Genomic DNA, 72,089 nt, shown 5'->3' with positions numbered 1-72,089 from the left:
AGAGTAATACTATTAAAACCATTCATTTCAAAATAACCCAATATCCTCATAAAATACCAACTGTCTATCAAAATCAGTCAGACTCTAAACCAAGCACTCAGTGTGCCTTTCAAACAAAGGAAAAGAAGAACCTAAGTGAATTTATCTTTCATTGATGAAAACCCTAATTTCAGTCAATTGCTAATTGCATCTCGATCAAGACCAGATCTCAATAAACCTGCGTCAGCGACTCGGGCCATGAACATCAACAATATCTTTTCAAAACCGATTCAAATAAAACCCTTACAAACACTTCAATTTCACTTAGATCTCAAATATGAGGCAATTAGGCAAACCCATCTTCAATGCTTCTTATTTTCTGTAATTATATTCTTATTCTTCCGTATCATCAATCTCTACTGCTAACAGAACGAAGCTCTTGTAGTTTCGAACCATAATTATTCTCCTCAACGTTCCAGAGCTTAAATCTCATCACAAATTCATAGCATCGATTAACAACAGCTTCAGTTTCGACACTGATTTCTTGTTCGCAACAAAACCCTAACCAATTTCATCATCAGAACCTCATCGAATCAATTTCATCATCAAACCCTTCTGCATTTTCGTCGCTCATCATCTCAGCACCAGGATATGAAGATGGTTCATGGGGTTATGCAGTTGTGATTTTTGTGGAGGCGTAAGAAGATGAAGTAGAAAATAGATTAGGTTTTTAGAGACTGCTCGGTAAAGTGAAAGTGTATAACAGTATCTTAGGCTAATAATTAAATTTTATTAAGATTTTTAATAATTATTAAACGGAAGTCAATATTAAAATCAGTCAACGCAAGTCAACGTCTTTTCCAGGTACCAAACACCAAGTTGGAAAAATGTTAGACCAAACTCAAAACTTGGACAAAACCTGAGTACCAAAAACAAAATAACCAGCTCAATAATTTCTGTTTTGATTAACAAAACTAGTCATAAAAACCCAAGACGACCAAACTTGTGGTACAAAAACCCCACTCAAATGTTGGGATCCATTAAAACTCCATCATAAACAAAATTGATAGAAAACCCCAAATTTTTAAAAATTGATACAAAAACCCCAAATTTAAATGTTGGTTTCATCAAATTTTATGTTGGTTTCATCACAAAATTTGATGAAACCAAAATAAAATTTGATGAAACCAACATTTAAATTTGGGGTTTTTGTGTTAATTTTGTTTTGATGGGGTTTTTGTGTTATTTTTGTTTTGATGGTTTTTTTGTGGAAGGATGGTGACACCTGTGGGGTTATGACTCGCGAACCGTTTGATTAACAAAACATTAATGGGTTTTCAAGTGTTTTCCAAAGCGCTAAAGAAGAAAGTGAAGCAAGTCATCCAAAGAAAGTGATTGCTGCTCTAATTATCAAATATGTCATTTGAAATTTTCATCATCCGGCATGTCAAACCAATCATCAAATATGTCACATTTGAAATTTTCATCGTCCCCCATGTCATACCTGACACCAGGATCTTCCATGTTAAGCTCCTCTAGTCTCATATCATTGTCAGCGTTTTCCTCAAATGAGCAATCCAGACCTAGCTGCTCTAAAGTTATCATACCAGTACATCGCGGATCTGTTATCATGTAAATACATCGCGGAACAAACACTACTACTACAATGCTAGTCAGTTCTGTCATTGTCTTGTGCATGGCTAAGAAGTCGAGCATGCAATTAGTTTAACAATCGACGGATGAAGCTGATTCAAGTCTGTCGAGTCTTTGAGCTGAGAAGTACTATCTAATAATTTGACACCGAGTTTGATTGTTTCTTCAAGGCTTTCACGTATAAGATCAACTTGAAGATTCACCAAGGATGATTCGAATAAAACTCTCCATAAAGCGATATTTCCCTGAGGCGAGTGTTGAGAAAGAATGGAATTCGAATGAAACTAGCTTTTGAACTGCTTCATCAATCTGCTTCGACGTTTTTCTGACAGACTCCGCAAATGCAGTTTCAGATATGTCCTTAACAACAGGACTGCCAGGTTTTTGCTTCCTATGCTCATGAGCATCAAGACATTGCTTCTCGATCAATTTTCTCTTACCGAGTACATCGCGAAAACAACCAATAAGTATTTATGCAATAGAACTTTTACCAACAATTTGACCCTGGAGAACACAGTGCAACTGGTCTAATATTTTAAAGACTGAGTTACAAAGTGTCTGGCGCATTAATTTTGAGGGAAGAAAAGTCCCGAAACATCTACCCGGTGTAAATTCTCCATCACAGTCACTCTTGCGACCACAAGCCCTATGTAACCATACCCTTGCATTCTTAAATTCTTTGTCCTTGATGATTCCGGAGTTCATCGTTAACAGTTGAGCAACTATCTGAATTCTCCTCAACTTCCTTCAGCAATACAGATGATTCCCGTGACATGACGAACAGACTATCAAGCACGTGCTTTAGTGACCACATAGTAGTGGGATTCTTGCTCCTGTCATCACAAGCAACATTGGATTTGTTTGTGCATAAATCATTTAAGCGACCAATAGAATTTTTCAGTTGCAGCAGATGCTCAATAAAACTATATGCAACAAACCGCTGCTCCTCTAATATCATGATGAGGTAATCAAGAAAATGAGGTAACTGTCCAACCTGCACTCCATTGAAATCCCACCTAAGACAACAACAAATTTGATTCATCCTCCAGTGCTCTTTATTTTCCTTTTCCCAGAGCGACGACTCCGAATTTAATTCTGGAAGCAGGGACGAAGGATCATGTGGCATCAGACGGATCCGCCTTGTTAATTGGTGACCGTTAACTTCCTCACCCTTCTGAAACAAAATGCAGTTGTGCCAGAACAGGCCATGGCTTTCTAACAGCTTCTGAAAGTCAGAAATTGGCACCACCATCTTTCCAAAATTCGTGGTGATTTTATTGTTCCAGAGGGTTGAACATTCTGCTGCAGCTGCGCTAATCTTCTTGAGTGATCGGCGTAGATCTGTGGACACCCCCAAGTTTTTAAAGCATGGGATATCCAGACTTAGAGGCTTACTGATGAAACTTGCGCAGATAAATCCTGTACATTCTGCTGCAGCTTTGCTAGTGCTAGTATTATTCTCAATTGGTTGACGTAAATCCTTACCTTGTGCCTCCAAGATATGACGGATGAAATTCGCATGCCCTGGACATTCTGCTAATTTGCTAGTTTTCTCCATTGCTTGACGTAATTCTTCCCGTATATCCAATTTTTTAAAGCTTATAAGCTTGCTGATGGAATTCGAACAACAATCAGGGGTTTCTTCTCTATTTCCTTTGCTGCCCACAGATCTTTCTGAATCCATATGCCCTTGAAACCAAATTGCATATACTGAAGAAAATATTAAACTATGCTTGGCACCAGTAAAACCTAGCGTGAAATTGTTAAGAATACCAAAGATATCGGTCCCAAAGACTCTCAACAGAGTCAGTCGTCTGACGTAGTTATTAGCCAAAGTCTCTAGCCTATGTTTACGGCATGATAAGTCTTCTAAGTTTGTTAAACTCTGAAACAAATCTGTAACAATCTTTGAATATCTTTGAACATAAATAAATCATCAATCTCCACTGCTTAAGTGTGGAAGTTATTCTACCAAATATCATGTTCTAAGTGAAATCTCATACGAGATAGAAACTGAATCGAGATTTAAACCAAAATCAGAACAAACAGAACAGAAGATGATACATCACATATAATCTCGATATCATACCATGGATCTGGATGAACCCTACAAATAAGTATGCGGAATTTTCGACGCCAACGCTTTCTACTCTGTCTTCGGAGAGGAGAAACCGCGCAAAGCAAAAAAGAAAAAGAACACCTAGGCGAATTGCCCGCTATGGGATGGACAAATTGGCCCCACTATAACGTGATTGCTATACCACTACCGCTAGGGCCGATACTGATCCACAGATCCGACGGCTGCAATTACTTTGTTTATATAGATTGGCCCGCCCAGCTAAACCAGGTACCAGCCTTTTAGTAATGGCTGTGATTTCTCACCTATAATCGATGAAATATGAGTGCTCTTTGTAAGATTAATTTAATCTTTGTCCATACGCTGGGATTCAATGTGTTCTTACCTTCGCATGGAGATTGGTTCGCTTTAACCCGACCCAACTCGGCCCCGATCCAGCGACCTAACTCAGCCCCGATCCAGCGAACCAACTCGGATCCAGTTCCAGGCTGGTTTTGGGGCGTGCGCAAGTAAGTCTGTACCAGTTCTGTCATATACGATGGGAACCAGAAATGTGAGGTATGTAACTAAAACTAATGTGGGTTTTTACATTGAATACCTGATGGGCTCATTTTATTTTTTTTAGAACATGCCTAGTTCTGTTTTTTTTCTTAAGATAAGTCCATACTATATAAACGGTCAATTTAAATTATTTTTGTTGATCTCAATCATTAAGAATTTTGATCTTAATGCTATTTTGTTCTCTTGAATATGAAATTGGCTATAGTTGAATGTGGTTTATTGTTTAATTGGTTGTACCAACTCTATTTCAAATATATTTATTTGGGGTTTAAAAGTACTTGAGCACCATTATTGTGTATTTGATATTTTCTGCCCAAATTTGAATATTCTGTGGGATGTAATCCGCTTGCTCGACTATTAAAGAGTCGGTAGTTTCAAAACATACGTTCAAATAAAATCACATGTATTCCAATTTTTGTGGAAGAACTCACAAAAGCTGATATGAGTCATAAAATTTTCATTTCTCTACTGCATCCATAATACTAACGAACCGGTATATGTTGAAGTATGAAAACAAAAGTACTACCTTTAGTAATATATTCAACCTAAAGTAATTGGTTGACATGTGTAGTGAGATTCTCTTGGAATATTGAGATCAAGAAATTTCTCAAATTAAGCTAAATGTAGCAAAATTGAAAATGAAAAAAAAAAACAAAAAAACCCCAAACTAATGAGGGTTAGACGTACCGACTCATATAAAGCATGTGAAAAGGGACATATATTTTTTTCCGCGGCAGTAATGACACCAAAGTATAAGTATCAATTGAACATGGGATCAGCTAAAATGTAATTCTAGCTCCCATCATAAATAAAAGAGTTGGAAACGCATCTGGTCTTAGGTGTTGGTATATACAATGTAATGTGTATGTATATCATAGTAACAATCAATTTTCACATCAACTTTAATGGCAACAAGAACTTTTCCTAGCCAATCGAGCGCAACACTGCTCATTTTGTTTTTCAAGATAGAACAAAGACGTCGAAAAATCTCTAGATGTACCAAGAGATAATCACACCTTGTTAAATTCCCCAAGTAACCCATGCAAATGGATATCATGTGGAGCATCAAAATGATGAGAATGTAATTGATTGCATCTTTTGTAATCTCTAATATATTTAGAAGGAAATATATTTTAGAGAAACTAATGAGTCAATCTAGTGCAATGTAATTCACTATAATATTTGGATTATTGAATCCATATTGACTCCGACGATGAAATGTTGGAAACTGACTGATACAGACGTTGGCTATAACCATAAGGAAACTTTGGTTGTGACATGATGATTGTTTTGAAAGAACTCATACAAATATCACTTTATTTGAGTGAACGAAAATGGGAAAAAGATTGACAGAATGCAAAGTGACGGCATATCTCTCAATAAGTGTTTTCTAAATTACTAGATGCACAACCCCCCTTCCCATTATGCTTTTAGGTAAGAAAGCATATCACTCATTTTTACAATGTCTTCAGTAAAACAGGATCGAGACCATCCTAAGATGCAAATGGTAAAAATTCCATATTACATAGAAAACAAGCTGAAATTTAGAAAAATATTCATCCAAAAAGAGGACCGTTAAAGTGACTGATGGATCTGGTGAATGTTTTGACATTTTGGACTAGTTATAGTTCCCAAGAAATTTTCGCTTGAAAACTCCTAGCACATATTACACAACTAAAAGTGCAAAGGCTAACCACCCTTGTTAATGCTAGAGAATTTACATCAAAAGGACCTGATGAATATTGCATGTTTAATAGGATCAATATAGAGCATCTTATACCCAATGGTCTCGCAGAGGCTACCATCAAAGGTTACAGATGGTGTCTAAGGAATAGGTTATGCGTACCAACCTACCTTTTGTTGCTTTGGGGATATGCAATATTACGCACATATTTACTTAATTCGTTTTAGAACCCAATATTAGTCAACCTTTTCTGCGTACCAGTTGGTAACTGAATTTAAGCCTGACATTTGTGTTCTTACGCATTTTTGGTTGCACTATATATGTGCCATTACGAGTCAACATCGTACTATGATGGGTCACGAAATGATTAAGTAATTTCTTTGGATATTTACTCTCAACAATTATCCGCATTTTAAAAACTTTGGCAGGAGATCTCTTATTGCTAGATTTGCAGGTTATCACTTTAATGGGACAGTCTTCCCGTCGTTAGGGGGAGATAAGAAAGAAAAAGTATTTTCTAAGGGAACGACATGAACTGTCGTGCTGTGTTCCCACTATGTCTGATATTGATTATTGTACTCCACAAATGTAAATGTGAAGTGACAAAGAATAATAAATTTTCAGAATGGAAACTGATGTCGTTAAAGTGACAAGATCACACATACCAGCTGCAAATATTCCTGCAAGGTTAGAAATCCTCAGTATGGGGTACACCATAGACTAAGGAGTTGCAACTACACTTGGTGGAAGTGTAGTTGAGGTTGTGGCTCCATAAAGGAAGATAGATAGACCACTAGATTCGATCAATGCTCACCTAGAAAGGAAGTAGATGAGTAAGGCACAACCTAATTTGTATCATTAATGAAATCATCTCATTTGATTGTATCTGACTATGTCCATGAATCAATACTGGAGGACGCTCCGAAATTTTAAATGATTCCAGAGAACAATGAAATCCTGACGGATTATGAGAATACACATGAGTCAATGGAAGGATCATGTGTGCACAGTGATGATATAATCCATAAATAGTTGCTCCAGAAATAGAGCACAATGAGATCGAACCATGCTTTATTTTGATTGATTTCAAATAAATAGAATATTTGGCCTACACAATCCAGGTAGAACTTAGTTCTTTGGCAAATATACGGGTATTCGGTGTGGTAGTGCTAACCAACCAAGTGTAAAGCCTATTGGACATACATAATTAATTTGTCATAAAGTATAATGAGAAGAAAGTAGTCTTAAAGTAAAAAGACTCTCCTTGTGGCGCGAGGTTTCTCACAAATCCCTGGAATTGTTCACTTGTAATGAACATTATAGAGTTACGCTAATTAGTTAGCTTGGTAATTTCAATGGAACTTGAAATGCAGCATATGTATGTGGTTGTTACGTATCTCTGAAAGAATCAAGAGATAAAAGATATTTACAAAAGTACTTGATAGACTTTTGTTTCCCAAATCAAATGACTCTAAACCACGGATTACTTTATAGTTAGATAGAACGCTCACTTATAGATTCAAGCAATCAGGTGGATGTGGTATGCCCGTCTAAGTGACTATTTGATTTGGAGGAGATAGACAAGTAAGTTATTTTTACTTGCGTATTCATAAGAAAGTTCCTAATTTGGAATTATAGCTATTCATGTTGATGGTACAGACATGATGTGTACTCTTGATGTAAAAAGAGACCTTAAAAGCTATTTGAAATCCGAATTTAAGGTGAAAAATCTGGGAAAAACTCGACCGAATACTGAGCTTGTGGTATATTATTCCACCAGTTTGCATATGTCTAAATTTTCTCAGGCAATTTAACAAAGACATGCATCCGGATAGCACTCCCACGCTTAGTCGAGGTTCAAATGTAAGTAAGTGACCATTTCGTCTAAAGGAAGATGACGAAGATGTATTGGGAGATGAAATTCCCATATCTAAGTACAATATACGCATTTTTGTACTTAGTATAATTAATAATATACTCAATTTAATTTTACACCCTCATGGAACTTGTTAGCTAGATATAGCTCGCGCCAACGCAAAGTCATTGGAATGGTACAGTAAATGTAATCATGTACTTAAAAGTAACCATTGACATGAGTTTTTTTTTATCCCTACAAAGACATAAAAAGGAATGCTAATGAAAGTGCAATCCAAAATTTGTTGATTATGAAGTAAAAATAATCTCTTCTCCAATGAAAATAATTATGGGGGAGATACGGTAGACTATTTTCTAGGTCATTACCGATATTCAGTTTCGAAAAGTACATGACTGAAAGAACTGTCTGGTACAACTCTGAAAGTAATCAGGGGGAGATGCCGACATCAGGGAGCGGATCCAAGGATATGATGTCGACATATTTTACTTCGAAATTGAAGCTGTGTTGTACGCTTTTTCCCTTCGATCGAGAATAGTTTTTCCCAAAGGGTTTTGTTTCTCGACAAGATTTTTAGCGAGGCAACACTATAAACATCAAGTATGTTGAATGTTGAAGACATAAACATCACCGTTGATATTACTAAAAATATTTGAATCAAAGAAATGAAACGCAATAGTCTGTTAACAACGTAACTTCCAGAATCAACATCATGGTCTTATAAACATTCAAGTCACAAAATGTAAGTGTGATAAACTCCTTTTGACTGCATTAGACTAATGAAAATTGTCTGACATCAGGGGGAGAATATAAAGGTGTGTTGAACTCTTTTCCTTCACCAAGGTTACTTTTTCACACAGGTTTTTGTTGCTCAGCAAGGTTTTTAATGAGACAACAACAAACACCGGGAATGTAATTTCCTAAATAAGGCTATTGTCTTTCCCACGAGGATTTTCTGCCTTAGGAGTTGTGAAGCAACTTGTCAACTTCAACAGAGCAAAGTGATCATCTATAATGGATCAACTTTATTTGCATTTGTCACGTTGTACTCTTTTCCCTTTATCAAGATTTTAATGAGGCAACATATTCGAGTCCATCTATGTTCAAAGTTTACTTAATATTGTACTCTTTTTCTTTAGTTCAGTTTTTGTCCCTTTGGGTTTCCCTAACGAAGTTTTAACGAGGCAATTAACTTAGACTCATCGATCTTTGAAGATCGTATTACATGTGATGAACTACATGTAAAATACGAGACAACATGTGAAGTACTACATGTGAGAGTTGTACCAAGGTTTTGTCCCACTGGGTTTTTTCCTTGTTAAAGTTTTAATGGAGCAATTGTCTTAGATACAATAGTCATCAAGAAGAGAACTACATTTGAAGACCTACATCTGAAGCACTGCGTACGAAGTTCTATTGAACCGCACAAGGGGGAGTGTTAAAGGGCCCATGCCCATGGGTGTGCGGTCCAAAAACATAAGTATTTTGGTTTTCCCTTTCCCATGTATATAGATGATATTGTATTCATGTAACTAGATAACTCATCTCAATAGAATCCTTCTCCTTCTCTATTTCTTTGTCTTCTTCCTTATAATTTACTGCAAAACTACTAATAAATTTTTACCGTCGAGTAGTTCAATTCGTATTCCCGTAAACAATGATATCTCCTTTATAAATATGGGCAATGGTTCTATCATGGGATACTATTTACGTGGTGTTATAAACTTGAGGACGAGTGGCTAAGTATTTTTGGATCTATCATGGTAACGTTTCATCCTAGTCATCTCTCTTACAACAAACTTAATATATTGTAGCACCCAATGATTATGGCATAAATCCCTACTAGTGTCGCAATTAGGCCTGTCAATGGATATCCGTTATCCGTTAGCCGAATCTGATTACCCGGTTTCCGTTAGGTTTAGTTCCGTTATATCCGTTATCCGTTAGCCATAACCGATAATGTAGTGATTAATTTTATCCTACTGTAACGGTACTGGTTGGACTATATCCGTTAGCCTTATTTCCGTTATCCGCTAACGTGTGACTAGCACGTGTAAATTCCTATACCCCGAGAGAAAACTTACCTATCCATTCTCTTCCCCGTTCATATCTTTACTCCCGAGAGAAAACTTATCTATCCATCATCTCTTCTTCATCTGAATCTTCCTCTTATTCATCTATTTCGTCTTATAATCCCAGTACCACCATCATCTCCTAATATATCTTGTCTAGTTATTTTTCTTTCTGAAATTCAATTTTGTATTAATTAAGATTTTGAAGCTTAATTTAGGGTTTTGTAATTGATTTGTGAAACTAGGATTTGGTGGAGAGTTTGGTTTGATTTAGTGGAGAGTTGGGTTTGATTGTAGATTCGAGAACGCATATTTTGAATTGATGATGTTGATTTCGAATTAGGAAGGAAGAAGAAGAAGAAGTTGCTGCTGTAGATGTTGATATGGGTTACAAAAATTGATGAATATATGAGGTTTCAGAAGAAATCAGAGATGGGTTTGTTTCCAATTCGATTTTACAACAAAAAATTGAGAAAACAAGAAAGAAATTGCTTGTGTCGGAATCAAATCTAGATCGATTTACATGGAAGATGGCTTTGTTATGCATGATTAATGGCAAAGATGATTCAAATGGGTCTGTTGTGGTCTAATGATGTTAGTTGAATGGTTACAGGGATATGGTGGTGCTAATTGCAGCTGCAGTTCCATGAAATTGTGGTGTTGATGAAATGAAATGGTAGTGAAGAATCTTCACTGAAGATGGTGGTGCAATCGTAGAGTTTGACAACATAAATTATCGGAAAAATATATGTTATCTGGTAAGTCCAACGTAACGGTAATGGAATTGAATTTCAGATTTCCGTCGGAACTTAACGGATATCGGTTAACCGATAGTTTTAATGGCAACGGCAGTGGCCGAGCCAATATCCGTTACATTTAGTGTCGTTGATAGCCCTAGCCGCGATAACCTATGTAACAAGAAGTTTATTGTTGCACCCAATCTTTATTGCTGGAGTTTGTTTTTTTTTGCCACACTCTTTTCATATTGTTGCTACAATTGTGTGACAAAAGTTTCATTTTGCAGCAGTAAATTATAAATTTTACCTGCAGCTGAAAAGTACTGTGACTAGAAATTTGCTTTTGCAACACCTATATTGAAGGTGTGACAACATATGGTGTAGCAATAGCTATATTTTCTTGTAGTGTCTACTAAAACTTTTCAATACTATACGGATATTCCTTGAATAATGGGTATGTTTGATAACTGTTGGGCTAACATCATAGAAATCCCGATTTTTCTACTTGGCGTGGCAGACATACAAGGTTTGGATTTTGCTAAGTAGACGGACAAATCGTTTTGCATATTCTTATTTTATATGTTTCATAGTTTTCTTCCTAAGTTTACCTCTTTACCATAGTTAGTCCAAAAATACGGGTTTGGAAAATGGGTCTGTCCTAAATAACAAATGGAAAATGGATCGTATATAGAAAATTTTGGTTTTTCTGTTAACTTAGTGATGAGTGCCAAATATTGTATATATTTATCCCTTTTTGTTGGCATTTAACTCATCTTTTGTGCATTAATTCTACATTTTATCCCATATTCTGTATTTTCATTGTTTTCAAGAATAAATATTTTTATTAATTAATTTTGCATTTTTAGGTAATAAATAAAGTTCGGATGAGTCGCGGAGCGAAATAGAGCAGAAAAGTAGTGAAAAACCGGGAGAAATTACGCAAGGAAGCCGCGAAGAATGGTGCGCACAACCTCATTTTCTACACACAAAAGCGCCTCCTTTCTCAGCCATCAGATCAGTTCTCAGAAGCATCCGATGGTCGCTCCTTCATAGAGTATCAAAATCTGAAGTCTCTGCCAAGCACCACAGCGCTGAAATTCCAAGCCTTCAGATTAGATGGTAGTTGAATCCAACGGTCGCTCCTTTGCTGTTCATCAACGTTTGATATCTCCGCCTTACACTACAACACCTAACCCCATCTAGAGCCGTTAACTTCGTTGTATCAAAAAAATCTGACGGTCGCTCCTCGCTTGCCTCCGCATCACCGTCCGATCCACCTACCAGCTTCGCATCCAGTGACTCAGCGTCGCAGAACATCAAACTCGATACGCCCGCCTAACACCCAAATACCTAATACCCTCCTTCCCAAAACAGTCAACCTCTCCTCCCTCACTTCTCCACAGCAGAGAACCACCATCACCTTCCCCTTCCACCGTACACCACCACCTTCTCCACCTCAATCACCACAACGAACACCATCATCACCCTACCACCCTAAACATCACCTCCACACTTCCCCCTTTCCTTTCACTCTCTCTAGCCCTCTATTTTAATGATTTCACACCATAACCCTAGGTGATAAATCATTAAAACAGATGAGTCTAGAGAACAAAATAGAGCATGGGAATGGAGTAGGAGCAATTACAAAGCATGGGTCGAGTTTAATTTGATGTTGCTACATCAAATTAGGTAAGAATTTACCAAACCCTAACTGTACTGTCATTGGAGAAATTTGGGGATTTTTATTGTAGAACCCTAATTGTGTTGTGGGTATAAATATGGGTGTGGGATTGGTGTAGAAACTATGTTTGGATTAGCCTGCATCCAGAACTTTCAAGTTCTGTTAAATGTTAATTTACAAGCTCAGTTCAGTTTCATGTTCATGTTAGACTTTCATATCCTGTTAAATGTATCCTGTTAATGTGTGTTATTACTGTTAGATGTTAGTTCAATGTTAATGTATCTGTTAGTTGTTGCTCACTGTGAAATAATGGAATGTTAGATTAAAACTTTGATGCATTGTGTTGAATGAGTAGTGTGGAGAAACTAGTGCTCACTAGTGACAATGAGCAATCTAGTTCTCTTCCCACTCTAGAAGAGTGCCTTAGTCTGCTTCATTTCAGTTTCACTATCATCCTTGCCCTTGGCCTTAGGCCTTGGTTCATCTTGTTTTGTTCTTTGCTTTTGTCATGTGTTGCCCTGTTTGTGTTTCCTTTTGTTTATTTTGTTAGCCATCTTCTTTATTGCATTATCTTTGCTTCACTGCCATCTTTGCTTCCACTGCCCTGCAACTCTTTTGCTTCTCTTATTCCACTGCCCTGTTGTTTCTTCCCTGTTGCTTTTGCCCTGTTGATTGCATCTTTTGGCTTGCTGCAACTCTGCTGCTTTCTCTTCTTTGCCTTGTGTTGCTGCCTCTCTCTGCAGCTGCTGTTGCTTTTGCTCTGCAGCTGCTGTTGCTGCTCACTTGTGCTGCTGCCACTTCTTCTCCTGCTGCCACTCCATTTCTCCTGCCAAGCCAAGTCCAGTTCCTGCAGCCAAGCTCAGATCCCATCCAACTGAGCCCAAGTTCAAATCAGTGAAGCCCAAAGGCCCAGATCCTTGACTGAAACCAAAGCCCAAGGCCCAGTGCAATTCCAAAGATACAAAAGCCCAAGGTTTAGTTCACTGAGGCCCATTTCATTAAGGCTCAAAGCCCAGTTTAGGTTAAGGTTAAAAGCCCAATTCAGTCAACTGTGGGCTTAATCAAAAGCTTAAGTTTGAGGCCAAAGCCCATTTACACTTCAAAGACCAACTGAGCCCAAGCTCGGTTCCTTTTATTATTATCAAACCCATTAGTACTCAAAGCCCAATTTAAGCCAAAAGGCTTCATAGCCCAATAGCAATTTAGGAACCCAATTAGCTAGAAAACTCCAAACACACCCGATCTCTGTGGATCGACCCGTACTTGCACGAGCTACAACCGACGACCGTGCACTTGCGGTATTACTGTAGGCCCCCGTTTTCATTGCGCTTCATTTTATACACCCTTTAAAGGCCTGCCAAGTTTTCGGCGCCGTTGCCGGGGATAAATTTCTATACCCTTTTCCAGGCCAATACCAAGTTTTTGGCGCCGTTGCCGGGGATTGGTGCTGTGTTTTATCTGTGTTTTTCTTTAGCTATTTTGTATTTCACTACATAGCATTTGCATCTGCATCTGCTTCACTTCATTTGTTGTTGGACTTGCTGTTCTGAACCTGTTTTTCCTCTGTTGGGACGCCACCAAGGAAAAGAACCAAAACCCAACTGGGTTTTTGCAACAATATCAGAGCAGCTGGGCTGTGCTAAAAAGGTAAGCCTAAACCCATTCCATTGAGAGAACCCAACCTGTGGGCTTCCAAATTTCTTTAATTGTGGGCTTGTATTCCTTGTAATAATTAACCCAATTTTTTGGGCTTTTTATTTTCCTATTGTGGGTTTGTAATAATTTATTTTTGGGCTTGTTGTTTAATTTGTGGGCTTGTATTTATTTTGTGTGGGCTTGTTTAAATTCTTCCATTGGACTTGAATTTTGTACTCTGGGTTTAAACCCAGCTGAGCTTATAACTGATTGTGGACTTGCTTCCACTCAAGAGTGGACCTCGAAACCAAAGTTTTAAAACAAACGTCGGGCCTTAACCAACTGGGCCAAATCAAACTTTCAAAATTAAAACTTGGATTTTCGTAGGCCGCAGCCTTCATTCCATTAGAGGACCAACAGTGGGCTTGCTCCCATTTCAAAAACCAAATTTTTATTTTCTTCTTTTTATTATTTAAAAAAAAAAAATAAAAAAAAAATAATTTTGCTCCCAATTTTAAAAACCAAATTTCTACTTTGCTCCCATTTTTAAACCAAATTTTCTTTTTCTTTTATATCCCATCAAAACCAAAATTTTCCCATTTAAAACCAAATAGTGGGCTTTGTGTCATTTCAAAATGGACCAACCTCGTGCTCTCCATGAATACATGTATCCGTCAATAAAAATTCCATTATCATGTATTGTATTACCTCAAACCAATAACCCTTTTAAAATAAATGCAAACATGATACAAATACTTCCTATATTTCGAGGGTTCGATTCTGAGAACCCCTATACTCATGTAAGAGAGTTTGAACAAATTTGTCGGACTATGCAACCTGATCATTTGACCGAAGACTCTCTGAAATTGCGTTTGTTTACATTTTCTTTAAAGGAAAGGGCTAAAACATGGTTTTACGGTTTGAGACCACAATCAATCACCACTTGGGAACAACTCACTAATCAATTTTTCCAAAAAAAATTTCCACACCATAGGACCATCGCTATTCGTCAAAATATCAATTTTTTTGTCCAATTGGATGAGGAAACTGTTTTTCTTTCGTACGTTTTAATGATTTGTTGAGTGAATGTCCGCACCATGGAATTGAGAAGTGGAGACTTGTCGTCATCCTCTATGAGGGACTAGACTTTAAATCTCGAACCATGGTTGAGTCTATGTGTAATGGTGAGTTTATTGATAAATCTGTGGATGATGCATGGAATTTTTTAGCCGAGATTGCAGAAAAAACCCATCAATGGGAATCCGTGAGGGAAACAGGAACAACACCACATGATATGAGTCATCCTCATGAATTAGAGTTTTATTCTTGTAATAGCTCCGATCTTAGGATTGAAAATTATCCTAGATTGCAAAATTCCTATCATGATGATGATGATGATTATGATGTTATGTTAGAAGAACGTGTCTATACTGAAAATGTTATGGAACCTTTGGGTTCAAATACATTAGGCTTCTCTGCCCCGACCTTAATGCATGATATTTCTTCTAGTATTCCATGTGATGTTTCCCCTGATGTGCCGATATACGAGAATAAATCTGTTGATGATGTTGATAATTCTGATTGTAATCTTGCCAATGTGATTGATGATAATGAGCATGATGTGACATGTGTAGATGAGTTAGAAGATTTTGATTTGATTGATAATGATATGCCTATCCTTCTACCTAAGTCACAATCTGATGGCCTTCCACCCAACCTAGATTTGGTTTGTACCAATATTGTAAAACCAATTTTTCTGAAAATTCCTAATCTAGGATTGGAACTGTGTGCTTCCCAAGTCCTCTTGGACTATTTTGCTTCAAAATATAACACTTTTAAAGAGCCACAGTTGGAAATTGCATGTTTGCCCATCCCGAAAACAGTCCATTATGAGTTAGACCTTTTGAATCCTGAACCCCTAAAATTGTTAGATTTTGTGCTTAAAAGTAAACCTGTTGAACAATTTAGGTTTAGGGGAGATTCATTCGGTTTTTCACTCTCATTCCCATTTAAGTCCAATTTTAGTGTTTTGAAACTTTCTTTGTCTCTACACTTTTTCTTTTGGGTTGATCCTCAACTCTTTAGATTGTTAGTGTATGGTGAATTTTTTGTATATAATCCAGTAGATAAAATTTCTTAAAAACCCTTTTGTTCCTTTTGTATATATTTTTCTAATCCAATATGATCTCGGCTGAAATATGTTGGATTGTTTGCCTTGAATAACGGAGTTTTAATTCTGCTTTCGCCGAAATCGGGTATTCTCTCTCCTTTTACTCTACTCAGCATGTCCCTTTCCATATGTTGCATTTTAATTCTTTCCATATTTTGAAACATTGAGGACAATGTTTAGTTTAGGTTTGGGGGTATAGAGTAGATGCCACGATAATATGCTATAATTAAAAACAAACTCCTTCTTCTTTTTGAAAAAATTGAAAAATTCCAAAAAAATTAAAAAATTGAGAAATTCAAAAAAATTAAAAAATTAAAAAAAAATCATAAAAATGGAGCTCATTTACCTTGAAATGTTGACTCTTGTGCAAATATGTATTTTTATTAGGAGTCTTAGTCTAGATATTTAGGCACCCTGATTCTAGCACAATTCACATTGTGATAAGAAATTTGCACGCGCACGATCTACCAATACATGTATGGCCTCGATCTTCAAGGTGTTTGATAGGAAGTTACGATTGCCAATCACTTTAGAATACTGAACGAAACTTGACTAGCTTGTTCTTTGGTTGGTTGGGATAGAAGGTGGAGGTTACATTAAGAAAGACAACCATCGAATTTAATTGGGTGCATCAAAAAGGGCTACCTATTGCAAAGTGTCATGTAATTTTTTGTTTCCTTTTGTAATTGTATCAAAAGTGTTTCCTTATTCAAAAAAAAAAAAAAAAAAAAAAAAAAAAAAAAAAAAAAAAAAGAGAAAAAAATCAGAAAAATACAAAAAAACAAGTATTTGTTCAATTCCATCTCTTGTTCCAAAAATAAAAGAGAGTAGTCAATGTAAATAAGAGTCATGTAAATAGTCATCTTTGTTGTTTTTAATAAGCAAGGAGGGTGTATGCCATTGATGTACAACGCGAGAATTGTGAAATACCTCCAACTCATTCACAATTCTCGTAAAGTCCGGACAGCTAGCTAGATTTCGACCTCAGTTCTTAGCCTGAGAAACTATCTCTTGGTGATTAGTAGTCATGACTTCAGATCTTTCTTTACACATGTGTAGATACACTTTACACTCTTATCACATGTCCTTATTTGTTATCAGTGCTATGATTGTGCCTTCGATAGCTAGATTGACATCTCCATTTTGCTGTGAGCTTAACTGTTTTGCACATGTCACATTTGATGGAATCTGAGCTCATATTTTGTCCTTAGGTTTTGTAGGCACACCTCTGGTAAACCTTCACGAGACTTCAACTCGTCCACTAGGGACACTTAGTGGTTTAAAAGGCTTAGTGCATACGCTAAATGCATTCGAGAGACCAGCGACAGTGGTATAGTTAGGATTTCCTTAGTTTTGTTTTACTTGAGGACAAGTAAAATTCAGGTTTGGGGGTATTTGATGAGTGCCAAATATTGTATATATTTATCCCTTTTTGTTGGCATTTAACTCATCTTTTGTGCATTAATTCTACATTTTATCCCATATTCTGTATTTTCATTGTTTTCAAGAATAAATATTTTTATTAATTAATTTTGCATTTTTAGGTAATAAATAAAGTTCGGATGAGTCGCGGAGCGAAATAGAGCAGAAAAGTAGTGAAAAGCCGGGAGAAATTACGCAAGGAATCCGCGAAGAATGGTGCGCACAACCTCATTTTCTACACACAAAAGCGCCTCCTTTCTCAGCCATCAGATCAGTTCTCAGAAGCATCCGATGGTCGCTCCTTCATAGAGCATCAAAATCTGAAGTCTCTGCCAAGCACCACAGCGCTGAAATTCCAAGCCTTCAGATTAGATGGTAGTTGAATCCAACGGTCGCTCCTTTGCTGTTCATCAACGTTTGATATCTCCGCCTTACACTACAACACCTAACCCCATCTAGAGCCGTTAACTTCGTTGTATCAAAAAAATCTGACGGTCGCTCCTCGCTTGCCTCCGCATCACCGTCCGATCCACCTACCAGCTTCGCATCCAGTGACTCAGCGTCGCAGAACATCAAACTCGATACGCCCGCCTAACACCCAAATACCTAATACCCTCCTTCCCAAAACAGTCGACCTCTCCTCCCTCACTTCTCCACAGCAGAGAACCACCATCACCTTCCCCTTCCACCGTACACCACCACCTTCTCCACCTCAATCACCACAACGAACACCATCATCACCCTACCACCCTAAACATCACCTCCACACTTCCCCCTTTCCTTTCACTCTCTCTAGCCCTCTATTTTAATGATTTCACACCATAACCCTAGGTGATAAATCATTAAAACAGATGAGTCTAGAGAACAAAATAGAGCATGGGAATGGAGTAGGAGCAATTACAAAGCATGGGTCGAGTTTAATTTGATGTTGCTACATCAAATTAGGTAAGAATTTACCAAACCCTAACTGTACTTTCATTGGAGAAATTTGGGGATTTTTATTGTAGAACCCTAATTGTGTTGTGGGTATAAATATGGGTGTGGGATTGGTGTAGAAACTATGTTTGGATTAGCCTGCATCCAGAACTTTCAAGTTCTGTTAAATGTTAATTTACAAGCTCAGTTCAGTTTCATGTTCATGTTAGACTTTCATATCCTGTTAAATGTATCCTGTTAATGTGTGTTATTACTGTTAGATGTTAGTTCAATGTTAATGTATCTGTTAGTTGTTGCTCACTGTGAAATAATGGAATGTTAGATTAAAACTTTGATGCATTGTGTTGAATGAGTAGTGGGGAGAAACTAGTGCTCACTAGTGACAATGAGCAAGCTAGTTCTCTTCCCACTCTAGAAGAGTGCCTTAGTCTGCTTCATTTCAGTTTCACTATCATCCTTGCCCTTGGCCTTAGGCCTTGGTTCATCTTGTTTTGTTCTTTGCTTTTGTCATGTGTTGCCCTGTTTGTGTTTCCTTTTGTTTATTTTGTTAGCCATCTTCTTTATTGCATTATCTTTGCTTCACTGCCATCTTTGCTTCCACTGCCCTGCAACTCTTTTGCTTCTCTTATTCCACTGCCCTGTTGTTTCTTCCCTGTTGCTTTTGCCCTGTTGATTGCATCTTTTGGCTTGCTGCAACTCTGCTGCTTTCTCTTCTTTGCCTTGTGTTGCTGCCTCTCTCTGCAGCTGCTGTTGCTTTTGCTCTGCAGCTGCTGTTGCTGCTCACTTGTGCTGCTGCCACTTCTTCTCCTGCTGCCACTCCATTTCTCCTGCCAAGCCAAGTCCAGTTCCTGCAGCCAAGCTCAGATCCCATCCAACTGAGCCCAAGTTCAAATCAGTGAAGCCCAAAGGCCCAGATCCTTGACTGAAACCAAAGCCCAAGGCCCAGTGCAATTCCAAAGATACAAAAGCCCAAGGTTTAGTTCACTGAGGCCCATTTCATTAAGGCTCAAAGCCCAGTTTAGGTTAAGGTTAAAAGCCCAATTCAGTCAACTGTGGGCTTAATCAAAAGCTTAAGTTTGAGGCCAAAGCCCATTTACACTTCAAAGACCAACTGAGCCCAAGCTCAGTTCCTTTTATTATTATCAAACCCATTAGTACTCAAAGCCCAATTTAAGCCAAAAGGCTTCATAGCCCAATAGCAATTTAGGAACCCAATTAGCTAGAAAACTCCAAACACACCCGATCTCTGTGGATCGACCCGTACTTGCACGAGCTACAACCGACGACCGTGCACTTGCGGTATTACTGTAGGCCCCCGTTTTCATTGCGCTTCATTTTATACACCCTTTAAAGGCCTGCCACTTAGCCTTGTTTACCTCGTCTAGCACGAGCAATCAGATCTAATGGATCTCTTTTGGTGGTTATGGAATGAAGATGGATAGGGTAGTCGAGTTGCTGGTACTGGAGGTGTGTTTTCGACATTTGGTCCTTCTGGAATGGGTGTGAACTTTGATCAGGCATTAAATCCAAGCTATGGAGGAAATGTAAACCTTAACTCTAAGTTCGGATATGGACAGGGTTTGAACCCTAACTTCAATGAGAACTCAAGTAGATGGAGTAACTCTATTGGTTATGCTGGGAGCAATGGAGGGATTGGTTTTATTTTGAACTCGACGGCTAAGATTGTGTGTGGCAAGGGGAGGCATGGAATATTCTAAAAACTTAACTAATAGAGGTGATGGTAACACTGTTGTTGGAAATTGGGGTCCCTCTCATATAAAATTAATTGGATACCCCATAAAAACAGTCGTGTAAAATAAATTTTAGGATGTTGTTCTATGATCGTATAAATTGAAATGGGTACCTGTTTCAGACGGTTGTATAAATTAATAGGGTAGTCGAGACACATGTAATTTGGTGAGACAATATTAATCTACATGTTTAAATTCTAGTAAAACTATTTTAATCCAACCCAGAAAAACATTAATGCCCAGTCGGGCCAGTACTATCTTTGTAACAATCTTTATGTGTAACAACAAATGATTAATCCTCTACAGACACTAGCCTACTCCAAGTTAACTTCAGACTGAAATGTTGTTGAGTCCTAACCAATCTCACAATGATTAAGGTACAGTTTCGCTCCTTATGTCTCTGAATCCCAGCAGGACTCTACGCACTTGATTTCCTTAGCTGATTTCAACCACAACTAAGAGATGCTACGACCCAAAGTCGAAGACTTGATAAACCAATCTGTCTCACACTGAAAAGTCTGTTGAATAGATAAATTTGTCTCCCACACATAAACCTATGAGGTTTTTTATGTGTTTTGATAAATCAAGGTGAACAAGAACCAATTGATATAGCGAACTTATATTCCCGAAGAACAGCCTAGAAATATCAATCACCTCACAATAATATTAATCGTATGGTAGCGGAACAAGATATTTTGGAATCACAAACGATGAGACGAACATGTTTGTGACTACTTTTTATCTTGCCTATCGGAGATTAACTATCGAGAAAATCTTAGAGAAGATAGTACTCAATCATGATAGAAAACAGCAAGAATAGAACATGCAACTACAGAGAAAATAGTTGGGTGTGGCTTCACAATCCCAATGAAGTCTTCAAGTATTTAACCTATAGGTTTTTGGAAAAACCTAAGGTTAAAGGAGAATCAACTCTAGTCGCAACTAGTATCACATAGGAGGTGTGGGGATTAGGTTTCCCAGTTGCTAGAGTTATCCTTTATATAGTCTTCAAATCAGGGTTTGCAATCAATGTTACCTTGGTAACAAAGCATTCAATATTCACTGTTAGATGAAAACCTGATTAGACTCAAGCTAATATCTTTCAACCGTTATATCGAACTTAGCTTGCTACACACAAATTAAAAGTGACTTCATTTAGATATGAGTAACCGTACCTAAAGGTGTACACTTCTGTTGGATGAACAATAGTTAACGGCAGTTAGTCATATGAACACTTTCATATCAACCTCATTCATCTTAACCATAACTAGTTCAAATGACTCAAACGAAACTAGTTCTAGAGTTGTTCAATTGTTTATACTCTCATAGAAGTATACAAGACACAATTGAAACAAAATCAATTTTGATTCACTCGAATCAAGTCATGAAAATTATAGCCGCGGTTTGCAAAAGATTGCATTCCTTATTATATAAATGTATTAGTTCATGAACAAACCGATTTACATAATCCACTCAAGTATGCAAACGGGTACGCATACGGCATATCTTAGTGGTCGGACTAAGTTTGGGTTCGTTAGTATGCGAACAGGTACGCATACCACCAAACTCAGTAAAGTACCGGAACTTGAACCTCACGCTAGTACGCGTACCGGTGTGCATACTTAGTTCCCGGACCTCTACTAAACCAATCAGTACGCGTACGGGTATGCATACCATGGTTCCCGGACTTGGATCACACATATGCAAGTACGCATACTGTGCTTATATCCAACTGTTATAAAATCTCATTTCAACCATTCAAACATTCTCGGAAGACGACAATAGCTGTCTCACACAAACTATTAGCTTCAAAGCAATTTTCAAGTGATCGAATGATCAATATGAAACATTCCGAGTCTACATCAAATGACTGTCTCGCACAAATCATTTAAGATGTTACCTGGCGATTTTCACATGATCATCTTTTGAATTTCTTCAAGAATGTAATATGAACTTGGTTAAAGCGAAAGCTTACCAACACATATTTCGAGAAATATGTAAGCGAGTTAAACTCAGCTCGAAATATCGAATGTGCATAATTGGCGTCTATGTAGCTATACTACTTTTGTCTCAAATAGGAGATACAATAGATAGGCTTTTGAGTGATAGATGATTTCAAGTCTCCACATACCTTTTGTTGATGAAGTTGCACAATCTCCCCTTACTAGTTCTTCGTCTTCAATCGATGAACGCCGTGAAGTCTAATGCTCAACTATACTTTCTATCCTAATCCGAGACTTAACTATAAGTAGACTAGAAATCAAGACTATAGTTTTGGAAATTAAAATTGACAAACAATCTTGAGATAGCAACGTTTGCGAGTTTGACCGAGCAGTGCTCTAACAATCTCCCCCTTTGTAAATTTTAGTGACAAAACTATCAATACATGTGGATTACAAAATAAATAAACTTTGTAGCTTCTCATCCAAATGCTTGATTTCCTTGGTTCTTGATCATTACTCGAAATCTTCGTCACTTCCAAGTAATCCAGTGATTCTGAACTTGTTCAACTCAGCATCATAGTTGTTGAAGATCCGTAGCTCTAACAATGAGAAAACAGTAGCTGTCAATCATTGTTATAAAGAGTCATAGTATTATTACACACCATCAGAGTCCAATTGTATCACAACTTTGACAACAATACTATGATGATATGTATCACTCTGATGCAGTTTTTACAAGTGGTAAGAAAGATTCTTTGCTCGGACTATTTTTAAAGGTTTGATTCAAGATTAATTAAGAAAAATACTAAGTATTGGCCAAAGAGAGGGAGAACTAGGTCTTCGGATTCCAATACTTATGATTCTAGTAAAATTAACAATTTATTATCTCATACAATTACTCATAAAATACTCAAAACCTTATTGAACTCAATCTCATGTTTTGGAAGATAAAAGGTTTAAAATTTAAATATGCGACTTTCGTCGTTACACAATAAAATTTAAATATACTTATGTTTATAAACGATCGGTAGAAACTACTTAAAACAATTAAGATGAAGCATTTATAGAAGAGAAATTATTAGTCATGAATAGCACAAATAAAAGAGTAATTATTGTCTGAGAATAAAATTATTAATAGTACATATCAAAAATAGTTTCCTCCAAAACCCTAGAGAATGAATTAGTTGCTCATATGAAGAGATACGGAAGAAAATCGATTAATCATTGTATTAAAAATAATTAAATTGGTTTACAAAGATTTTTAGTCGCTAAGGTTATCCATCGACCAAAGCAGCTCAGCTAGCTCAGTTACAATAAGTCTACTGCAAACTGTTCTTATTTTGTCATTGATTAAACAACTGTCTCCGCGAATGACCTTGGTAGGATTTTGTTCTTAGTTCTTCCCCTTCAATGGCAGAAGCAGCAGCAGAGAGGTTTGGTAAACCTCGATTCTCTGCTCCCTAGCCACCCCAAACTCTATGTCCCCTCTATTCACCTCTTGCAGCCTTTATATAGCTAACATGACCATCGAATCTATGTAATAACTTCAGAAAATCCATAATATTTTCTTCCCAGTTTTCGGGAATAATTTCTTTATTAATCTTCTCCACGCGTTTAACTGAAGCTCTACACAATCCCACACATTGGAAACTCTTCTCAGATGAAGTCCAACCCATTGCAGCACGCGGAAACTTTCCTAACTAACAAGAAAATCTCGAGAATATTTGCATCATATATATCCTTCCCTGTTTTAGTTTTGATCCTCGTGAACTCCTTATTCTTCGATTCTGACTCACCTATGACTCCAGTTTTGATGAAACCTGATAATGTTAATCCTTTCCCGTGAAAAACTCCGACCAGAACTCGATAGAAATATATCACAAAGACATGGATACGAGACTTACCCTGTTTTCTTCAATTCGACAATCCATCCCAATTTAATCGAATCAAAACATATTATCACCCTTGTTTAACCTTAACAGGCCCTAATATTTCCAAATCCGTGATTGAGTCTCTTCCAATCCTTCCCAAAATTCGAACTCAACTCTTCCACTTGATTGTAATAAAATTTCCGCCAAAACCAATAACAATGTTTTCTTGAAATCCCGATGTCTAACCAATTTTGGTCGAAACGAAGACCATTACCAGCTCTTTTTAGCTCAATAGAACATACCCAATGATTTTTAGCGATATACTCTCACTAGAAAGCCACCAAATCTTGAGCCCTAATCTGCTCCCATTTTCCCGCAAAAATTTCCAAATTCAAATTGTTGAAGATGACTGCCCCTAATCCAAAACCGGATTCTCTTTACCAATTTAACAATTTCTAGGGTATAAAGAGTGTTTTGGGGCTGTAAATAGTGAAAAACTCCTGAGTGCCTTTATGAACTATTCTGGGACATTCTGGGGGTGCCTTTAGTACTTTTATGAGGTCCAAAAACCACTTTTTCCTGCCGATTTCTCCATAAGAACTTATTTCCTTGAAAAGACTTAAAACAAGTTTATTTGCAATAATATGAGTCCTGGCTAATGTAATTATGGGAGAAAAAGCGTCACAATTACGTGCTTATCACACTCCCCCTTAGTCAATACTTCATCTTCCATGAAAACCACTCCCTCTTACATAATGATCTGTAAAACATATGTATTTGTAGTGTGAACTACACATTAGTTCTCCCCCTTTTGTCAATATAAATTTGCAAAGGTACGAAAACTAGTGGGATCTTAATGAAATTCCATAAAGATACTTCATGACCAAAAGAGAACATAACAACTTTGTTTCGATGATTTCACATAGCCGAAACTAGTGTATTCATCAAGGAGTTGATAAAGATACAAGAAAACTCCTATAATAATCCACAACCGCACTCCCCATAAAGAATTAAGCACAAGTTCAATTAAGAACTCTCCCCCATAAAATGTCATTCCAGAAAGAACGAAAAGAGCGACCTTACTTTCACAAGACAAGAAAGATTTCAAAGAAAACTTTGATACCTAATAAAATTGTTATCTACGTAGAAACAAATGCGAAATTGAAACAACACTACACTGACGTTTTAAGCCTTGATTGCCCAAGAGATACGAATGAGTCCATTGGAAAAAGGCTAGAAAACTAATGAACCAAAAACAAGACCAATAGACTGACGTAAGTGTTCAAACACAACAGTATCTAAAGGTTTGGTGAGAATATCAGCCAATTGTTGCTCGGAAGGCACAAATTCCATATTGATGATACCATTTTCATAGAGATTTCTAATAAAATGATACCTTATGTCAATTTGCTTAGTTCTTGAGTGCTCAACATGATTCTCAGTGATGTGAATCTCACTTGAGTTATCACAAAAGATCTTCATTACACCAATGTCAATTCCATAATCAGCAAGCATTTGTTTCATTCATAGAAGTTGAGTACAATATGAACCTGCAGAAATGTATTCTGCTTCGCTTGTAGACAGGGATGTTATGCTATGCCACAAGATTCAACCGAGCATAGTAAAATCCCTCTGAAGTACTCTTTCTGTCTTTTACACATCCTGCCAAATCTGCATCTGAATAGGCAGTAAGATCAATGTTGGTATCAAAATTATGGGATAAACCATACCCGCTAGTATGTTGGATATATCGCATAATCCTCTTAGCATTTGCAAGATGATTCCTTTGGATTAGCATGAAATCTAGCACAACAACAACCACTAAAAGCAATATCAGGTCTAGTAAGTGTAAGATATAAGAGGCTTCCTGTGATAGATCGATAAAGCTTTTGATCCACATTTATTCCTTTCTCATCTCGATGCACTTTACCAGTAGTAGGCATATGTGTCAGTTTTGGAGTTGACTTATCAAGACCGAACCTTGTCACAAGATCCTTGGCATATTTTTCTTGAGATAAGTAGATTTCATCCTTATGTTGTTGAATCCGTAATCCTAAAAAGAATTTTAATTCACCAACATTGTTCATTTGAAACTCCTTTCCAAGAGATACTTGAAAATATTTTGCAAGTTTTTCAGAAGTTGATCCATAGACGATATCATCTACATAAACTTGAGCAATGACAACATCTTTCCCACTCCACTTGGTAAACAAGGTTTTATCAGCTCCACCTCTCGAAAAACCTTTCCTGAGAAGAGAAGTAGTTAGTTTTTCGAACCAGGCACGAGGTGCTTGTTTCAACCCATATAATTCCTTTTTGAGTTTAAGGACATAATCTGGGAAGTCATGATTTTCAAATCCCTTTGGTTGAGAAACATAGACCTCTTCCTTTAAATTCCCGTTTGGGAACGCGGATTTTATATTCATTTAAAATAGCTTAACCTTAAGAAAACAAGCATGAGATAATAGTAACCGTATGGAATCAAGGCGTGCCACAGGAGCAAAGGTTTCATCAAAGTCGATACCTTCAATTTGTACCCTTGAGCGACAATCTGGATTTGTTTTCTGATAATGGTGCCAAATTCATCAGACTTATTCTTGAATATCCATTTGGTACCAACAATATTGATATTGGAGGGACAAGGTACGAGCTCCCATACTTTAAAATTGATTTAACTCTTCATGCATAGGATTCACCCAGAAGGGATCGCTAAGAGCTTTATCAATATTTCTAGGTTCTACATGTGAAAGATAACAACCAAAATTGCAAATATTTTGAAGTTTCCCTCTTGTATTAGTCGTAGAATCTTTTACTCCAATAATATTGTTACTATCATGATTCATTTGAATCCATAGGTGTCTTGGAGGAACACGTTCTTGTTCAACAGAAATAGCCTGATTACTGCTCTTCTCCTCGTCATTGGAAACATCAGGATCAACGACTGTTGGAACAACTTCAACTGATTTTGGGATTTCCTTGACATTCTCAATTGGCTCAGTTTGAGGTAATTCAGCAAGAGGACTATCATGATGAAAATTGCCCAGATCATCTAACGATGACATTTGCAAATTTTGTCATAATTTGGGTTCTTAGATTAAATACTCGAAAACCGTGACTATCAAAAACAAAGCTAAGAAAGATTTCTTCATCGCTTTTGGAATCAAATTTCCCTTTTTGTTCTCGATCTTTCGGAACGTAGAACTTACTTCCAAACACTCTGAGGTAATGTAAGTTGGGCTTCCTAATGTACCACAAATCATAAGGAGTGTTTAGGGTTTTAGACCATAGGTAAACACTGTTGATTAAATAACATGTTGTGAACCCTGCTTCTCAACAAAGCCTTAAATGTAGGTTTTTGTTGTGGAGCATTACCCTGGCCATTTCCTGAATATTCCTATTCTTCCTTTCTGCAACTCCATCAGCTTGAGGAGTAATGGGTGGTGAGTATTGTTGAATAATCCCCAGTTTGTCACAAAATTCAAACACCTTAGTGTCCTTGAATTCAGTTCCACGGTCGCTTCTAATTTTCTTTAGCTTGCGACCTTGTTCATTCTGGATTCTATTAACAATAATCTTGAATTCACCAAGGGTTTGATTCTTCTTCCCAGCAACCGTAGGTTTTTGAATATGACCGAAGAGATCCATATGAATTAAATAAAGTGGGGCTTTAGTGAGAATGTCTCGAGATGATTTATGTGGAACTTTCGTTTGTTTACCCTTTTGACAGACACCATCAATATTTGTATTGATTTTGGGAACGCCTCTAACAAGTTCTTTGTTAATGATCTTAGTTAGAAGGCGATAATTGATGTAACAAAAACGTTCATGCCAAAGATGTGTAGTTTCCACCTTAGTCAAATTGCAAAAACTAATAAACTGAGTATCAAGAAGATAACAGTTATTTTTACCACGAGTTCCCTGAAAAATTACTTTTCTAGATTTGTCTACAATGTCACATCCATTCGCATTGAAGACAACTTTATGGCTTTTGTCAAAATTTTGACTAACAGAAAGAAGATTTGCAGTCATACCTTTAACGTATACTACATCATGGATTTCAGGAACGACGGGAAGTTTGATCGTCCCCTTCTTGCTTATGTAGCAACAACTCCCATCTCTGAATGTTACAGGACCTCCTTCAAAATCGCTTGAATTCACAAACCACAAAAAGTCTTCGGTCATATGTCGGCTACATCCACTGTCAAGAAACCATTGAAATGGTGATGTTTATTTTAGATCAGCTCCCATACTAACACTACTATCATGTTTGGGATTTCTTGTTAGATTTGTACATCTTTTTAGAGAAGTAAACAGTTGTTCAGCATTCTTATGAAGATTACTATCAACCTTTAAACTTTTCCTGAAGGATGTACATGTATTTTGAAAATGATTGTGAGAATCACAGAACTTACATGGACCAACATCTTTAATCTCATCTGAGTGGTTCTGAGTCCTATCAGGTTTTACAAAGCCTAAACCTCGCTTATTTCATGACTTGCAACAATCCTTCAAAGAAGAATTAGAGGAGTTATTCAAAATCATTGAAGGAACTTTGACATACCTCAAATCCTTATATCTTGCAATTTCTGCAATAAGATCAGAATTGATCCATATTTATTCATCCAACTTCTTCTAGAGAATAACCCGATCTTCAGAACTTTCTTTAAGATCAGAGTTAAATTCTGGTGAAGCTTTTATTGAGACTTTACTATCCATAGAGTTAGATCTATACAAACACATACTTATAAGGTCTTAAAACGTGTTTGCCTGCTCTGCTACCAATTGAAAAAGCGGGGGTCTAACAATCACACCCAATATTTCGCTTAGTAATCTGTATGGACTAACTCCAATATACTTTCAAGAGAATCAACTAGACAGTCACACTCAATCTTATTAAAAGTATATCAAATAGTTATATCTCACTTTCTCGATTCAATACTTACTCAAGCAAATAGAAATATGCGACTCTAATTGAATACAATAGAAATCACTTGAACGGTACCAAAGACCAATGTTCAAGGATCAATCAATTTCAATCAACAACCAAAGGTTGGATTTCCCAATTGATCGAACCAACGCACAACTTGTGATATTTCAATTATATAAAAAAATATAATGCGGAAAAGAAATAACACACACACACCAGAAGTTTTTTTAACGAGGAAACCGCATATGCATAAAAAACCCGGGACCTAGTCCAGATTGAACACACACTGTATTAAGCCGCTACAGACACTAGCGTACTACAAACTAACTTCGTTTGGAAATATGAGAGGACTTACTCCAATATGTTTTCAAGAGAATCAACTATACAGTAAGACTCAATCTTAAGAAAAGTATATCAAAGAGTTATATCTCAATCTCTCAATTCAATCTTCAATCAAGCAAATAGGAATTTGCGAGCCCGGTTGAATATAAGAAATAACTTGGACGGTATCAAAAACCAATATCCTAGTGTCAATCAATTTAATCAAAAACCAAAGGTTGGATTCACAATTGATTGAACTTACACACAACCTGTGATATTTCAATTATATAATCAAATATAATGTGGAAAAGAAATAATACAGGCACCAAAAGTTTTTTTAACGAGGAAACCGCAAATGCAGAAAAACTCTGGGACCTAGTCCAGATTTGAACACCATAGTGTATTAAGCCGCTACAGACACTAGCATACTCCAAGTTAACTTCGAACTGAAATGTAGTTGACCCCTAACCAATATCACACTGATTAACGTACAGTTGCGCTCCTTACGTCTCTGAATCCCAATAGGAATCTACGCACTTGATTCCCTTAGCTGATCTCACCCACAACTAAGAGCTGCTACGACCCAAAGTCGAAGACTTGATAAACCAATCTGTCTCACACAGAAAAGTCTATTGAATAGATAAATTTGTCTCTCATAGATAAACCTATGAGTTCTTTTTTTCCGTCTTTTGATAAATCAAGGTAAACATGAACCAATTGATATACGAGACTTATATTCCCGAAGAACATCCTAGAAATATCAATCACCTCACAATAATCTTAATCTTATGGTAGAGAAACAAGATATTGTGAAATCACAAACGATGAGACGAGGATGTTTGTGACTACTTTTTATCTTGCATGTCGGAGATTAAATCTCGAGAAAATCTTAGAGAAGATAGTACTCAATCATGATAGAAAACAGAAAGATCAGAACACACAACTACAGAGAAAATAACTGGGTCTGGCTTCAGAATCCCAATGAAGTCTTCAAGTCGTTAACCTACAGGTTTTTAAAAAAACCTAAGGTTAAAGGAGAATCGACTCTAGTCGCAACTAGAATCACACAGGAGGTGCGGGGATTAGGTTTCCCAGTTGCTAGAGTTATCCTTTATATAGTCTTCAAATCAGGGTTTGCAATCAAAGTTACCTTGGTAACAAAGCATTCAATATTCACCGTTAGATGAAAACCTGATTAGACTCAAGCTAATATCTTTCAACTGTTAGATCGAACTTAGCTTGCTACACACAAATGAAAAACGACTTCATTTAGATATGAATAATCGTACCTAAACGTGTATACCTTTGTTGGCTCAACAATAGTTAACCGAAGTTAGCCATATGAACACTTTCATATCAACCTCATTCATTTTAACCATAACTAGTTCAAATGACTCAAATGAAACTAGTTCTAGAGTTGTTCAATTGTTTATATTATCATAGAAGTATACAAGACACAATTGAAGCAAAATCGATTTTGATTCACTCGAATCAAGTCATGAACATTATAACCATGGTTTCAAAAGATTGCATTCCTTATTATATAAATGTATTAGTTCATGAAGAAACCGATTTTAGAATATAATCCACTCAAGTATGCAAACGGGTACGCATACCTTAGTTGCCGGACTAAGTTTGGGTTCGCCAGTATGCAAACGTGTACGCATACCACCAAACTCGGTAAATTCCCGGAACCTGAACCTCACGCCAGTACACATACTGGTATGCGTACTTAATTCCCAGACCTCTACTAAACCAATCAGTATGCATATGGGTATGCATACCATGGTTCCCGGACTTGGATCACACATATGCAAGTACGCATACTGTGCTTATATCCAACTTTTTTAAACTCTCATTTCATCCATTCAAACATTCTGGGAAGACGACAATAGTTGTCCCACACAAACTATTAGCTTCAAAACAATTTTCAAGTGATTGAATGATCAATACGAAACATTCCGAGTCTACATCAAATGACTGTCTCACGCAAATCATGTAAGATGTTACCTGGCGATTTTCACATGATCATCTTTTGACTTTCTTCAAGAATATAAGATGAACTTGGTTAAGCGAAAGCTTACCAACACATATTTCGAGAAATATGTAAGTGAGTTAAACTCAGCTCGAAATATCAGATGTGCATAATTGAAGTCTATATAGCTATACTACTTTTATCTCAAATGGGAGATAGAGTAGATAGACTTTTGAGTGATAGATGAGTTCAAGTCTCCACATAACTTTTGTTGATGAAGTTCCCACAAGCTCCACTTAGTAGTTCTTCGTCTTCAATCGATGAACGCTGTAAAGGAGTGAAGTCTAATGCTCAACTACATTTTCTATCCTAATCTGGGACTTATCTATAAGTAGATTAGAAATCAATCTCTTTGTGTTTTTTTCTTTGATTTCCGTTTTTTCCTTTAAGTTTTGGGTCATCTTTTATGGAACATGACTCGTCTTCGACAAGAACGTTTCACATAGATGTGCTACGATTTAATATTCATAGTTCTTTTATGGAACATGACTCGTCTCGACAAGAACTCGAAAGGGTGATCTAGGAGTTGGTCACGAAGGCCGAAGAAAGAATGATCAGGGTATCTCGTAGGGATGTCCTAAGAATCAATCATGAATCTCAGATAATACAAGAATTGTGCCCTAAAGTAGACACGATCAATCACTGAGCACTGATAGAGGCGAGTTGTGCTTGCATGAGACATTAAGTCCCACCTCATACTCATGAGTCAGCTATGGACGTTTCATGAGGCCTTAGAGATGTTGTGACCAGTTGTATCTCACGGGGAAGTGCTCGGAATCATACATGTAGATTCCTTATAGACCAAGGGTTGAGTCTCTCTCGTGAGAGTTGAGTTTGACCAATGAAGGTTGAACTTCATCATGTTCGACTAGGCCCGAGCTTCATTCAGTGCTGCTAGGGATGAGCTGGGGCCATGAGGATAAGGGTTGAGGTGTGGTCGTGGGAGCTAGGGTAAGGCCTTCCTATTACTTTGAGATTCAGGTGTCCTTGAATCTTTGCTGCAGATCTTGAGACCAACTTTACGCTGACAATCTTGTCTGTTGATCCACTTAATTAAGCTAAATGTAATATTAGTTTTAAATTTGTTTTAACTGTATGTCTTAAATTAACTGTAGTTATGCGTGTAACTTAAATATAATATTTAGTTTGAACTTAAATTAAACAATCTTTTTCCGTTAAATAAAATTTGAATTATATAAGTTACACTAATAAAATAAAATTGAGCACAAAAAACAACTAAAAATGTATATTGTAATAAAATAAAATAAAATTGAGCACAAAAAACGAAAAAAAAAAAGACAAAACAACTAAAAATGTATATTGATTGGTGTTCTACCCACTTGTTTTTTTTAAAGCCAATGAACTTCACTCGGACTACTCAAACAAAAGAAGAAAAAAAGTGACGGATGTGGGATTTGAACCACGATCAATCACTGAGCACTGATAGAGGCGAGTTGTGCTTGCATGAGACATTAAGTCCCACCTCATACTCATGAGTCAGCTATGGACGTTTCATGAGGCCTTAGAGATGTTGTGACCAGTTGTATCTCACGGGGAAGTGCTCGGAATCATACATGTAGATTCCTTATAGACCAAGGGTTGAGTCTCTCTCGTGAGAGTTGAGTTTGACCAATGAAGGTTGAACTTCATCATGTTCGACTAGGCCCGAGCTTCATTCAGTGCTGCTAGGGATGAGCTGGGGCCATGAGGATAAGGGTTGAGGTGTGGTCGTGGGAGCTAGGGTAAGGCCTTCCTATTACTTTGAGATTCAGGTGTCCTTGAATCTTTGCTGCAGATCTTGAGACCAACTTTACGCTGACAATCTTGTCTGTTGATCCACTTAATTAAGCTAAATGTAATATTAGTTTTAAATTTGTTTTAACTGTATGTCTTAAATTAACTGTAGTTATGCGTGTAACTTAAATATAAAATTTAGTTTGAACTTAAATTAAACAATCTTTTTCCGTTAAATAAAATTTGAATTATATAAGTTACACTAATAAAATAAAATTGAGCACAAAAAACAACTAAAAATGTATATTGTAATAAAATAAAATAAAATTGAGCACAAAAAACGAAAAAAAAAAAGACAAAACAACTAAAAATGTATATTGATTGGTGTTCTACCCACTTGTTTTTTTTAAAGCCAATGAACTTCACTCGGACTACTCAAACAAAAGAAGAAAAAAAGTGACGGCTGTGGGATTTGAACCCACGCCCTTTCGGACCAGAGCCTGATTCTGGCGCCTTAGACCACTCGGCCAAACCGTCTGAATTTGTTAGTAAGGTAATAAGAAATTAAGATAATTAAATAAATTTTAATCTCAACTCCTTTAAACCAGTTTTCCTGTAAGATTTCCAGAAGAAAGGGCAGCCTTGCAGGGAAGGAGTAGTATGCTCATTCACATGCTAGATTCTCACTGATACAAAAAGACAGCACTGTATTATACGTGTCTGTTTATTACCAGAACATGTGGCACATTTAAAGCAAAATTCCAACCATATATACATTTTCCAGACTTTTATTATCATCACCAAATCAACATTGAAAAAGAACCCATTTTTATTCTCAACAAACCTTCTCTCTCAGTAATGGCAGAATCTAAACCAGAACAAAGTGCCTGTCAATCAGGTAACATTCTTTTTTTTTTCATGTCTTATACTCAATGGGTTCTGTTTGAATTTTGATTTCATGTCCTTTAAATTACAGAATTAGCCAATTAGGGTTTTTCCTTTATAATTTTCAGATTTTGAATTTTTCTATATAGTGTTTTTCTCTAATCTTTGATCAATGGGTGTTCAGTAATTTTGGTTCTTGATTAATGGGTTTTGCATAAATTTGAGATTTTGATAAGAATTTTGTTTTGTTGTTTGATAAAGTGGAAGAAGTAAAAGCCCCAAATTTGATGGAAAGAGCAAAAGAAGAGGTCACAGCAATTGCTCATACTGATAGGTCTCCAAAACATCATATAGAAACTCATGGGACAAGTGATGATATTGATGAAAACACAAAACCTGAGGAAATCAAAGGTCCTAGTGTTTTTCAAAGAGCTAAAGAAGAAATTGAAGCACTAGTTGAAGCAATTCATCCAAAGAAAGAATCATCATCATCTGATGATCATTCGAAGAAAGATGGCGGTGGTTTCTTTGCTTCAATTGGGAGGAGTTTGGAGAAAGTTTGTTCACCTAAAGGGAAGAAAACTTAAAACTGTTATGTGAGTGTTTGAGGTTTGATTTTGAATCCTTGCTTTTGTGGTGGTATGGCAATGAATGTACTATATATATACTGTTGATGATAACTCTGATTTGACGTTCCGAGGATTATAAAAACTTGAAGTTTCTTATCATATGTTGTTCATTGATAATGTTAATGATTGTCGAGTTGATTATACAGTTACATTGGAGTTGCTTGACATAAGATGTAGTGTACATTTGGTTTTGGAATGTTTAACTGAGATAATTGCCTTAGCTAGATAGCCATAATGTGGTAGATAGCTATTTCGTATCCACTGGATATGCTTTGATCACAGTGACTCTTCTATTCATAAATTTAGCAAGAAGGGAAGCCGAGACACTCTATTCAGGTGATCTGCTTTATTCAGCAATTCTGTTTCCAGGATATGTTGCTGTTTCCTTTTGAGTTGATTGTACGGTTACATTCGGGTTGATTGACACTGGATGTAGTGTATCTTTGGTTTTGGAGTATTTAGCTTAGAATCTAAGATAATGCCTTGGCTAGAACTATAAAAATGCAGGCATAGCCATAATGTGACCTTTAAGGTTCACTGAACACCTTCTTTGATTTATTCATAAATTTAAGTAAGAAGGGAAGCCGAGATGCTCCATTCAGGTGATCTGCTTCATTCTGCAATTCCGTTACCTTGTTATGTCGGTGTTTCCTACTTTTGAAATGCTGAAATTGCTATGGCATATTTCAAATATGGGGTGATGGCAATTGAATATTTTGATTTATTTTTGTTGACCTCTGTATGGGAACCATGGAGTTTGTATTCTTGTTTCAGTGTCTTTGCCTTGTTGCCCTGAACTTGACAGGCGGCAATTGGTGATGATGCCGTGTGCAGTGAACTTGGTTTGTTATCTAGTTTTTGATAGGCGCCAATTATTGATGGTGCGCCTTATTGCCCTGAACTTGGGGACTATTAACTAGATTTTCACGATGCTGATGATAATACGGAATGTGGCAAAATAAAAGATAATGTGGAAAGCAAATTGAACGGTTGCGACTATGGGGTTGTGGCCTTGTGGGGCAAGTGTCTCAATAGTGGTACATTACAGCAGCTATGTAAGATGACTCACAAGGTGTCTGTAATGACATAATAGACTGCAGAATGCAGTATAGAGAGGGATGGTTCAATGTATGTAAATTTTGTACTATTGCAGATTCACAACCATGATACAGCTATAAGGAGAACCCTTGACTACTCTCTCTATAGGTCATTGCAAAAACAGTTCTTTGCATATGACTTAAACTTGTAACTACTGGGATGAAATGAATCCACCTCTGAAATCTGAATTGATTGACTGAATGAATCTAGTAAATGAAGACAGTTTCTTATATTCAGTAATTTCAAAGCTGTCACAGGAAAAAACATTTAACTGATTTGGTAATTTTTTGCCATGATGATTTAAAGAGCAAACAAGAGGACAGACAGTACAACTAAAGGTGAAAAAGACAGATGATTGCAGGATTTCTGTAATGACATGTTGTAGTACCATCACTTAAATTCTTGATCTTTGTTGACTGAAAATCTAACTAATACTACCTTGTTTTATCTTCTGTTTTTTACTGCAACAAATTGCAGTAGAAGCTTTATCAGAAGTTTCTTTCTCCATTTAGTGAAAGACAACTGTTGCAGTCAGGAGGATAGTCTAGGATATTTATTTTCTTTACTAAGTTCTTCTTCTAAAAGGCTATGGTTTAAGTTGACTGTGTTTTTCTGATGAAGCAACTAACACTTTACATAGACTTGGAATCCAAGTGAGAAGACTACAGTACAAGGTCATTTCACTTTCACTTCCTTCTGGAATCCCAACACAAATAACATCCATCAAGTGTGAGTGATTTCAAAATTCTTAAAGTCCCTCTACTTTTCTCCTTTAAATTCTTAAAGTCCTTCTGGAATCCTTCACCCTCACTTTCAAAGACTTGAGTAGCTTAGAGTCAAATCTACAACATCTTCATGTGGGTTCTTCAGGGACAACAGAAGAGAAGAATCAGGGTTCTAGTTGCAGCATTTTTGCTACTAATGTGCTGGGTTTCTGCATCAAGTAGGAACATTGAGGCTCATCTGCAAGGTAAGTAAAGCTGCTATAGCTCTCGTTCTTGGTCTTCATTGTTCTATATTTCTTAAGCAGGCAAACTATACTTAACAATGGGTATTTTCATAACATCTTTCCGTTCAAATTTTCAGATTTGAAGAGCTACAAAAAAGATAACCATTCCTTCACAGGCCAGAGTACAGAAGTCTTGCCAGCTAGAGTGGAATCTACACAGGTACAGTTGCTCTCTATGAATCTATCCCTCTCATAATCTTGCCATTGTTTTGAGTTTTATGCAACTTGATTTCTATCTTTTGGCTTGATTTGCAGGGGTCTGAGAAGGAGGTAGTAGTTGCAAGTGAAGAAGCATGTGATGGGTTGAGCACACTTGGATCAAGGCCTCCAAGTTGTGTGCACAGATGTGAAGGTTGCAACCCATGTGCAGCTATACAAGTGCCTACACGAACTGATCAATTGAATCTTCAGTACGCGAATTATGAACCAGAAGACTGGAAATGCAAATGTGGAAATGATTTCTTCGACCCATGAATAGATCAAACCTAGAAACCCCCTCTTTTTTTAATCGCGAACGTAAAAAACCAAATTTCATTTCTTTGGTTTTGATATCTATTGTAAGAATCTTTGTACACGTTCATATATCGAGTACAATAGAGAAATTTTGTTAAATTCAAATGCATTCAGAGTATTGAAGTTACAAAGTATAATCTGCAGGAACGAAACTAGCAATTGAAGGGTATTCTTGTCGAGACATCTAATTTAAATAGGATCCCAATTTACTTACATAACTCCAGTCATTGTCACTTCAAAATATCTCACAAAGGAGTACAAATATCATCTTTACTAAATGCACTTCTGGTCCCAAGGAGTCCTTCTCGCCCAATCTGAATCAACTCGATGGCAAACATGGGGTTTTTCTCTGGAAAGGGATCCTCTGAATGGTTGTGTCTAAAGCTGGTTTTGTATGCCAATTCATAAAAAGGCTTAGTTTTGATTCATCCAGCGGATGCAGATGGAGCTTTTTGCCGAGGTGGTACCCTTAAATACGACTTCATCATGTCATATGCCGTGAAACCAATAGCAACGGATGGAACAATCTGAATGCACCAGATATTGAACAATCAGAAGAAGAAAGTTTAAGAATAAAAATTCAAAAGACTGAAAGATTACAGTGGAATGCAGATTCGGAATTAAGCATGGAAACAAGTGTAACTTCTCAATTTACCTTCACATAATTGATGCTTAATCCAGCAAATAACTGTTTACATCCTTGATCGCGAATGATGGAGGTCAGTCCTTGCATTGTGGTCCTGTACCTAGGATCACCTAGATGATTTGACGGTTGCATTGTTTGAACCTGAAAAATATGATATACCCATGAAACTCAACACTCCAAGATCTTGCAACCAAATAAAAATTTCACACAGACCAAAAAGAAAGAAACAACATCCAGTAGAAGAAATAATGTAAAGTAACATCTACAGTAAGAAAAAATCTTAAGAAAGCTCTAGTGACTAATAAAGTTTACCGTAAAGGAAATCTTCAATTCATGGTATGAAAAAATCTTAAGAAACCTATAGGGGCTAATAATTACAATAAAAATCTCTAAACAGACCATTTTGATAAAGGCCGCATAGAAATAAATTTGCAGGAAAGGATGAAGTGGGATACCTGCATTTGTCTCCTAACAACATCTAGCGGGTATGTGAAGGTTTGACCAAATAGTCCTGCTAAAGCCCCGCAAGAGAGGCGCATCATTACAGATTTCTGTTGTTCTTCAGGAACATGCCTCTTAAGTTCCTCATATACGTAGAACTTCAAACCAGCATATGGAAGGATTCCAATGAGTGTTGGACCTGCTCAACAATCAACATGAAAGTGTGTCAGCCAGTTTTCCGGACAACGAAAGAAATGATCCCAATTCTAAGGAAAAAGGATAGGCAACAATCAGTGGGAAAACAATGTTAAAGTAGTACACGAGAAGAAGAAATAAGGGCAAGGACACAAACCTATTCCACGGTACAAGGAACGAGCCCCGCCTTCTCTGTAAACACTCTTAAAGAAATCTCTTATCCCACTATATGCTGGCAGCGATTGGGAACTGCTCATACCATTTCCAAAACTACCACCTCTTCTACCCAGAACCTATCAGAGCATAACGAATTATTAGCGTGAAGAGAAACAGTAAGCCTTTCCCAGGCACAAAATAGACACATCTGAAATAAAGTCACTACTAACACAGAGACCTAAATTTGGTTATCACCACAACTCTCATTAAGATCTATAAGAATTACTTTATGTCGGAAAAGCATTATTCTAGAAAAAAACCTCAATTAAATTCGACAACTAAAGGAGGTTGTTTTTCATTAGGGGCTCAAAGTATTACAAAAATGTGTGGCAGATGTATACCTGGTAAGCAAGTTTTGTTCGAGCTAAATCTAGAGGGTAGGTTACTAAGACTGCTGTCCCTCCAGCTACTGAACCAGCAACCAGATCAACGATAGGTCCTGTTCCCAATGCAGAGTAGTTATTCAAGATCCAACATCGGTATTGCTCATAAGTCATAAAGTGCAATGCCGCATAGGGAACAATCCGAAGAACGCTAGCACCATTTCCTCTGAAACACAAAATAAGAAAATCTTATTATTTACAATCCACATAAAATTTCCGATTAGTTACTACTCAAATTCAATGACATTCATACTTGTAGAATCCGCGAACACCTTCCTGTTTTAGTAACTTCTTCAACGATTGCCAAACTCCAATTGAATGATATCCTTCAGTTCTAGTCTGTTAAAATTTAAAATTCAGAAAAAACAAATAAAACAATAAGATAAACTTGCAAAGAGAGACAAGGAGAATATCACTATGTCTATTTCAATAGCCAGATTATCTTTTACTTGTAAGAATCAAGGTACTCTGTTGAAATCCCACAATTTACGTTTACGCAACTCAAATAGGCATGCAACCAAAGAATCACTCGCGATAACATGCTCAAGAGTATTACACATCCAAATAAAAGCTTAGCAGGGATTTCAAAACTGACTCAGGTTTAGCCTCCCAATAACTTAATATTCCTTTAAACAAGAGAATGCAACAAAAAACAAACGAGATATGGCATGCATTTGAAAAATGATTGATGCCCCAAAGTAACAAACACTACAGGTAGATGGTGATAATTTGTCCCAACTTCGCTGGTAAATGACCAGAACATGAAAGTGTAGAAGGACCAGTTTGTGTTTTGTATATAAGAACTGAATCAAATTTGAGACAGCCTGGTACACTAGCACTCCAATGATGTAGTTGTACAACTCTGTGGGGGTTTATGGTTAAATCTTGGGTTATTGATGAAAATTTTCTACTTAGTAAGTCCAAATAATGGGGTTTCAGAATCCATCCCTTGTTCTGCATCCCCTTTGGAGCAGACACAAGTAATGTCCCACGTCGTGCTTACAACATTTGGTTTCTTCCAACTTTTAAGCAACGACGCAGACTTAAAATAGTCGAAACTAATCTTTCCATTTACATAGGCCATGACAAAACCCTTCTATGTACTTCATTCCTTTTGTGTCATGCAATGTCAAAATTCCTACCATCAATATTATTAAACATATAGGCAACAAAATTGAAACAGCATCAATAGCACAAAATCTACTGGAATAAAAGGTAGAGTACTAGACACCAAGGTGACCGATGCAATGGCGAACCGAACCGAAGTGATTGTGACATGATAACCATAATTTAAGACAACATGCAGAAACAATTTGAGATCAAGGAATTACCTGCAATAGTATCTTAATCCTTTCTAATGGAGCAACTGCAGTTTTAGCAAAAGCTCCAGCACATCCACCAGCAATCAATTCTTTAACATAAACAGGTAAAGAATCAATGAAATAAACTTCCCTTTTCAATTCCTTAACACCCAAAGTAGTAGATCCTTGAGAAGAACCCATCTTTCAAAAAAATTACTGACTCAAAAAAACAAAAAACTCAATCCAAATTCAAATCCAAAAAATCAATCAGAATTCGAATTCACCCAGTCTGTAATTTAGCAAATTCTTTATCCCATCGATCTCTCGGGAGACAAAAGTAAGAACCTTTTTTAGTTTCAATTAATAACATTAAATCACTCAGAAACCAATTAGAAGAAAGATTCTCAATGACTAGATCATAATAATTTTCAATTACAATCTTATACATTCACTGATTCAGAATTCTAATTACAACCCAGATTGTAAAAATCAATTATAAACCTCAAATGAATGAGCTATTTCCATTAATTTCAGAGATTTAATGAAAACCCATTCAAATCTTTCAATGAATATGTTTGTTGAAAAAGACGAGAAACCGACATGAATGGTTAGAGAGAGATTGAATGTTGAAACTTTAGATGACCTAAACACGTTGTGTGAATGTGAATCTCTCCTTAGCCTCTGGAAGGAGAAGCTTTTTTAAGGTTTCTTCTTTCAATCTCTCTCTCTGTGTCTCTTTCGTCCTCTCTTTCCTTTTTCTATGAAGTTGCAGAAAATATAGTATTTTATAGGAAGAGCTGGTTTAATCTTGACCGTTTGATTAGTTGTTGGATTAGCTACTAATGAAAAAGGTATTAAATTAGGTCATTAGTTAGTAGTCTACGGTGGTCCAAAAATCATCTAGCTTAGAATTGCCACAAATAATTATTTTTGTTTTTGGAAAGCCTGGATTTTTCATTATTTTGTTGGAAAGCCAGTTGGATGGGCAAACACGCTTTACCGGAAGAAAAAAAAACAACTACGAATCACTCGAGCGTAGATATCTTTACCGAATGGTAAAGATTTTCTCGTTGGTAGTTCTTGTGTCGCCAATCGAAATTCAGTTACTAGTCAGTAAGTAACTCTGAAAACTAAACCAGGAACCACAATGAAGTATCGGTCCAGCGAACTGAGTTTTTTTTTTTCTGAAGCATGAAATTTATTAGATTACTAGAAAGCTACTAGACACACTAGGATAGGAAATACCTGAATGGTCAACAATTACAATTGGATCGGTACGCCAAGAATCTCCAGCGAAATGAGTGTCCCTTCAATTGATGCATTTTGGATGTTTATTTTTATTAACTCAAACTTAGGTCTGATTCTGAAGAATGAGAGGTAACTACAAGTAAGAGCAGTTCCTATGGACTCAACAAACACGAAAAATGGATGTTCAAACCAACAAATTTGTTGGTTTGTTCATTGAGTTGGAGGATGTAGCGCGCGTTTGATGATAGGTCGGGCGATCTTCACTCCAGCGCCGGCGTTGGAGACAAAACCGCTTGCGCTTTTATTTCGGGCGGGCGCTTTCGGTTAAAGCGCTAGAGCTTGTCCTTCCAGCGCCGCGTTTTTCATAGAATCGCCAACGGTTGAATCTGGATGGCTGATAATTCTTGTGATCTAACGGTTATATTTTTTGAGTTGTATAAATAATCCTCATTTAAACTTCAAATTCACACATTCTTCACTCTCAAATCATCTACAAAAATGCCTCTCAGAGTTCGTGGTTTTAGATTCACTAAACAAGAGAATTTAGCTATTTGTAGAGCCTTTGTTTTTCACACACAAGATGCTGTCATGAGCAATGTAGACGATTCGACGTTGACTTTCTGGGAGAAAGTTTACAGAATGTTCACCGCTGAAACTGGGAACATACATGGGCGTGATTCTCACGGATTCCAGCATCGTTTAGTGTAATTAGTATGAATGCATTAGAGTTCGTCGCCCAACTAATGGAGAATCACCAAAATAAGCTCAACGTTGAAGCCGAACATGAAGTGTTTCCAAGAATTCCAGCGATGTGGCAAGCATCTCACCGCGGTCGTCCTTTCAACTTCCATGCTTGTTTCAACATTCTTAGGGTGCTCAACAAATACGATCCCTACATCTCCCTAGAAATTCCACCACCCGTCGGGAATTGACGCCTATGTAGTAGTTGTTTTAATTTAATCTATTTCTTTTATTCTCATGTATGATGTGGTTGTTCAATGAAGTATGTTTTTATTTATGAAATTGATGGTGCAATATTTAATCGAGGAAAATTTTAAATTACACAAAATAAACAACAAATTAAATAACATAATACCATAGAATCGATTTGTCCTTCAACTTCAATCAGCCCACTCCACCAAAAAACACTTAGGACATTCCCAGAAATACCTTCCATATGTTTCTTCTTCATAAGAAGTCCACAAATGAATAAAAGTCTTGCAGTCGGGCTTTGAGCATCCGTCGATTCTTTGTGGAAAATGTTTGTATTTGTGATCTCCATATCCACAATGCTTGTAGTGTAATAACTCCTTCTTCAATTTAGCTTTAAGTTTGAAGTTTTTGCAGAGTGTTGCAATCTTTTCTTCTTCTTCCTTTTTAATCTTCAAAGCATCATCTAGCATATGTGGTTCCTCTGGACAGTTGGGATCTTGACATTGCAAATACCTGAGATTTTCCGGTTGTGATTCAATCACTATTCTGATGCGTGAACAACCTTCTCGGGGACACTTTGAATACATCCAAGGGCATTGCATAAGACTGTGGTTATCCATGAAACATAATGGACAAACCTCTTGTGCTTCGCCACATAATATTTGCTTCGCTTTTCCTTTTAGAAAACGTGGATGTTGAGAAATAAATTTGTTGGTTTGGTTAAGAGGCCACCCTAGTGTTGTATTTATATAAAAAAAAAAAATTGGCGTTGGTAATTAAAACGGGCAGTTTTACTACAAACGCCAACTCATATGGTAATTCAAACGGGTGCTTAAAGGAAAGTCGCGCGGTTTTACTACCAACGCCAACGGCTACATTTCCAACGGATCGATTTCTTTCTCGACCTATAAATTCCATTCTTCCCATCTTCAAAATCACATCTTCTTCTTCTTCTTATTTTATAAAACTCTTAATCACTCTCACTCTGTAGAAATGTCTGTTAGAAATCGTGGTCCCAAGTTTACCAAAGAAAAGGACATAACTATATGCAAAACATATTTTTTCATAGGGTAATCACTGGTGTTATTTTTCATGGCCGTTCTTTTTGGGAGAACGTTTTTTCAGTGTTCGTCTCACTGACGAGAAACCCAGGAAACCGAGATTATCGTCGATTGCGTGCTCGTTTTCAATCTATTAGGCTTGCAGTCCAGACGTTTCTTGCTCTGGTAATGGAAATTGATCAAGAAAAGTTCAGCGGTGTAACTGAAGATGAAGTGATTCAAACAACTCTTGATAATTGGGAGGAAGCTCACGACAAACCTTTTCGCTACAAAGCGTGTTTCAGAATTCTAAAAGATGGTCCATCTCAATCACACCGTTACTGCACTCAAATGCCGCTCCCGGTCTTTAGAATGGAATAAGATGTTACTCTTGTTCGATCTTGGATACATCTGAAAAAGCGGGGGTCTAACAACACAACCCAATATTTCACCTTAGCAATTTCTATGGACAAACTCGAATATACTTTCAAGAGAATAAACAAGACTCAATCAATTAAAAGTATATCAACGAGTTTATATCTCTCTCTTGATTTGATTTGCTCAAGCAGATCCTGTGAGTTCTAATCAAATACAAGAAATAACTTGGGCGGTACCAAAGACCAATGTACAAGGATCAATCAATGATAATCAACAACCAAAGATTGGATTAATCCAATTGATGATCTACATGCACAACCTGTATTATTTCAATTATAAAGATAAACAATATAATGCGGAAACTGAAATAACACAGACACCAGAAATTTTGTTAACGAGGAAACCGCAAATGCAAAAAAACCCCGGGACCTAGTCCAGATTGAATACACACTGTATTAAGCCGCTACAAGCACTAGCCTAGTCCAGGCTAACTTCAGACTGGACTATAGTTGAACCCCAATCAGTCTCCCACTGATCCAAGGTACAGTTGTATTCCTACGCCTCTGATCCCCACCAAGATACTGCGCACTTGATTCCCTTAACTGATCTCACCCAAAACTAAGAGTTGCTACGACCCAAAATCGCAGGCTTTAACAATAAACAAATTTGTCTCACACAGACAAGTTTATCAAAGGATCAATCTGTCTCCCACAGAAAAACTCTAAAAGTTTTTGTTCCATCTTTTGATAATATTCAAGGTGAACATGAACCAATTGATAATCCGGTCTTATATTCCCGAAGAACAACCTAGATTAATCAATCACCTCACAGCAATCTTAATCGTATGGTAGCGAAACAAGATGTTACGAAATCACAAACAATGAGACGAAAGTGTTTGTGATTACTTTTATATCTTGCCTATCGGGAAACTCTCACGATCTTGAGCCAATCAGTATGATTGTATTATTACGATAGAAGATGCAAGATCAGATCACACAACTACGATAAAAGTAGTATCGGTCTGGCTTCACAATCCCAATGAAGTCTTTAAGTCGTTAACCTGGTTTTAGAAGACGAAAACCCAAGGTTAAAGGAGAAACGACTCTAGCACGCAAACTAGTATCACACGTAAGCTGTGGGGATTAGTTTTGCAGAGTTGCTAGATGTCCCCTTATATAGCCTTTCAAATCAGGGTTTTGCCTTAGTTACAAAGCAATCAATATCCATCGTTAGATGAAAACCTTATTTAGATTTAAGCTAATATTTCTCAACCGTTAAATCGAAAACTTAGCTTGTTATACACAAATGACTGTACGCTTCTAGGTTTGTTAACCGCACCCAAACGTGTATATTGTTGGTTCAACAATAGTCTACCCAAAAAGGTTATAATCATATGAGCGTTTCATACAAACCATGTTCTTCTTCACCATAACTAGTTCAAATGACTCAAATGAACTAGTTAAGAGAGTTGTTCAATTGCAAGGAAATCTTACGTAACTACACAAGACACAATTGAAGCAAAGATGATTTGATTCACTCGAATCGGTTTATGAACTTTAATAGCCACGGTTTGCAAATACATTCCCTAGTATTTTAAGATTAAGTTCAGAAATCATCTTTAGATATATAACCTTCTCAAGTTCACAGACTAGGTTCGCGGACTTAAGACACCGGATAGAGTTTACAAACTCCAGCAGAAATTATCGGGTTCGAGAACTTCGCCGGTTCGCGGACTTGGCTCACACAAGTAGTTTGTCAACTCCAGGAGAAATTCTCGGGTTTGAGAACTTCGGTAGTTCGTGGACTGAGTTCGCGTACTTGGAACTTGCCATACTTCCGGTTCTCTTGATCAACAAAGTTCGAAAAATTCGGTTCAAGGAATCCATTGGTTATGTAATCTACACTCTCATTCCAATCATTGAAACATTCTTAGAGGACGTTATACAGTTGTTACACTATTTATCCTCAAAGCAATTTTCAAAGTGATTGAAACATTCATGACTTTCGTCAATAGGTAAAGATAAACTTGGTCGAAGCGAAAAGCTTACCAACACATATTTCGAGATTAAGATAGGCGAGGTATACTCGTCTCGAAATACCAAATTGTATGATCTAGTCTATATATATAGCATACGACTTTTGTCTCAAAGAGTAGGAGATAGAATAGATAGACTTTTGAGTGACAAATAAGTTCAAGTCTCCACATACCTTTTTTTCGAGAAGTTCCACCGGTTCCTTGAGTAGATCTTCTACTTGTATGATGAATCGTCATGAAGTCCTTGAGCTCAACTACACTTACTATCCTAGTCCGATACTTAGCTATAAGAGACGAGAAATCAAGACTTATAGTTTTGATCACTAACTTTGACAAACATGCTTGAGATAGCAACGCATGCGAGTTTGACCGAGCAGTGCTCTAAAAATCTCCCACTTTGTCAATTTCGGTGACAAAACTATCAATACATATGGAATACAAAAAAGATAATGAAACTTTAGTATCTCCCATTCCACATGTCTAATCTTCAACATTCCTCGAAATCTTCGTCACTTCCAAGTACTCCAATGATCCCAAAGGTTGTAAGTTTAGCATCACCGTTGTTGAAGATCCGTAGCTATAACAATGAGAAACCATCGGTCTCGATCATTATTATACGGTGTCATAGTATTACTACGCAGTGTCAAAGTCCAATTGTATCACAACTTCAACAATAATACTATGGTGATATGTATCACCCCCCTTAGTCAATACTCCATCTCACATTAAAACCACTCCCTCTTACATAATGATCCAAAAACCATATGTATTTGTAGTGTGGACTACATATTAATTCTCCCCCTTTTTGTCAATAAAAATGGCAAAGGTATAAGAACAGGATCATAATGAAATTTCCGTAAATCATAATGAAATTTCCGTAAGAGACATTTCATGACTGAGAGAAATAAACACACACATCATATTATTTAGATGCAATCATATAGCCGAAGCTAACAACATTCACCAAGGAGTTTAAAGATACAAGATAACCCCTCTAAAATTCCACAGCCGCACACCCCTCAAGATATGACCATTAAGCACAAGTTCGAAAGAACTCTCCCCCATTTGATGTCATTCTCGAAAGAACAAAAACGAGCGACCTTAATTTCAAGAGAAACGAAGGATTTTTATTGGACACCAAAACCATGAGAATGATTTTTATATCCAAAACTCAATCAAATTATTCATAAGTAAACCCATGAATAATTCAATCGGAATACATAATCAAATTAAACACAAAAGTAATAAATTTAATTCATTGTGCTCAACATAAGTAAACTTACGGAGCAACGACTAAGATAACCATACAAGAGAGTGATTGGCTTAATCGTTCATATACTCAACACAAGAGAACTTGTGGAGTAATAACTAAATAACCAACAAGATGATTAATTTAGTTCTAAATGCTCAATATAAAGTACCTCATGGAACAACCAACAAAGCTAATCAAAAATAATCAACTTGGTTGTATCGTGCTCAACATAAGATGCATTACGGAGCCTCACAGTAATACAAAAAGATGGATCAATGAAGATCAATATCGTGGAATACACAAGGATTCATTATTTTGCACAAACATATGCAATAGCAATAATCCTTGGATACAAAAGATTTTAACCTATCTTCCGCCAAAGATTGACAATATAGGATTAACTTTTGTATATGTCAAAAGTCTATTCATTCCTAAACCAATAAACGAATACCGATCATGAACGACTTTACTTTTGACAAATTATGGGACAATTTAGTTCACGGACGTAAACACCAATATCCCATAACAATTTGCAATATAACAAATCATAAAGATTAAATACTGCAAAAACATCATCCTCCAAATAGTTATAGAATTTAATCCAATAAATCTAAAAACATGAATATGATAACGTTGGACATAGCTATGTGTAATCGCAATAATTTTTATTCGAAACTCTAGTAGTCCTTCTCAAAAATAAGAATAAATTCTCATAAAAAGTTTCTTAGGCATCAAGACAAACTCGTAATGCACATACAAGATGATTTGTCCTAAGAGGGTAGAATCAATCTTTTTCGCCCGGATTTATACCAAGAATAGCTACCAAAGGCGTATAAAAAGATTTTCTTAACAAAGAAGGACATACAAAGTCAATAGCGACCATGCACCATAGTTCACATAGGATGATTGTGAACATTCAAGAATTCCATAGCACTGCGTACTACTTTCCATTCCTGAACTTCCTTCTTTGTGATTCACCAACAACATTCTTGTAAAAGCTACAAATTATCTTATAAGAGTAGTACTCCAAGAATCCAAGTGCCCAAATCCAAGAGAAGTGGAACAATTGCGACGAAACTGAGCAAAACGCTCAAAAACAAGAGACAGGACAAATACCAATCTTAACTCATCCAAATTCAAGGTTTCTCATCTCCATTTTTAATATAATTCAAAGATGAAGAGAATGCAAAAAGAATGAGGTCAATCCAAGTTCGTACGAAGAAGATACGGCTAAAACAAGTTTACCGAATATCGTCGTCAAGTATGCATACAGGTTTGCAAATGAATTTTCGTATCCTGGAGCAGTATGTAGACTGGGTTTGCGAACTTAAACCCCTGTATTTGGTTTTAAATGATGTTATGCATACTTGGTATGTTTACCATGAAGTCCAAACATCCCGAACTAATGTTTTCAAACCTAAACATTGAAACACCTTAAACACATATCAAGTTAGGTAGAAATGAACGATAACCAAGGTACATGGATCATTATAAGTACTCAAACAAGTAATAAAAACATAAAACTTGCTCAAGTTTATAGACATACCTTTTTAGAAAAGTCCAATTGAATTCTACATCTTTACCGAATATAATCTGTGCGCCCCAGTTGTTGTGCTTCCCTCATCATATACATAGGAGGGCATTTCTTGGTGAGGATGCACTTTCAACACAAACAAGTTGTGTTGAGGTGAACAATGTCTTGCTCACCATGGAACCAAGAAAGAGTTTCTTTCCAACAACTCCTAAATCTTGTAGTGTTGAGAAACACCCAACGAACTGTTTTTATAAGTCTATCAAAGAACTTCAAGAGAACCCAAAAAGATTTGTGTTTCTGATTTCTTGTTTTCCAACTTATAAAAAACAGTTTCTGCAGATAGTTTTTAGTACTGCTAAGGGAAACTCTTTTGATAAAAAGAGACGTCATAGATTCTTCATAAAATAAGACAATACTACTATCTTGATAGGAAGTATCAGGAATTGAGCAACGAGTCAATTCATGCTTTGAGGTGATACACTCAGATGACTGAGATTTAAACTCCTCTTGTAATTCGTTTAGTTTATCACAACTAATTGGATTACACAGAGGAGGAGCATTGCTCTCACTGATTAGTAAATCAATATCAACCTCAACATGAACATTATTCATCATAACTTGATTTAGCCTGTCAAGAGATTCTTGCTCTTTCTGGAGGTATAACTCAACATCAAGAGATAAGCTCTCAAGCTTCTTTTCAAACCCTGTAAACACTTCAAGGGATTTTAAACCTGGTGGAGGTTTAGATAGAATTTCTTCTACATATTTTATTAAATCAGTCATGGAAGAGAATTCTGAAATCCCTGGATATGGTGGTGCATTTATTGAGATAACACTATTGTCCATAGATTCAGATCGCTACAAACACCGACTTGTAAGGTCTTAAATGTGTTTGCATGCTCTGACACCAATTGAAAAAACGGGGGTCTAACAACACCACCCAATATTTCGCTTAGCAATCTGTATGGACAAACTCGAATATACTTTCAAGAGAATCAACAAGACTCAATCAATTAAAAGTATATCAACGAGTTTATATGTCTCTCTTGATTTGATTTACTCAAGCAGATCCTGCAAGTTCTAATCAAATACAAGGAATAATTTGGACGGTAACAAAGACCAATGTCCAAGGATCAATAAATGATAATAAACAACCAAAGGTTGGATTAATCCAATTGATGATCTAAACGCACAACCTGTATTATTTCAATTATAAAGATAAACAATATAATGCGGAAACTGAAATAACATAGACACCAGAAATTTTGTTAACGAGGAAACCGCAAATGCAGAAAAACCCCGGGACCTAATCCAGATTGAATACATACTGTATTAAGCCGCTACAGACACTAGCCTACTCCAAGCTAACTCCGGACTGGACTATAGTTGAACCCCAATCAGTCTCCCACTGATCTAAGGTACAGTTGTACTCGTACGCCTCTGATCCCAGCAGGATACTGCGCACTTGATTCCCTTAGCTGATCTCACCCACAACTAAGAGTTGCTACGACCCAAAATCGCAGGCTTTAACAATAAACAAATCTGTCTCACACAAACAAGTTTATCAAAGGATCAATCTGTCTCCCACAGAAAAACCCTAAAAGTTTTTGTTCCGTCTTTTGATAATAATCAAGGTGAACAGGAACCAATTGATAATCTGGTCTTATATTCCCGAAGAACAACCTAGATTAATCAATCACCTCACAACAATCTTAATCGTATAGTAGCGAAACAAGATGTTGCGGATCACAAACAATGAGACGAAGGTGTTTGTGATTAATTTTATATCTTGCCTATCGGAGAATTCTAACGATCTCGAGCCAATCAATATGATTGTAATATTACGATCGAATATGCAATATCAGATCACACAACTACGATAAAAGTAGTATCGGTCTGGCTTCAAAATCCCAATGAAGTCTTTAAGTCGTTAACCTGGTTTTAAAAGAAGAAAACCTAAGGTTAAAGGAGAAACGACTCTAGCACGCAAACTAGTATCTCACGTAAGGTTTGGGGACTAGTTTTGCAGAGTTGCTAGATGTCCCCTTATATAGCCTTTCAAATCAGGGTTTTGCCATAGTTACAAAGCAACCAATATCCACCGTTAGACGAAAACCTGATTTAGATTCAAGCTCATATTTCTCAACCGTTAGATCGAAAACTTAGCTTGTTATACACAAATGACTGTACGCTTCTAGGTTTGTTAACCGCACCCAAACGTGTACGTTGTTGGTTCAACAATAGTCTACCCAAAAAGGTTAACCATATGAGCGTTTCATACCAACCATGTTCTTCTTCACCATAACTAGTTCAAATGACTCAAATGAACTAGTTAAGAGAGTTGTTCAATTGCAAGGAAATCTTATGTAACTACAAAAGACACAATTGGAAGCTCAGTAGAAAAAAAAAACACAAGACACAATTGAAGCAAAGATGATTTGATTCACTCGAATCGGTTCATGAACTTTAATAGCCACGGTTTGCAAATGCATTCCTTAGTCTTTTAAGATTAAGTTTAGAAATCATCTTTAGGTATATAACCTTCTCAAGTTCGCAGACTAGGTTCGCGGACTTAAGATACCGAATAGAGTTTACAAACTCCAGCAGAAATTCTCGAGTTTCGAAAACTTCGTCGGTACGCGGACTAGGTTCGCAGACTTGGCTCACGCAAGTAGTTTGTCAACTCCGGCATAAATTCTCGGGTTTGAGAACTTCGGCAGTTCGTGGACTGAGTTCGCATACTTGGAACTTGCCATACTTCCGGTTCTCTTGATCAACAAAGTTCGAAAACTTCGGTTCAAGGAATCCATTGGTTATGTAATCTAAACTCTCATTCTAATCATTGAAACATTCTTAGAAGACGTTATATAGTTGTTACACTATTTCTCGTCAAAACAATTTTCAAAGTGATTGAAACATTCATGACTTTCGTCACTAGGTAAAGATAAACTTGGTCGAAGCGAAAAACTTACCAACACATATTTCGAGATATAGATAGGCGAGGTATACTCGGCTCGAAATACCAAATATGTATGATCTAGTCTATATATATAACATACGACTTTTGTCTCAAAGAGTATGAGATAGAATAGATAGACTTTTGAGTGACAGATAAGTTCAAGTCTCCACATATCTTTCTTTCGAGAAGTTCCACCGGTTCTTTGAGTAGATCTTCTACTTGTATGATGAATCACCATGAAGTCCTTGAGCTCAACTACACTTATTATTCTAGTCCGAGACTTAGCTATAAGAGACTAGCAATCAAGATTTATAGTTTTGATCACTAACATTGACAAACATGCTTGAGATAGCAACGCATGCGAGTTTGACCGAGCAGTCCTCTAACAACATCGTTTGATGAGACCAATGAACAGTGACTATTTCTGGGAAAGAGTATTGGGACATTTTGTGTAGCATCCCGGACCGAAACTATAAGAACCAGTAAGATCCTAGAACTAAGAATTGCATTCATCACTAAGGAAGTCAAAAAATATACGGAAGTTTTGTGGATGGTTCAACGTAGCTATTCTGGATTATCCAACGAAGAACTGGTGAGTATCTTACCTTGGTCCTCACTGATCAACTGCATCATAAATATCTGAACTTGTTGTTTATCTTTTTTTTACAGAAAACCATCGCTCAGACCAAGTTTACTGAAGAAAGCGGAAGAGAGTTTAAGCATTTTTAATGTTATGAACTCTACAAAGAGAATGTCGCTGTATTTGATGTAGTTTTATGTTTTTGTTGTGGTTTATTAAAATGTAATTTGATGTTATTTGCAAGTTTAAAATTGTAATAAAATTTTCTTAATCTGAAGTGGAAATCTCTATTTTAAAAATCCAAATATTTTCATTCATTGATGCCATTTATTTTACAATATATAAACTTAGGCAATAATAAAACGTACTAAGCAACTTCAATAAAAATCGACTACAAGTTTTGGCCTCCTGTTTATCTTCATTTAACGTATCTTCCATTTAACACGCTCTTTGACAGTTTCTCCTTTGTTTTTGCATTTTTTGTTGTTAACTTTCAAAACTGGAGCTCTTCTTTGCCTTTTAGCGGAACATTTTCTTGGAGCAACTTCAAAAACTTGCACTTCCCTCTTACAATTTTTAATATTTTTAAAACTCCCACATATCTTAGAAACAACAGGTTCAAGTTTTGCATCGCAAAAAAGAGTGATCGCCTTTTCAGCCATTGAGAAATAGATTTTAGAAGAGAAAATTCAACAGAAGTGAATTTTGGTGTGAGTGAATTGTTTGAAATTGATGGTAATTTATAGAGGTAAAAAGTGAATTTTGAATTTTAAAAAACTACCCGTTGGCATTTTTGCTACAAACGCTAGCGTCATATGTTAAAGCATTGCGTTGAAGCTTTGAGCTCCAGCGCTTGTCCTACCAATGTCGACGCTTTACCTACAAACTCCAGCATTTTTCTGTCACTCGCATGCTTAGTTATCTAATGCCTTGTGCTTTACCATAGTGGAAAAACCAGTTTGGCCATCCACCTGGCTCAACAAATATATGGGTTTGTTCATTCCCATAGGAATTTCCATGAGCAAGGGCGGGAAGCTTCATAATGACATCAATAGAGAGTGGAAAAAAACCCAAAAGCTTTAGCTCTTTCTTAGCAATAATAGGAGCAAAATAATATTGTTATTATTTTCGGAAAAAAATGTTATTCTTTTATACTACCTTTGTTCCTGTAATTATCACTTTTAGAGGAAGGAAGGGAGTACTTTCAATGCCATTGTTGTGCTATGGAAAGAAAGCTTATAAGGGACTTTTCTACAGCCAGGATAGCGGAGCTTGTCTAATTTTGGGACACCAACGTGGCACAATCCTAATGGTGAAGAGGGGAATGACTTTAGCATCAAGATTGGTAATGGTGTGAAGATGGAAATGATCAAAGGTCTGAATTGATTGTCCTAGATGTGGACTATGTTAGTTGTCCAAGTTGTAAGGGTGGTGGCAATTTCCTGCCTGCCAAAGAAATTACACAAAACAAAGTAAATGACTTGTTTGTTGCCATATGAGTGAACAAACGCTAACAAAACAAAGTAAATGACTTGTTTGTTGCCATATGAGTGAACAAACGCTAAAAGCATCTGTCATTGTTGTTGTTGAGTATCCAAATATCTCTTTTTATAAAAATTGTATAAATAAAATATAAGAAAGACTCGACAGTAATGGCGAGCCTCCTGCCCTCCACATGTACGGTGTTCCATAATAATAGAGTATTGATAAAACATACGGAAAATGGGTCATCTGTCCAAATATTTTTAAATCACGGTTCAAATGGACGAGTAAAAAATAGTTTGGGTGAAATGGCCAAAAAAAACTTAAATTTAAAAAATAGCAAGGATGAAACTGGATACATCCTGTGTAAATTAAAAATAAGAAAAAATATTTGAAAATGGGCACGATGAAACTGGTTACATCCTGCATATTTTACATTTTTGTCCATGTAAACAGTATCAAAATCTTACTGTCCATTTCATTCAGGAATTATTGATTTTGGTCTTTTTAACCAATTTTGTGTAAAACATAGTACTATCCGTTAAGAAGGAAATCTTTGCATTGTGTCACATCATCAGACTTGCAGGAAAATAGTCTAGTAGTCAAATTTTTAGAGAGCTCAACTAAGTTTAATATTATGAGAGATAATGATGATGTGATGTATAAGCTCAACCGCAGTGAAATGGAAGAGCATTTATACAGAAAACCAGTAATCTGAAGATCAGTAATGTTTGGTACACCGATAAAAAGGACCGAAGTTTTGTACGGAAAGATTCAGTCCGTGCGATTCAGAGAATGGCGGGACCCAGGTCTGCCCTTACCAGATCTGATGCTAAGCACGCAGGATTCGGACGGTGCGATTTCTCTTCGGGATAAAACGAAGTGTTAAACTTCGGTGGGTGTATCAAGGTTCTTTGAAGATTGTGTTGTGAATAATGATACACAAAGAAGCAAATGCATTTCTGATTTCCCCCATTACCATAAGAGACTGGTGCATTAGCACGAGTTAAGCCATGAATACGTATAACAATGATGCTCTATACGGTATGCCCGCAAAACTGCACCTTGACCAATAGATGCCCTATGAATAATACATAGTAATATTTTGAAATGAAAAAAAAATGATGTTACTTATTTTCAGAAACAGAAGTAGTATGTTCTATGACCCTTGTGGATCACAAATATACATCGTGACCATACACCTATTGCTATGAACCAAATCATCATATCCATAAACAATGGTTCTCTATGGAAAATTATGGCAAAACCGTCTCTCATATTTTTTTTTGTGGGTCATAGTGGACCCAGCCCCTCAGGAGACGCGTAGGAGCCATGTATTGTGTGTGGCGATTTTTTAATGTGGTTTTTTCTCCGTTTATAAAGACTTTTTGATCCAAAAAGCACAATTCACTTTGTTTTTTTTTGAAGCAAGAGCCAGAATTTATTAAATGACTCACAGTCTCACAATATGCTTTGTGGAATGAATTTATGTTGCCTGAGCAAATTCCATTATTCAAAAGGAAAATTAGAGCTTTTCCAATGGTGGTTGTGTGTGATTCCTAGACGGCAACACAAATAAGACATCCTCATAATAGCTCATCTCCAATGATGTTGTTTGAGATGTTTTATGGATTAATTGCATTTTTTTATTTTTAGAAATCTTTAGATTTTATTAGAGCTAAAAAGGGTTATTTAATATATTTGAATTAATTTTAGTAAGCAAAAGTTTACTAGGATAGCCTCACATTGTCAAGGTGAATGTCTAAAACTTGACATTCACCTTGACAGTGTCTAAAAAAGAATAAAGCCATGTCATCTTCACATCACATTGATTAAGAAATTAGGGTTGGAGAACAATTTTAGGGAAAATGAATGTCTATTCTATGTGGACTTAGACATTTACCTTCACATACATTCCATTGGAGAAGCTCTTACCAAAAACCAAATCTGACGCGATCATCTAACTTTTCACTAAATCTGGAAATTACACCACTACATCTGAATATCAATGCTTAACCAGCTCATCGAACCACTCTCATTGAAACCCCTTAGTGACCAACTAAGTTTCTCTAGCTTGCGACAATTGCCACAATTTTGTTTTTATTTTTGCTGGGAAAGGTAGGTGGATGGACAAACACGTTTTACCATAAGAAAAACAACTAAGAATCAGTCGGACGGCTATGCATTTACTGAACGACACACTTGTGTCGCCAACTGGTGTTCAGTTACTAGTCAATAGAAAACTCTCAAGACTAAACCAGGAAGCATCGATCCAGTGAGTTGAGTGTACCCTTCAATAGATGCATCTTGGGTATTCATCGATATTAACTCGAACTTTGAGGAATGAGAGGTGCCTACAAGGAAGCAAGGACAGGAAGCTTCGCAGTCACATCAACATAAAAAGCAGAAGCTTTAGCTCTTCCTCGGATAATAATTCCACCAAAATTGTCGTTGTTTTGAGGAAAAATTGTTGCTCTTATTTTTCAAGGTCAATCGTATGGTTCGGAATATATAAACTTACCAGAGTAAATGACTTGCGGATTTGGATTTTTTTTTTTCGGTATTCAAAAGGAAAGACAAAACATTATCCAGTTGTTGCATTCCAGAGAGAAACAATACTGGATGGGAGATTTAAGTTCGTCCATTCATTCTGGACTTTGTGGAGAAAAGCATAACCTGCTAAAGCATGGGCTGCAGTGTTGGCAGGTTTGGGGATGAAACTGAAACTGCAACTATTAAACTGGTCTGCTATCCTCTTTGTATCATCTCTTATCTTCCGTAATCTCCATGGAGGAGTTCTCGTTGTATTATTCAAACAATGCACCACCACTTGGCTGTCGCCTTCAATGATAATACTGTTTAAATGTAAACTGGTTGCAAGTTCTGTTGCGAGAAGGAACACATCTGCTTCGGCGTAGCTCACCATATCAGTTCTTCCCAATCTTGTGCGAGCCCCTATGCTATGTCCTTGACTATCCCTGGCTACAGCAGCACTTGCACATAGCCCATTTTTCCATGCAGCATCTAACATTTATCTTTCTATATGGAGCTTGAGGTGGCACCCAATTTGCTACTTGATTCCGGGGTGGGGTTGATTCTCAATGTTTCCACATCTTCTCTATTCGCGGGAGTATTGAAGTAAAGATTAAACTAGTGAAGTGCTAGTTTGAGAGTACCTTGCACAGTTGGTGATTTTTGCTCGAAGATTTTCAGATTACGCACTTTCCAGATGGCCCAGCATAGTACCATTCCTAGAAAAGAGTATTCATTGTCGGCATTTTTAACCCAACTTCGAACCAGATTAGAGAGATTAATCTGAGGATGATCGTTTACTCTTAACCCCATTGGTGACGCAAACCACACCGCCTGGGCAAAATTACATTGGAACAAGTGGTAATGAATTGTTTCCATGTCAGACTTGCATATGGCGCATTCAGTTGGAACTTCTGTCACATGCCTCCCAATACGTGCAGCAACAGCCAAACCATTATCCATTGCCCTCCAAATAAAGGTCTTGATTTTTGGAGCCACCATTTGTGTTGCCCAGAATTTTTTCCATGGAAAAGAATCTTCTCCCTGACTAGACGACTCTCCATGTTGTTGACGTAGTAACTTCTGGAACGATTGGGCAGTGAACTCTCCATGTTCAGTTAGTTTCCAGATGAGTTTATCATCAGATGTTGAGTTAATTGGAGTTTGGCCAATGTGCATGGCAGTAAACTCATCCGTCTGCTGCAGAATAGTTTCCATATATATCCCATTGATTTTGTGCTTCACCCATGAGTTGGTTTACTTTAGTAATTGAATTGCTTCCTTCTGCATTTCTGGTTGGTGTAGCTCCATTGAGAGGCAGAATCCATCGGTCTGAAAAAATATGTGTATTTTGTCCGTTACCAATCAACCATAAACATCCTTTTTTCAAGTCAGGTCTACTGTCTAACATAGCCGACCAAGTTGTGGAACACTGTCGCTGTTTCTTAACATCCCAAAAGGATATATTTAGCTCTAATTGACTTTCCCCAAAGCGGCAAATGGTAAGGCGGAAATCCCTAAACAGCCGCATGATAAATGTTGATTCTTTCCTGGAATCGTTGGGGTTTGGGGAATCCCCCAACAATTAGAGCTCTAAAATCTTTCCTCAGGGGTACGAATCCTTCAATTCTGTTTCTTTCAGAAACTAAAATGTCAGAGCAATTATCTTTACAAAGAGTTCACCAATTCGGTTTTCAACACCATTGCATAGTCTCTTCAGTGGGAAGAAGTGGTGGACTGTGGTTACTTTGGAAAGAAGATATAAATATTGAAGTAATATCTAGTTCGTGCAATATGATTCATGTGATGGTTAACCAAAATGGTGGTGGAAATCAATGGCGTTTATTCTGTATGTATGGACCTCCCATCACTTTTCTTACAGAGTGGAGTCGCAGTAGGATTGGTTGAATCAAACACAAAATTACAATTCTAACAGCTAAACTTCTCAGAGTTCAATCTTGGAGGTCTTCTCCATCAAATATCCAAAGGGAACAGTTGGTTGCTGCTCAACTCAATAAATACCTCATTATGGAAGCTACGTATTGGGATCAGCGGATGAAACAACAATGGGCGAAATGTGGTAACCGGAATACTAGGCATTTTCATTTATCTGTTCAGCAAAGAATAAGGAAGAATACTATAGCCATCTTTTATCGGATGATCAAACTTGGATAACATATCAAAGTGAAATTACTAGACAGCTTGTTCATCATTTTCAGTCTCTTTTTCAAGAACAATCTCATATAGATCCTTCTCAGTTTTCTATTCAAGGTCAGGCTGTATCTAATTTGGATAATGAAGCTTTGTGCAGGGCTCCTTCTATGGAAGAAATATGGGCAATAGTTGTTAAGATGGGTTCTTATACTTCTCCTGGACCGGATGGATATCCACCGGTGTTTTATAAGAAGTGTTGGTCTACAATTTGTACTGATGTTTTTAGATCAATGAAAAAGATATTTGAGTATGCTGTTTTCCTTAATTTGCTCAACCATACAAATATTTCACTTAGCCCAAAAATCAAAAATCCGGCTACACCATCGGATTTTCGGCCTATATCTTTGTGTAACGTTTTGTATAAGATTGTTACTAAGATTATGTCGAATATAATCAATCCTTATTTAGAGGAGTTTATTTGCTGGTCTCAGAATGCTTTCGTCCCGGGAAGACAATTTCTCGACAATATCATTATTGCAGAGGAGCTGTTACACTCTATGAATAATTCTAGAGCCATTAATGGTCAGTTTGCTCTTAAGGTTGATATGGCGAAAGCATACGATAAAGTTAATTGGAAGTTCTTGGGAGATATGCTGAGAGTTATGGGAATTGTAGGAAAGGTTCATTCTCTAATCATGGCTTGTGTTTCCACTGCTTCTTTCTCGATTAATATCAATGGAGCTCCTTAGGGTTTTTTCAAGAATGAAAAAGGAATTTGTCAGGGATGTCCTCTCTCTCCTACACTGTTTATTATTTGTTCTCAAGGGTTATCTCTTTTGATGAAACAATATGAAAAACAAGGTCTCTATCAGGGTTATCAAATCAATAGATGGGCTCCAACAATTTCACATTTGATGTTTGCAGATGATTTATTCTTTTTTGGTGAGAATACAAGAGTCAATGTTAGGAACCTAATGAAGCTTTTAGAGGAATAAGCTGCTTTGTTGGGTCAGATGATTAACTACAACAAATCCTTTATATATTTCAGTAAAGGCATTGATTCTCTTAGAAAGCAAACAACAATGCGAGATTTAGGTGTCAGGGAGATGACAGTGGAAGAAAAATATTTGGGTATATACCCTCCAAAATCAGACTACAAAATATCAAGTTTTAGCTTTCTTTCAGATAAGTGTTTGGGCAGGCTCTCAGGTTGGAGATTCCATTTTGTGAATTCCGCAGGCATAACAGTCTTGGTGAAATCTTCTCTATCTTCTATTCTTGTGCATTTTATGGGGTATTGTCTGCTTCCTAAAGGTGTTATCAATGACTTGGAAAAGATAATACGATCTTTCTGGTGGGGTCATAGTCCTGAGCAAAGAAAATTGCATTTCATCAACTGGGAGAAGTTGGAACTTAGTAAAGAATGTGGTGGTTTTGGGATAAAGAATATGGAGTTGATGAATTTATCTTTAATTTGTAAACTCGCTTGGAGATACCTGAATGACAAAGAAGTAATGTGGGTACAATTTCTAGATGGAAAATACGTCATGGATACTTCTTTTTGGACTGTTAATAAACTTGCAAAATGTTCAGCTATTTGGGATAGTTTACTTCAGGTGAGGCATCTTCTGAAGAACAAGGTTTTCTGGCAGATTTCTAATGGGAAGAAATTTCATATTTTAAAGGATCCATGGCTTGTTCAACAGTTGGATCATTTAATTACCAATCATTCTCCTATGCCGGATGAGATTCAACATGTTTCCGACTTAATAATTATTCATTCAAGGTCATGGAATGTCCCTCTTTTACATGAATTATTTCCTCCTGATATTGTAGTATGTATCACCGATTTATTTAAATCCTGAGGTCGACACGGAAGATAAATTGGTATGGACAGGGAATGCTTCAGGGAATTTCTCAACTAAATCATGTTATATGGGGTTATCGAATAATCGTCTTTCCACATCAACACTGGCTGCTTTCCCTTGGAAAATATTTTGGTTTTTTTTAATATCTTACCAAAGATCCACATTTTCGTATGGAAGATTATTCACAATGGAATTGCAGTTAAGGTTAACATCAGCATATTCATCACAAATATTGATAGTACTTGTCCATTTTGTCATCAACATGAAGAATCTGTTCTTCACTTATTATTCTTATGCTCAAGGTCGAGAATGGTTTTGAATGATACTGCTCTGAATTCGTCCGCAGATGTCTTGGAGGTTAGTGTTAACCAACTCATAATTACTTGGATGAATGAAAATCTCAATCATAATTATATTATGAAAATGTGTTTGCTCTGGAATTTGTGGAAAATGAGGAATGATATTAGAGATGCTGCTAACTCTTTTGTTGATGTAAAATTTGTTTCTGTTCCTAAAAGTGCTAATAGTTTGGCTCATTCTTTGTGCCAATTTGCAATGCACAATCATGTAAATAGCTGGTGGAATGCTAATTCTCCACCCTCTTGTATCCTTTCAAACCTCAATCTTTGAGGTAGTTTAATAAATTGGGCTCTTGGGAGCCCCTTGCTCCTTCAAAAAATAAATAAATAAATAAAAACAAATCTGGGATGGCACCAGATTTTGTGGTTCACAATGTTTTTGTGGAGACTCAAATCAAATGCATGTTTTTCATCCGTCGCGTTGGTTGAGTGCTCTTAACTTCTTTGTAGGCTGCCTCTAGTGATACTATGTGCCTTTTCATGGAACGTCGTACCCCATATCCAAAAGACGCGAGCGCCAAAAGCAGTGTCGTTTGAAAGGAAAAGGCGGTAAACGGTTCAGCCACTACAAATAGATCCGGTGATGGTTGGTTTTAGCAGATCACAGAGATGGTGAAATCAAATTGCTCTTGATCTCTGTTTTCTATCTCTCGCAAGATTCTCATCATTAGAAACAAAATCACTATCCCAATGGATGGAGAAAAAGGCATTTCGTCTGATCAAAAAAGAAAACAAATAAGCCGTTCTGGATCTTCTGATGATTCAGAAGATGAAAATATGAATTGGCTATATAAAAAATCTAAAGTTGGAGAAGAAAGTTTTACCACCGGTGATGATGATGCTGATGACTATGATGATTATGCAGATGAGGATGCTAACCTGAAAGAATCCAGTGCTACTGGGGCGGGGACATCAGCATCTACTAGATCAGAGATTAATGCTAAGGATCAAGATGAAGAAATATCCCTGCAGTCAGAAATATTAAGAGAGATGATTGATTATTTGAAGACGAACATTGCATTTAAGGAAGCGGAAATAGAGAGATGTGAACAAGAAGAAAGAGATCTAATGTACAGTTGTGTGGGAGAACAGGCCAGGATCGCAACAGATGGTTTTATCTTGGGAAAATACATGGATTATTTACTTCATCAGTTCCGATTAAGTGATGAAGTTAGTAACAGAAGAAAAGCTCTAGAGCATGAACTGAAGCGTCTTCAGTTTTTTCTTAACTATTATAAAGATATGATGATTAGGGCCTTCTTCATCCTGATTCTGGTTTCTTCAATTAAGTGATTATTAGGTTCCTCTGGTACGATTGAACTTACTTGATAAGTACGTACGCGGTTATTATGTCGATGGATCTTCGGTTCTTTGAACCTTTACGGGGATTCTCTTAGTTTCTGTTTGAAGTGAGTGTTTTGTTTAAGTTGTTTTCTGAATTTTGATCCAATTCGGATTAGTTGTAATAAAACGCATCAAATGTTGTCGAAAACATTTGGACATTGTAGTAGTTTGTTTTTCATCTTGTATTGTGGTTTGAACACAATTAATTAGTGATTAGTGTCTGATGTTCTTGGCTTATAAATTAAATCTCTATTCTTCTATTTCTAGTCCGTGTTCGATTTATGGTGTGGATTTGCATGAAAGTTATTGGATATCTTTATGAACTAGAGAATGAAGTATCTTTATGGGATGATTTTTTATATTGGAGTCTGCATGAGAATGATGGATGTTTGAAGGTCCAAATAGTGACCAGCGAAACCACCGTCAATGCCTCATTTCACATTCCGGTGATGTTTACCGATGTCATGAATGTCTCTGGTCGGATTAGTAAGATTTGTCCATGGACTGTCATGGACTAATTTGATCGATGTTTTTGAAATTTCATTTGAAGACCCAGGTACCCTCCTGATAATGAACGGATAAAATGGTTGGTGCAGATCTGCTAATCGAAATATTTTGGAATCAGAATCCAAATATAAGCGTTGTTGCAGCAAAGGACACTCAAAAGTTTTCCTAAATGCATTTTTTGGTTAAAGAAAAATTGTTACAAAATGCTTTAAAATAAAAAAATAGTATAAATATCTTAAAATCAGGTATTAAAGGAAAAAAAAAAAAAAGAGGTCGAAGCTAACATGGATACGGCTTTGCTACATACACAACGAAGTGCATGCACTAAGAGAATCCAACTGAAAAAAAAGTCACCTTCTCTGCATTGGTATAGGGGTGAGGCATGAGTAGGCCCCAGCCCCTCTCACACGGTGCATACAATTCGTTATGTATAAATCATTTTGGACATGGATAAGCCTATTCAAATTGTGCCCCACACAAGTGACGTATGGCATTCCGCATTCATGTGAGCCCCGTGTTATGTGGAAACAGACTCAAATGTTGTCCCTCGAGTCAATGTCCCCGGAATGATTTTGTTGGAAGATTCTAAAACTTGACTGAATAACTAAGCTTTTGTTAACTTGTACTCCCTCCGTCCCTGTATAAAAGGCGGAGAAATGTAAATCTGTATTACCTATATATATAGGCAGAAATCTACTTCCGATGTGAATTCTTCCATGTTTACCCTTATTTATGCTTACGGGTAGGGCTGCACATACTCCGGTACGGCCCGGTTCTCCTATGGAACCGGTCCCTGTACCTGGTGTTGACCGGTACTGAAATTTGAGTACCGATACCTGTACTTGTACCTGGTGTTGTACCGGTACTCCGGTACCGGTCCGGTACAAGTCCGGTACCGGGTTTTTTACCTGAAAAGAAACAGTTCAAAATACTAAAAATAACGTTTCCAATTTTCCATAAGTTCAATGTTTCATAAGTTCATAATACTAAAAACAGTTCATTCTGTTACATATTTTCAATTTCCATAAGTTCATAATACTAATTAGATTATTCTAAGTACTTAAACAGCTCAACTGCATTGGTTTGTTCAGCTGAACCAAAGCACCATTTCCTCACCAACTCATCCATCCAGTCATCAAAGCACCACTTCTTCACTGCATTGCTTCTGTTAAGCTGAGGCACTACCTGCAACTACCAACTCCTTATGTACCTTCCTGCCTGCAACAACAACCATATATACCATTCAGTTTTATCTCCACAATACATACTCAGCATCCCCACATCAACAACTTCAAAAATGCATCATTTCTTAAGAGATTGCAATCAGTACTACTTTCATATGCATACAAAGAAAGTTGTTTCTACTCCTATGTATAGTTATTGTGTCCTGTCTCGAACAAAGTTTTCAAGAATAAATTTAAGAAAGTTGTTACATAAGAAAACAACCTTAAAAAAAGACTACACAGAAAGCTACCAACCTTGCTGTTGGGATTTTTTGGACATCTATTCAAATGCTTTTGTAATCCAGCAGTGCCATTTACTTCATTGTGAGCAGCCTATCTTCTGTGGAAATGATGACATTCAGCATGAATATCATTTATCCTAGTCATTTCCAACCAAACACTTGATCTCACTTTTCCGTGCTTCTTTTTGCTATCTCCAACTTCAACTGCGTCAGTTGTACTTGTTGGAGTTGCAGTTTCAGTTTCATCATTTGTGTGAGATGCAGCTTGAGAGGATGATCCAACCTCTATGTGTTGAGTTGTACTTGTAGTCGGAGTTGCATTTGATGTGGAATCTAACAAACATAAAATACAAACACAATGTTAGACTGAGATTAAATAATGCAATGTAAGGAAAAACATTAACTGAGTAACTGTCGAAAAGCAAGAACATACAATAATTGAGGTAAAAATTCAGACTATCAAATTTCAGTCATTATTAAATAATGGTAATTTACTAATTTGTCAGAAGATGTAGAGTACCCTGCATTTGCTACTCTGCTAGTTAAATGAATCTGTAAAAGCTTTCAAAAGCAATGAAACAAGACTAAAAGGGTTTAGAAACAACCATGTATTTTCATTCAAAAGCTCAAGCACCAAATTACAAATCGAGGGCATCACTGCTACTCTGCTAGTATGAAAAAAGAATAGAAAATAGAAGTTCAAGCCAGACGCACTAAAAACCCCAAATCAATCTCATACAGAACGATATTCAAACAAACCCTAAAAACACCAAATCAATCTCATACAGAACGATATTCAAACAAACCCTAAAAACCCCAAATCAATCTCAAACAGAACAATATTCAATCAAACCCTTAATCAATTTCAAATCGATTCAAACCCTAAATCAATCCATGAAGATTCAAACAAATTGAACAAGAAGATGCAGAATAGTTACCTAAGACTCAGATATGGTGAGGAAGAAGAACCAATCAAAGTATCGAACAGAGAAAAGTGTTAAGAAGAGATGTTGTTGCTGCTCTTCGAGAGAAAAAAAGAAGAAGAAGATGAATGAACTGATTCTCGAACTCGATAGTCTATTAGACTATACCTAGTAAGGACGGTTGAGATTAAATCTATATCTAGATCTTACGGCTCATATTAACCGGTACTTATGGTCCGGTTCAAGTCCGGTCCTCCCCAAGAACCGGTGTCTGTGCCGGTGTAGACCGGTTCTCAACTTTCAGTACCGGTGTCTGTACCGGCCACACCGGTTCCGGTCCGGTCCCGGTCCGGTATTTTCGGTTCCACTCCGGTCCAGGCCATCTCAACCGGTTCTTGTGCAGCCCTACTTACGGGTATCAGCAAAGTTAGTTATTTCTAACGGTGATTCCCTGGAATAATCAAAACATTCCCATTCAATGCTAACAGTGATTCCCTAGGAGCATTACTGATACAACACACCTCTTGGTAACTTATCATGAATAGTTTCATTAAAAAACATTTGTATGATTAGTCTTTTTTTATCAATAGTGAGATTTTTTCTCTTGTTACACTGTATGTTGGTAGGAAAAATCGGCTCTTCTTCTGCGGGTAGATTCAAATCAGGAGGATTAGGAGGGGGTGGGGGAGGGGGAGGTGGAGGTGGAGGTAAATTAAAGTTATCATTATTTTCTGGGAATTGATTCAAATCAATTTCCATCTCTCTTTGTTTGGTAACAAAAGATTTCTAACACCATATTTATAGAAATAGTACATATCTTTAGCTTTAAATTTGGAGATAATTTTGGTTCCAAAAAAGAAATTTCAAACCAATTAAGCAATTCTGAAAATTTCAAATTTTGAAATTTACTCAGAAAAATTTGATTGATTTTGAGCTCCTGTTGGTTGTGATTAACATTTGGAAACTTGAAATTTCAAAATTTTGGTTTAAAATTTTGGCTCCAACGTTTTGCCTCCAATATATCTTGGTTTATGGGTAAAATTTTGGTTTATGAAGAGAGAACAGAAGAATTGTTGATCATCAATGGGATTGAACAAAAAACTAGGGGAGGAGGTGGAAGACGAAGAGAATGGTTCGAGTTTTTTTTCTTCACGGAGTATATATGCTCTTTTAAGTAACAGAATATTAGAGAATATTTAATATGGGTAACCTTCCAATGAACACACAGTTTTCTTATTTGAAGAGATATTCATTAATTACCATAACAATAAATATGGGCAAATCAGGTAGTATTAGGAAAATTTAGGAAAACTAAATTTTTTCTTATTTGACGAGATTTACACTTCTCCGCCTTTTATACAGGGACGGAGGGAGTATCTCGTATACATGGTAAGGAGCAGTTATTAGTTTTTTTGTGTATTGGGTTTAACAATATTCATAAAAATAACAACATTCTTGATAAAATAAATCTATCCAATTAATGTTAATGAAAATTCCTTAATTATTCCTCTTAAGTATATTTTAGCCTAATTATTGTTTCCCTTCTCACATTTTACTTTCCAATCCTAACTCCTTCCCCGGTTTTTTCTCCTTAATGACAAAAATCGAAATTAGATCTCTATATATTCTTCCAAATATATTGTTTCCTTGTTCACATCTTCACATTTAATCTCATTTTATCGAGAATCAAAATTTATACTCCCTCTGTTTCTGAAAGACTGTCCGCTATTCCTTTTTCGTCAGTTTCAAAATTGTGTCCATCTTCTGTTTATAGTCATACTTTTTCAATGAACTCTCTAATATACCCTTGAATTCTTTATATTCATAAATCCATTTTTAACGTGACCCAATCTAAGATATTAAAGAAATTGGTATAATTCAGGAAACAAATATATCCTTCATTCCTTTTAAGGAAATATACATTTAACTCTAAAAATTAGATTCCTTATAAAGTTTATACTTCTTAAATTCAATATCTTTTAATTTTCGTATTTATAATTCTCACACCAATTTTGGATAGTCTTTATTGCTAGCATTTTTATTAAAATAAAATAAGTAAGTAACTAAGGGTAGTCAAGTAAAATAGTATGGTCTCCTTAATATTTTGAGAAAGTCAAAGCGGACTGTCTTTGTGAAACGGAGGGAGTATAAAAGAATCAACCATCAAGATCCGCTTCTAAGAAAACCCTAATCGTATCTATCCGATCTAATACTTAATGAAGCTACTATACTAGGACTACAGTAGTATGAAACAGAGTGAAATCTGTTGTGGGTTTTATGATAATCAAGTTTATCATTGATTATCGAATTACATGTATTAAATCAGTGTGAAATCTGTTATGGGTTTTATGATAATCATGTTTATCATTGATTTTGATCGTTTTATTAGGATTACATTCTTGCTAATTTCTTCATTGATTCAAGACTACCCATTAACATTTCACCTGATTGATTGAAAAGACGAATAAGTAAAACAACCAAAGAAAAGAAGATGGATTAAAACAACCTGCTCCTTGTGTCTATTAAAATAACGACATTTTCTTTAGGGATTTTGATCCATCCCATTGATTTAGATGGATATTTATTTTTCTTCTAATTTTTGGGGTTTGTTTAAAAAGGATAACAGGAAAATATTGTTGGGATTAACATCTTTAATTCATTACTGTATATGAGAAGTTTTCCATGAGAGCCTCTTGAGTTTTAAGAGAGATACAGGAGTTATGGATGCGGGGAACGATGAAGGGCAATAAGGGAATATAAGTGTCACTGATAATAGAGTTTTGTAATTTCAAAAAACTGAAGAATTCAAAGAAATTCTCTACTACCAATGCAAAATATTACTCCCTCTGTCCTAAAATTTATGTCCTCTATTCTATTTTCGTCTGTCCTAAAATACTTTCCAGCTTCTGTTTATAGTCATATTTTTTAGTCAAACTCTCAAATATATTTTTCAAACTTTTATAATTATAAAATTATTTTAAATATCACTAATCTAAATATTAAATGATATTTCCCTCAATAGAAAACAAATCTACTAAATCAATCCATAAAGATTTTTATTTCTATCTTCTATTTAAATATTTCTATATATATTATAATTACCAATGTATTTTTCTTACATACTCCATATATTCTTTTTAATTTTAGTAAAAATGTATCATTTAATAGGGCTAGTTTTGTACACTCCTCCGGTCTCCTTAATATCGTGACTTAGTCAAAACGGACTAATAATTTAGGACGGAGGGAGTAGTTATTTAATCACTCTTATCTTGTATACGGGTATACAAGATAAGAGTACCCCAAGGTATGTTGAGAAAGTGTACAATACAGGGTCTACGGATGGAAAGCTCTATTTCTTTCGCAAGCAGGCAGAAAAACCCTTATTAGATCAGTACTAATGCTAATGTTACAACTAATGTGTTTTTTTTACCTAAATGTTTTTTAGATAAACTAGATGCTTTACAAAGAGATTTTTAATGGAAAAAATAAAAATATTAGGGTATCTTCTTAAAGATTTTTCTTAAAAGGAGTGCAAAACGTGATCCGAGGAGAGCGAAAATCGTAATCGACTCGTCAATTATCACCTTTCCAATATAATTCTCTAACTCGGACCAATCTGGCTCTACTAAACACACTCACAAGATTCACCCCAGTTCCCCAGCACTACTCCACCACCACCATCAACCTCGCCACCCATGTCGATGAGCAAAAAAAACAAAATAATAAATCTCCACCACCACCGGTGCTTCTGTAAGCGGATTAAGTTTTTTTATTTTTTTTGGAAGAAAAGATTATAAGTTATAACGGGATAAGTTATTGTTGTTCTCTTCAAATCTCTTTAACCACAAAACTCTTTATCGTCTTCCCAAAGAAAACCTTTTCTGCTCCTTTATAGTCCATCATCAAGCCCTAATCATTATTCGGGTATGGCATTGACTTCAGGTAAATCGGGTTTAATAAGTATATTCCCACTAAATTGAATGTCATATACGGGTGAGAAGTATAATTTCCAGACACCTGAAGATGTTGATTGTCGAGTCTAATCGATACGTTAATGGAAAATGAAGTTGAAGATAAGAGGTTTAAGCCTAAGAAGACATAAGATGATTAAAAAAAAATACTAGTTAAAGGCAACAGATGAAATGGAAATTGTGTACAGAATCGTGGAAGAAACATTTGGAACTAAATATATTACTAAATCAAGGGAACTCCGTACACAGATGTGAAAATGGTGATGGATCCCGATGGTGAAGGTCTGGAAATTGGGAGCGAATTATTTGTGGTTTGCGAGCGTAGAAGGGGAAGTGTGGTCCGAGTCATAAAAATGTATCAACCAAATCATAACTAATGTGTTGACTACGATTTTCGCTCTCCTCGGATCACTTTTACTCTCCTTTTAACAAAAGTCCTTCTTAAATGCTTAGGACTCGGTCTGCATTAGAAAATCCAGTGGAAGCCTCGGGATTAAAAATCCTCCTAAGTTCACCTTAGTCATTCTCACTAGATTACCATGCAGGTTGATTAAAAATCAAGACAAACTCTGGTGCATCATTCTTAAATGCAAATACTTCTCAAAATGTAAACCTTTAAGGTAGAATAGAATATCCGCCAGATCTTGAATCTGGTACAATAATATTTGGGAGACACGAAATGGAGAAAAAATTCAAGTTTGGAATGATAAATGGCTGTTAAGTGGTGATAGGCCAAAACCTAAAAATAACTCGTCTTCTATTAACATTCAAAAAATATATAAACTTATAAACTTTAGAGGAGAAAGAAACCAATAATTAATAAAAAATGTATTTGACAATCAAATAATTTAGGAAGTAAATATGATTGAAGCTCTTTCACAGGTGGAAAATGGGGTTTTTCTGGCCTACATTCCCGGCCTTCAATGGAGGTCCATTGACCGTGAACCAGTCAAGATCACGGTCTCTGATATATAAAAAAAACACGGAAAATTTTTTTAGCCGTTAAAGTTGGTCGTTGATTAATTTATGGATGGAGATCTGCCTAGTTTTGAAGGATATACTATTTTGGAAACTCTGGGGAATACTAAAGCAGAGTTCAATATACTTTGAGCTTGGTATCCCTCCTCGAGTACATATATCCTGCCATGTCCTCAACTTTTTGTGAATCTATTTCGTAGTTTTGATTTCCATTTGACTGCTCATTTTTTTTTATGTTGATTGCACATTTGGCAAAAACTGAAATCCTTAATATAGTGAGATAGATTTTTTAATGGATTTTTCTTTTTAAATCTGTTTGCATAGGTTACCTTAACTTTCAAAATGCAATCGTTCATCTTTCAGGTGACGATTCGTGAGCGGGTTACCTTAACATTTATAAGTTGTGTTACAGTATCATGTTATATCATGACGATTCAATCGTGTTCTTTGTTTCAGGGAGCTCAATCTGAGAAAGGTGTTTCTTCGATATTATCAACTTGACTTGTCTAAGCTCATCTTCCGAAGCATCAAATAATGCACGTCAAGTGCTTGATAGCATTCTACAAATAATGCACGTTAAGTGCTTGATAACATTCTACTTGTCGTGTTGGTTGTAAAAGGTGAGGATAAATGAGAAGCTAAACCAGTTGCGAGAGATATGAAGATGTGTAAGTCTGAATGAGCAAGAAACCGACGCACTTTCCAGAGTAGGTACGCGACATTTTAGACTTCATAGTGTGTTACTTGGGTTGCAGATTACTTGGTGTAGATGCCAATTTTGATTTTATAATTATAGCATATCATGTTTATGTTTTAACTTTCGAGCTAGCTCGTTTAAAAGACTTAAACTATTAGTTTCCTGACTATGAAGTTAAATCAATCTACTGTTAATGATTGTGAAACATCAATAACATTAAACTTCATAATGACCATACTTACAAAGCATTGGAAATTCTTTGAAAGGCGAAAAAGATTGATCCACGAGATGCACAGCAATGTGTATCTAAATTTAATTTATATATTAGTGGGTTCTTAACTAGTCTTTCCCTTCTAAAATGTAGAGGAAAAAAGAAGCAGGAATCTGAATGGTCAATTAAATGGTTCAAGTCTTGTTGTTGTAGTATATCGTTACTCATATTTGTACTTGGCATTTAGTTTAACTGCATGTGTTTCTGGAGCTGGGTGAATCGTTAATTGCAACTGGTCCAGGAGCTGTGTTATATTTCTTCAAGACTGTAAAAGTCTATGCTTTTTTTTTCTTTCCTATGGGTGATAAAGAGAATATACTTTTTGTGGCTCAGTATTACTGTTGATTCGAGGATCCCAATTACGATAAAGAGAATTTTATAACGTAACTAAAGGAAATGCAACATTCAAATAATTCTTATATGTTCAAATTACCAAGATTGGGTGTGGATAGGATGCGTAACAACGGGTTACTTGTTATGTTAGTGTCTACCTATAACGATAGGATGGGAACAATGGGTTGCTTGTTATGTTAGTTTATAGATATAACCAGAGTAGTAAATGCCTATTAACACAGACAATTTAGTTTACCGCATCTCATCCGTTGAAAATATTATTTAAATGTTGTTATTAAACCATGGTCTTGCTTTCAAAATCAGGATGTCTGTGTAGCTAAACCTCTAACACCCACACTGATTTTTCCTACAGGTAGTTGCAAGTTCTGACTTCCGAGTAGGGGAGCTTAATTCATCTTTTGCTCACTTTTGATGAATTTTGATGCTGTTTTGTGTCCATTAGCTTAGTCTGCATGATTGTAAGTATGAAAGCAATATCGTTTACCTATTTTTAGAAATGATAAGTTAGAACCTATAATGTGAGAGTCCCATTTTTTGTTTAGATGGTTTGGTTGTTTCTTAGCCTAAGCGCAAACCAAATTTAGGATCCCCATGAAATGAAGTTCGGGCTAATGTATTTGCAGAAGGTCAATTACATAAACCCATCATGCATCTCTTGGATTTGCGTAATATTTATCCCACTGTATACTCACACGAATTCATTTCTCTAAGATTTATTTGTTTTATGCACAGGTTGGGAAGCATCGTTACTTCTCGCGTGCTTAAACATAAGTCGTAACAGAATTTGAAGCTTTACTGCACCTAAGCCTTTGAACATAAGTCATGATAGAGTTTGATGCTTTACCGC

At 36.5% G+C, this 72,089-nt stretch overlaps 3 protein-coding genes, 1 long non-coding RNA gene and 1 other non-coding gene across 7 annotated transcripts in view; 3 read left to right on the top strand and 2 right to left on the bottom strand.

Moving 5' to 3' along the window:
- Positions 1-33,519: 33,519 nt before the first annotated feature.
- On the bottom strand, positions 33,520-33,599 carry TRNAL-CAG. The gene has a single exon. It is a non-coding gene; the product is annotated as a tRNA-Leu (tRNA).
- A 93-nt stretch (positions 33,600-33,692) lies between these two features.
- On the top strand, positions 33,693-37,314 carry LOC113350547 (EPIDERMAL PATTERNING FACTOR-like protein 2). 2 transcript variants are annotated; one of them, XM_026594699.1, is made up of 5 exons: positions 33,693-33,960; positions 34,209-36,403; positions 36,545-36,644; positions 36,761-36,843; positions 36,939-37,314. In XM_026594699.1, the coding sequence occupies exons 3-5, from the start codon at positions 36,596-36,598 to the stop codon at positions 37,155-37,157; spliced, it is 351 nt and encodes a 116-aa protein (XP_026450484.1). In that variant the 5' UTR covers positions 33,693-33,960; positions 34,209-36,403; positions 36,545-36,595; the 3' UTR covers positions 37,158-37,314. The 2 variants fall into 2 exon arrangements, with proteins under 2 accessions (XP_026450484.1, XP_026450483.1); XM_026594698.1 differs by having other exon boundaries at positions 34,209-36,644.
- Positions 33,921-34,534, top strand: LOC113352866. The gene is made up of 2 exons (XM_026596626.1): positions 33,921-33,960; positions 34,209-34,534. The coding sequence occupies exons 1-2, from the start codon at positions 33,921-33,923 to the stop codon at positions 34,532-34,534; spliced, it is 366 nt and encodes a 121-aa protein (XP_026452411.1).
- Positions 37,281-41,120, bottom strand: LOC113350546 (mitochondrial carrier protein CoAc1-like). The gene is made up of 7 exons (XM_026594697.1): positions 40,409-41,120; positions 39,331-39,416; positions 39,036-39,243; positions 38,636-38,771; positions 38,298-38,482; positions 37,852-37,983; positions 37,281-37,723 (listed from the first exon to the last, which is right to left on the bottom strand). Exons 1-7 carry the CDS (start codon positions 40,577-40,579, stop codon positions 37,622-37,624), a joined length of 1,020 nt encoding a protein of 339 aa, XP_026450482.1. The 5' UTR covers positions 40,580-41,120; the 3' UTR covers positions 37,281-37,621.
- A 28,905-nt stretch (positions 41,121-70,025) lies between these two features.
- Positions 70,026-72,089, top strand: part of LOC113354559 — a 2,131-nt gene continuing 67 nt past the window's right edge. Inside the window, exons 1-3 of one of the 2 annotated variants that reach the window (XR_003361952.1) lie at positions 70,026-70,627; positions 71,595-71,700; positions 71,975-72,089. The exon at positions 71,975-72,089 is cut by the window's right edge and continues 67 nt beyond it. This is a non-coding gene — a long non-coding RNA (uncharacterized LOC113354559). Of the gene's footprint in view, positions 70,632-71,594; positions 71,701-71,974 lie in introns of both variants that reach the window. The other variant, XR_003361951.1, reaches the window with a different exon arrangement.

The sequence above is a fragment of the Papaver somniferum genome, chromosome 2 (assembly GCF_003573695.1).
Source record: "Papaver somniferum cultivar HN1 chromosome 2, ASM357369v1, whole genome shotgun sequence".
NCBI lineage: Eukaryota > Viridiplantae > Streptophyta > Magnoliopsida > Ranunculales > Papaveraceae > Papaver > Papaver somniferum.
The sequence above is the reverse complement of the archived record's forward strand: the minus strand, read 5'-3'. Positions and strand labels throughout refer to the sequence as shown.

Excerpts from the sequence above, each read along its gene's own strand:
- LOC113352866 (XM_026596626.1), top strand. The coding sequence starts at position 33,921 with ATGGCAGAATCTAAACCAGAACAAAGTGCCTGTCAATCAG. Across the intron at positions 33,961-34,208 it reads ACAAAGTGCCTGTCAATCAG|TGGAAGAAGTAAAAGCCCCA; the intron begins GTAACATTCTTT and ends TGTTTGATAAAG.
- LOC113350546 (XM_026594697.1), bottom strand. The coding sequence starts at position 40,579 with ATGGGTTCTTCTCAAGGATCTACTACTTTGGGTGTTAAGGAATTGAAA. Across the intron at positions 39,417-40,408 it reads GGATTAAGATACTATTGCAG|ACTAGAACTGAAGGATATCA; the intron begins GTAATTCCTTGA and ends AAATTTTAACAG. Across the intron at positions 38,483-38,635 it reads TTCCTTGTACCGTGGAATAG|GTCCAACACTCATTGGAATC; the intron begins GTTTGTGTCCTT and ends ATTGTTGAGCAG.
- LOC113350547 (XM_026594698.1), top strand. The coding sequence starts at position 36,530 with ATGTGGGTTCTTCAGGGACAACAGAAGAGAAGAATCAGGGTTCTAGTT. Across the intron at positions 36,645-36,760 it reads CATTGAGGCTCATCTGCAAG|ATTTGAAGAGCTACAAAAAA; the intron begins GTAAGTAAAGCT and ends TCAAATTTTCAG. Across the intron at positions 36,844-36,938 it reads CTAGAGTGGAATCTACACAG|GGGTCTGAGAAGGAGGTAGT; the intron begins GTACAGTTGCTC and ends CTTGATTTGCAG.